We start from the raw sequence: 72,089 nt of genomic DNA on the forward strand, positions 1-72,089 counted from the left end.
AAAGGGAGGGAAATTACATTAAGTTCCTCCTAATTTATATCCAGTATCCAGGCATGTAGCCTTGAAGGCCAGGAAACTAATGGAAGGAGCACCAGACCAAATTAATTTATTTATCATTTTTATTTATAATCCTGTAAACTGGTTCATGGGAGGTTTAGCAAAACCAGTGGGAAGTCTGTAAACTGGTCCTTTTTTTTGTAAACAAATTGTAATTGAACATATCAAGTAAAACAATAAACCCTGAATATTTAGAACATTTAAAACATGGAAATATTTTTTTAAAAAGGGAGGGAAATTACATTACGTTCCTCCTAATTTATATCTAGTATCCAGGCATGTAGCCTTGAAGGCCAGGAAACTAATGGAAGGAGCACCAGACCAAATTAATTTATTAGTTTGCATTAAAAAACAACCAACAAGTTTCAGAGGTCAGAGAATCTCCCCCCTTCATTAAGGTTATAACTAAACACAATATAATGTAAATGTAAATGCAAATGATAAAATCATGAGTCTATCAATCATAGAACATCATGGTTAACATAGATGCACATATGTGTATATATACGTGCATTCAAAAATACACACATATACACATACATTTAGATATGCATAAAAATAAAGATACCGAAATATCAGATAGTAAGTGATAAAGTGAATTAAGTTCATGTTTGGAATTAATATTATCACATGCTACATGGTTATTAGATAGTGTTATACCATTGTACATTAAACATGAGAAAAAATGTAATATTAGATGAAATTTGTCATTAATGCACAGATGTATAAACAATAAGACAGGTTAAAAGAACTTTTAAAAATAATTCATAAATGGTACAATAAAACCCTAATTTAACAACCAACAATGACAATGTTACACTTAAAAAATAATAAATATATATATTTCTCTTGTCTGCTTTTCTCTTGTCCTAATGTTGAACAAACCAGTTCTCCAAAATGTACATCTGTAGGAAACGGGGCCACATACTAGTATTTGGCTCTGGGAGTTCAAATCCACTTTGTAAAGGGCCCCTTTCCAGTTTAGGCGTGAGTACCATTTACAGTAAGACCCTGCTTAATGAAGGATAATAGGCTTTCTGATTTCCACCAGCTGTCATAAAGTGAGCAAATTAGTATGAAACTGTAAAGTGGAGATCTAGCTTATATTTCGTTGTAGGGAACCTATGGGTTTATGAGATCCAAAACCTGATAATTAAGTAATATCATTCCTTATTAGCTTCTACCCTTTTATGAAAATATTGTATTTTCTAACTAGGAAATCATCACATTACAAGCAGCTTCTTCAAAAAAGAGTTTGACAGACAAGAGTAGGAAAACCTTACCCAAGTATATTGCAAACCTACTTTTGCAAACAATTTTATGGATGACGTTTGGTCCCAGGGCAAAAAAGATCATTTGCATTTATAAACTAGAAACTCAATATTCTAGGATTTCATACCATCCAAAACCAGGCTCTTCAGACTAATTATAGAAGGCACATTATTTGGATGACAGCATCAGCACAAAACACTGCATATCACTGCTAATGTGCAGGCCAAGTATGAGATGTGGAAAAAAGAATAACACACCTAAAATGATTATTAGAGCTAATGTGTTAAGTATGAATACACAGTAAGGGGCTCCTGATCTTGATGTTTATACACAAGGGGAAGAAAAATGATTGTCCACATCAACCAAAAAGATAGTAGTTCTTTTCTGGAACAAACTTGTAGCATTACCCCCTTAGAGATTGCTGATGAATTTGGGTCCCTCTATAGTCCTGCATAGCCAGTCATTCAGCATTTTCAAAACAAATGTTATTCCAGAAACAGAAACCAATCCTTGAGTGTTGGTTTTGTTATTTTCTTGAGGGGAATAGAACTCGGATAGGGTAAGGGGGGTATAGGATGTCCAAGGGAACCGATATCTGAGGACAACTACCTGAACTATTCACAAGCTTCTTTTCTCTGACACAGTCTCTGTTAGTGTGCTAGCCAGCAGCTCCTAGTTGTACCAACCCAGACCCTAGATAAACTCCTCTTCACCCAGCAATCTGCAGACTTTCTTCCTGAACAGGGGATCTGGGTCCTGTTCCTTTAAATGAAGAACAGTTACTAGCAGAGGGCTGATCTGGTTTCCAACCAGAGTGCTTCTTCCCCAATCTGCCTAGGGGGTGCAGGTCTACTCACTCAGATGCTCTCCAGTACCACTTCTGGGATGACTGCTGCTACCATACCTATGAACTGGGCTGCTCCTTCCCTGCCATACAGGTGGTACTTGCTCAGGGGGCCAGTGAGTCCTGCGTTTTCCTCCTTTCCAGCTCCAGGTTCGCAGGCAGGCCCCATCCCACTAGGCCTCCTAGCAGCTTTCCACCTCTAGCCTCACATCTTCCTGCTCCACGATCCTCTCACCCCATCACACTCCTGCTACTGAGCAGGCTCCAACACTTTTAAGGGAGTCCCAGCCCCTTGCCAAGCTTTCTGTTGGGGATTGGCTGAGGTACCTCAAGAGTGCAGCTGGTCACTCCTCAGATCTACCCACTGCCTCCAAGGTCCTCCTCTGAAAACCTCAGAGAAGGGAAAAATTTCAGAGGAGCTGGCCTGCAGAGTCTCTCCGTTTTGACCAGAATTTGACCCCTCTCGCTATCTCACTTGAGCTGTTAACCAGTTTCTGACTAACAAATAGGATCTAGCTTCCCCTAGCTAAACTAGGAGGGTACTACAAAGTAAATAACTAACATAAACATTTATTTGGAAGTTATGGACTGGCTTCCTCTTAATGTCTTTTTTTCTATAGAAGAAGTAATTAATTATTCATTATAAAGCCAAGGATCCTTTTTATATTTACATAAACTTTTACTATCATCCAAAATATATTTTAGGATAAATTTAGAGGTTTATTTGTATATGCTCCTGTTGTGTTTTTGATTACTTGATAATTATCTTTTTTCTTAGTAATACATTTAAAACATGATGAACTTTTTATTGAAAAAGTTACTTTTTTTCTGACTCATTTTGGCAGTGCAGGTGTTACAGTTTCTCTAATGCTTGGATTGTTTGACATTAATATGACAGGTCAATAACATGATGGGGTGCATGCAATAAAATTACAGCAAGCTTTACAAAACAATTCTCACTGTCATTATTAACACTTCAAACTAATGTTATCACTGGTGATATTACTTAATGAGTATCAAACAATGTGTTTTGTTTGCTGTCAATTTAGGCTGCATGAAAAGACATGTATTTTGTTAAATTACCAGATAAACCAGCCTTTCTCAACCAGAATTCTGTGGAACCTTTGGGATCCTCCAGAGGTTTCAAGGGGTTCCTTAAACAATGAGCAATTTCATATAAGTTACTACCGACACCAATGACATTTTCAGCAATTTGTAATGGGGACATTGCCCCTTAGCCATTAATGTAAGGTATATTTTCACCCCCTTATTATCAATGTAAGGGATTATTCTCCACTGACCACTAATCCAACAGATGCGTTACTCAACGCTAAAGTAAATGGGCACCTTTTCACTAATAATTAATTTAAGGGAGCACTTATCCACTACCCACCAATGTAGGGGGACACTTTTCAACTCACTATCAATGTGAGAAAGAACTACAAATTTCATAACCTGTGTTTCATTCCTGGTTGCAATTTAATTGCTAAATTTAATTGCTATAACTGCAAATAGCTTTGTTGTATAAAGCAGCAATGGATGTCAAATATGCTACAACAGCCACATTATTATTCTTTTACTTATTCTTATATTTACAACTTAATATTCACACTATTGTCCTGTGAACTGTAGCTATAACAATTATAGATAATGCGCAATATAGATAATCACTATGTGAAAAAAACCCTTTCTTTTCAGAATATGTGCAAAATCCTTCCAGTATTTGCAGCGATCAATCCCACACTCTTCTCCCTGGGGTTACTGAAAGCTTTTTTCCCATATTCTGAAGAGAAAGTTTTTTCTCATAGTGATTATTTATGTTGAACAAACTCTGAACACTAGTGATTTTTATTGTTCTTTGGACTTTGAGATATATATCTTGCACACAGTATATGTAGTCATATGTTTTTTTGGTGGTATGTTTATTTGTACCTTTGCAGATTGACAACACATCTGGTGTTTATGCGTTTTATATTTTTATATAAAATAATATCTGGTGTTTTATATTTTTTTGCTACATGTGTGCATATCAGTGTAAATGCATATTATGTTTTTTTTATGTTATTTGTATTATCTTGCTTCATATAGATTAGCACATTGTATGTATTTATTCAGTTACGTATTATTTTAGAGTGAGGGGAGTGCTGCACTAGTACATATTTATTAATTTGTGAACAATTTAGAGTGGGCTGGCTCCTAACTACTACATTATTTTACATTATATGAGCTGTAGCACAGGAACATTTCAACTTACTATTACTAGAAGTAATGTTGTCTGGTTTAGCAAATCTGTAAGTGCTAGTGAGGGTGGGGTATACAGGGATTCTTGTGATAATTGGCCAGAGTACTGCTTCATTTCTGAGTAATGGATGGTGATAATGTGCCCACAAACCAGCCTCCCTTTAATCCTCAGTATCCTGGTCCATGGCATGGCATAATATTAAAGTTAGTAGAGTCTAGCACTGTGTTAGGTGTTGATAAATGCAGAAAGGTTATAGTTTTAGTGATACCTTTTTTTGGCTAACTTAGGATTTTAAAGATTTTTAAAGCTTTTGGAACCTTCCTTATGTCCCTCCTCAGGCATTATGTTGGTCCCAAAACTTTGCATAGTTAACTTAATTTAAACCGGGGGTCAGCAATCAATCGCGCTCTACCTGTCAACTGTGGGCAGGTGACAGGTAGACCGGGAACAGATCCCACCCCCTTTCCTCCAGCCTCATCTGCTGCTGATATTCTCAGTGCACAGTGGAGAGCAGAAGACAGCACAGCTCAGGACAGAGGGTGAGAGGGAGAGCTGGCCAAATGAACTTTTCATGTTTACCTGCAGGTGATTGGTTGCTAGGTCCGACCTAGCAACCAATCACCTGTGGGTTAATATGAAAAGTTGATTTGGCCAGCTCCTCCTCCTGCCCTCCGTCCTGAGCTGTGCTGTCTTCTGCTCTCCACTGTGCACTGAGAATGTCAGCAGCAGAGGAGGAGGCTGGGGGAAAGGGGGGCAAAGGACATTTCTGGGGGGGAAAAGCGGGCCAGAGGTCACTTCTATGGGAGAAAGAGGGGGCAAAGGACGCTACTGGGGCAAGGGGAGATGATGTGCAGAGGGCACTGCCATGGGCAGGGCCACCATCATAGCAGTGTCCTCTACCGCCCTTCATATCACCGTCCCCCCACAGTAGTGTCTTCTTCCCTCCCTTTCCCCCATAACAGTAAGCTCTGCCCCCCCCCACCCCCTTTCCTCCCATGGACAGGTATTTTAAAAATCTGAACTCCTAGCAAGTGGCTGGGGATTGTGATTTTTCTGCCGCCCCCTACCCTGGTGCCCTAAGGCAGCTGTCTAAGCAGCTTTATGCTGGTGCCCAGCATAAGGCTGCTTAGGCAACTACCTTAGGGCACCAGGGTAGCTGGGGGCAGAAAAATCACAATCCCCAGCCACTTGCTGGGAGTTTAGATTTTCAAATACCTGCCTTCCAACGATCCCCTTTATTGTCTTCCTGGAGCAGCTGAAAGGTGGCATCTCCTCCTCACCCTCCCACCAGAATACAGCTGCTGCAGGAAGAAATTCCAGGGGATTGGTTCTAGTAAACACCTCCCCCGCTGCCCCTCCTGTCCTTGTTCCTCATTTTTTCTGCTGCCTGGACCTTCCCCCAAGGGCTCCTAAAAAAATTGTGAAAAATATTTAAAAAAAAATGTAAAAATAAAAACTACTGACACCATCCACTGCCCTAATGACACCAACATCTGCCCTACTGACACTGTCCACTTCTCTACTGACACCATCCACTGCTCTACTGACTTGCAACAACCTCTGACCTACTGACACCGTCCATTGCCCTATTGACTGATACTGCCCATTTTTAAGGTAGGCTAAGTTTATATTTTTACAGTGACCTTTGTTTTATTATATTGTCTTGCATTTTCCTTGCTATTTAGTTAGGCCTTGCTGGTTATTTATTTAATTATTTATTTATTTATTTTTAATGGCGCAGCACCCTGGTGATCTTTGATCTCTTTCATGTTGTTCAGGTAGATCTCCACCTCTCAAAGGTTGCCTACCCCTGATTTAAACAAAAGTTATAAAAAAAGTTATAACCTAAACTACAGACTTTCTGCATATTATTAAAATTAAATTCTAAAAAGGTATAGTTTGTGTAGAAAATTAACAAACATATTTTTTGTTTATCATTAAGAACCTTTAGGATCCTCCTCAGTTTTCCAGTTTCTCCTTACCTCATGTTGTAAAAGTCTAATCTTTGCAGAGATCAATAGATAAAAAGTTGAAATTAACAAGGAAAAGTCATTATGTCAGAGCAGTGACTAATTCCCTTGCTTTACCTCCATCTCTCTTTCTATGGCTGTTAATGAAGTTTTAATCAGAGATGGCATGTCTAAAAGGAGACTACTGCTGTGTGCTCTCTCTGTAGAAAATGCATTTGTGAACTGGGAATCTTGCCTTGTATTAAATATTTCTTTACAAAGCAATATTAATGGCATTTTGTGGGATTGCTAACTTGATTATTCAAGCAAATCCTTAACACAAAAGTGTAATCTGTAATTTAAGATTAAAAGCCATTTAATGGAAAACTTGAATGATTTTGTGTAAATGCTATTTTCATTTTTAATGCATGAGCTATTTTTATATGAAATATTTATATGGCAAAATTATCTAAACGTTTTTTAGTAATGACCATAATAGACATAGGGGTTGATTTACTAAAACTGGAGAGTGCAAAATCTGATGCAGTTGTGCATGGTAGCCAATCAGCTTTTGCTTTGACAAAAAAACCTGGAAGCTGATTTTGCACTCTCCAGGCTTAGTAAATCAACCCCATAATTACATAGTTGGTAAGGTTTATTAACCATTTGCCGCCCGCCCTATGGCTGAATGTCATCAGCGTTCCGGGTGGATGCCATATGGCGTCCTCCCGCACATGCGCACTTTTTGCGCTTGCAGAGCCGCGCAGCGGCGCGATCTGTCACCGGCCATGTACCTCGGACATGGCCGATGACAGATCTGAGTATCGGCCCCGTTGCCGGTACCATGTGACCTGCTGTGACCAATCACAGCAGGTCACATGACAGTTGTATACAATGGATGGCTTCATTCATGCCATCCATTGTATACTAGTGTCTAGCTGTGAATGGTCACAGCTAATCACATGCACATGTCATGTGATTAGCTGTGGCCAAATCACAGCTAAGCACAAAAAAAAAAAAACCCTGAATGAATCGATGTTATTCAGGTAAATGCGTGCTTATAGCAAAGTAATTCTTTGCTATAAGCAAATTATGTAAAAAAAAAAAAAAAATACTGATCACTTCCCCAAAGTAGTACAATGTTACCTTCTCTCCTCCCTCTATCTCCGTCCTTCTCTCTCTCCCACCATCTCCCTCCTTCTTCATTCCCCCCCCTTCTCTCCCCCTCTGTATGCTTCCTTCTTCTCTCCCTCCTCCATTTCCCACCTTCTATCCCCCTCCATTTCCCCCCTTCTTCTCTCCCCCCTCCATCTCCTTCTTCTCTCCCTCCTTCATTTCCCCCCTTCTTCTCTCCCCTCTCCATCTCCTTCCTTCTTCTTCCCTCCCTCCCTCCTTTTTTCCCCAACTTCCTCCTGCTTCTTTCCTCTCTCCATCTCCGTCCTTCTTCTCTCCCCCCTCCATGTCCCTCCTTCTCTCCCCCCTCCATCTCCCTCCTTCTTCTCTTCCCCCTCTCCCTCCTTCTCTTCCCCCTCCATCTCTCTCCTTCTCTCCCCACTCCATCTCTCTCCTTCTCTACCCCTTCATCTCCTTCCTTCTCTTCCCCCTTCATATCCTCCTTCTCTCCCTCCTCTATATCCCTCCTTCTCTCCCTCCTCTATCTCCCTTCTTCTCTCCCCCTTCCATCTCCCTCCTTCTTCTCTCCCCCTCTTCATCTCCCTCCTTCTCTCCCCCTCCATTTCCCTCCCTCCTCCATTTCCCCGCTTCTTCTCTCCCCCCTCCATTTCCCTCCTTCTCTCCCCCTCCATCTACTTCCTTCTTCTCCCCCCCCTCCTTCTTTCCTCAACTCCCTCCTTCTTCTTTCCTCCCTCCATCTTCGTCCTTCTTCTCTCCCCCCACCATCTCCCGCCTTCTTCTCTCCCCCCTCCATCTCCCTCCTTCTTCTCTACCCCCTCCATGCCCCTCCTCCATCTTCCTCCTTCTTTCCCCCTCCATCTCCCACCTTCTTCTCTCCCCCTAAATTCAGATCACTCTTCAGAGAGAATGTGGCTGGTAGTGAGGAGGCGATACAGCATCTCCTCACTGCCAGCCAAATTCTCTCTAAAGAGTGATCTGAATTCAGATCACTTTTCAGAGACCAAAGTTCATGTGAACAAGTCCCTAAGTGGATGCTGGGGCAGGGCAGGAAGGCTGGCAGTGAGGAGATGCTGTATCGCCTCCTCACTACCTGCTTTAACCCCTAGAACCCCACACTAGTGCACTGCCACCATGTTCATTGCATGTTCATTATACAGAAGTTGATTGATACATCAGCTTCTGTGCAACCAGCCTTCTCATACATGGATTAGAATTCAACCAGTCCCCAGTGACTCCCCACTGAAGCAAAGAAATTTTGATCAATATATGGCCGTCAAAGAAAAAATTATCCTTTTGTGTGCATTAAACATATGAAATGGAAACATTTAATTAAAAAATGTTCCTTTGTCCTGAGGTTTTTGTCTTTGAGACTGTCAGTTGTGGCACAGTATTTAGTGGGTAAGAGTACTGTTATATAGGTAGTCATTGTATACAGCCAGTCAGATTACTTGTTATGAGTATTGTTAATATTGTCAAAGTTTACATATTGTTTATACAGTTTAGAGGCTAAGTTTGCCTTTAAAAAAAATATATGTCCTGCGCAATGCTGACCCCTGTACACTGCCATACTGACCCCTGTATACTCCCTTTCTGACTAACCATCCCTTGCCCTGCTGACCCCCTGTACACTGGCCTACAAACTGCTGAACCCTGCAAAACATTACCATACTGACCCCTGTCCTCCGCTCTGCTCACTGCCCGTCCTCTGCTCTGCTGACCCCCTGTACACTTGCCTACAAACTGCTGACACCTGCAATACACTACCATACTGACCCTTGTCCTCCAATTTGCTGACTGACTGTCCTCTGCCCTGCTGACCCCCTGTACACTGCCCTACAACTGTTGATCTCTGCCCTTTGCTCTGATAATTCCTGTCCTCTGCCCTGCTGACCCTTAGTACACTCTGCTACTGATTCCTGTTTTTGCATGCTGCCCTGCTGCCCTCCTATCCTCTGCCCCCCAGACATATTTTACTGCACCCTCATATAAGACCAGCTAGATCCGGCCCTGGATCCCTTTCCATCCTAGATTCTCCCAGAGGTTCTCACCCTAGTGAGTAACTTGCATTCATATTTTTGACCACCAAATGCACTACTTTACATTTTTAATATTACACCTCATTTGTCATGTAGTTCCTCACTCCCTTTTTTTATCAAGGTCTACATGTAAAGGTGATATATCCTGTTGTGAAATTATCACCTTGCTTAGCTTTGTAAGCAAACACTGAGATTTATATTATACTAGTTATACCAACCTATATATTATTTATGAGCAAATTAAACAGAATTGGTCCCAGGACTAATCCTTGGGGTAACCTACTTACAATTCCAGACCATTCGGAAGAAACGTTATTTATCACTACCTTCTGGACATGTTCCTGCAACCAGTTTTTTATTTGGGTAAATACACTTTCTTCAATACCACTATGTCGATAGCCCTTCTTTAATCCAGATTACAGCTTCCTTCCTCATAGAAGGTTAACAGGTTGGTCTGGCAAGAAACATCTTTCATAATCCATTAATTCCTAATTTTCATGATTTCATAAATCCATGCTGGTTACCACTATTGATATTGTTCTTTATCAGCAAATTGTTGGATATGGTCCCTTATCATCCCCTCCAATAGTTTACATTCTGTTGATGTTAGGCTAACTGGTCTGTAGGTATATATTTCAGCTAATTTTTTGAATATTGGTACTATGTTAGCTTCTTGCCAAGCAGCTGGTACCATTCCCTAAAGATTAGGAATAACAATCTCTCTATAACATGGCTAAGTTCTTTGAAGACTCTCAGGTGAAGTCATATGTTCCTGGTGATTTTTTGAACACTAGATTTTCTTAGCCACAAGGGTACATTCCATGTTATGCTACTAACCACGTTCTTGTTTATTATACCCCTCCTTCTTCTTTGTAAAGAGTGAGGAGACTAAAGTATTCAATACAATTGTCCACTTCCTCTCACTTGTAACTAACTTCCCCCGATTATCTTAAAAAAAAAAAAATGTTTTGGGATTTTTTTTTGTCTCCTCCACTATGTGTCATTTGCGGTCTATTTTATCTACGTTTATTGCTCTCTTACATTTCCTACTGCACTCTTTGTTGTATTGGAATGCAGGGGTGACTGCTGAGCCTTATATTTTTAAAGGACAGTTTTTTTAGCCACCTGAGTTTAACTTTAGTTCTTTTATATTTGTTGCCCATTGGAATGCACTGGCTAATGCCATTATTATTATGTTTCTAAAGCAGTCCCATTTTCCTCAGTGTTCTTTGTTTTTAGTCTTTGATCCAATTTAATTTCTTGCAGTATGGAGCGCAGGTTAGTAAAGTTAGCTCTTTTGTGTTCTTGTACAACCCCTGTGTCTCTTTTTTCTATGATTTACATTAAACAATATTATTTTGTGATCACTATTTTCTAAGTTATCCCTTACTTCTACCAATAGAGCTTTCTTTTGGTGGTATTTTATCACCTCTGCAGTTTTGACTTTTTGTGCTATAAACAAAAAAGGCCAAAAATTGTGAAAAAAAACCAATATTTTTCACTTTTGGTTATAAAAAATATCCAATGAACTCAAAGTTAGTCATAAATTTAGGAAAAATGTATTTTCCTATATGTCTTTGGTAAAAAAAAATCCCAATACATATATATTAATTGGTTTGTGTGAAACTATGGTATATATATTGGAATTTCCACAGCTTTTACTATGGCTGTCTATCACATTTCTTGAGGTGCTAAAATGCTAGGGCAGTGCAAACCCCCCCGCCCCCCAAGTGACCCCTTTTTGGAAAGTAGACACCCAAAAGATTTTGCAGAGAGGCATGTTGAGTCCATGGAATATTTTATTTGTTACTGTGTTATTGTGTTATTGTGTTACTACAGCCAGGGTGTCGTACTTGTACGTCGCTTTGCCTGTAGCTGCCACCCGTCTGCAGTACATTGCGGGTCGGAAGTGGTTAAGAAATTACAAGCCTTAGATGACTGAGCAGTTCCAGCTGCCCAGTTAATATCTGGATAAATGAAGTTGCCAATGATAACAACATTGCCCTGCCTCACCACCATTTTTAATTCTGAGAGAAGGTTAGTCTCACCTTCATCCTTCAGGTTAGGGGCCCTGTAGCCTATACTCACTATTCATTTTTCTTCCTTTTGAAGCACCAGACACTTAGCAATGTCATCCCTTGTATTTATTAGCAAATTATTCTTGAATACAAAGTCTGATTGAGTCTAAATGGAGAACATAGATCTCCCAGGATCATAATAAAATCTAAAACTTGTATGGATATATGAACTACACAAGTGCTGTTTTCTGTAGCAGGCTGGGCTGACAGAGCGCAGAAGAGGAGAAAGTAGGGCCAAGCTTGTCATATGATCAGGCAGAAGACAGCAAGAAAAATGTAAACAAAAAAATAAATGCAAAGGAGTGAAGGGAAAGTATATTTGGTCTTTCATTTTAACAATTTCATGCTTAAGCAATAAAGTTATGTTTTATAGTGAGAGAGGGCTAAACCATTTCTAAACCCAAAAAACATAAATTTGATGTGCTCAGGTGCTTGGCTAATTATTGAGAATGAGATGAACACTGGCTGCAACTGCTCTCTGTAGCTGCTGCCCTGCAGTGCTGAACTGGTTAACAGCTGTATCAGTGAGAGAAGGGAGCTGATGACCAGGAAGAATTTAATAGATTAAGTCAGAAAGCACTGCACTGTGGGAACTGTAGTCCAGAGGAGAGAGATTCTACTGTAATCAAGAGCTTTGAACAGCATTTCCCAGAAAGAGATTGCCAAGAGGAGAAATAGCTGCATTTTCTCAGGATGTACAGAACACAGGTTCCTCTTGCTATGAGAGAGACCAGAGAGAACACATCACTGTCCAATGTGCACCATTGCTGCTGCATATTGGTAGCCTGAGCAGGAACAGGAGTGTTAAGTTTGGGGGTGCCATCAGCCAGAAAAAACTAGGTGCAGAGCAGAGAGTGAACTAATTGCTGTGTGGAACCAGATGGACAACTGCAATATGTCTAAGGCTGGTGAGCTGCTGCTGTGGAGATTTACTATCTGCTGCTAGAGAGACTGACTGTGGTCAATATATGGATGATGACTAATAATTATTACTGTAATAATCAAGCCAACCACATTTTCCCATCGCAACCTGATTCTCCAGAGAGATATTTATTGGATTCCAGAACAGATGACAAAATCCAGCAGAGTATATGTAAATGTTACAATAGTCAGAAGTCCTCAGAGTCCCATTCAAAATATTTAGTCCCTTTCTATCATGGCAAGCATAGAAGCATTTCTCTCATCCAGCATATACAGTATATCCAATCTATATTATGCACCTAGGATGTTTCCATGCATGCATTAATGTGTATTATAATCTAGACCTGTGCTTTCATAATGATGTTGTGTCAGCAATCATAAATGACTGGTTGGTTAAACACTTTTGATCTTAATATGAGAAGACCCTACTTGCCTTTTACTGAAAACAACAATTAAGGCTAACTACGGTGTTAACAACCCTCGTTACCCAGGATAGTAAACAATTTAACATTTGACCAATTAACATTTTTCTCATTACAGTTACACACCATTTGCCTTTTCAGTAGAACTAGCATAGGAACACCCTGCTAACTCTCTCAGTCTTGATAACTGGATTTGTCACTTGTCACTGGCCTATACATGCACATTAAAGAATATATATATATATATATCAGTACTGTCTCTTGTCACTGGCCTATACATGCACATTAAAGAATATATATATATATATATATATATATATATATATATATCAGTACTGTCTCCAGGTACATCAACTGGTACCTCTTTGCAGGTGAGAGAAAGAATCTCTGCTTTTGCCGCGTCCATATCAGGCCCTTCCCTATGAGGTCTAGCGGGTGGGGCAGTATCCACACTATTTGCTAACCTAATTTACTAACCTTTGCTCAGTCACACCTTAAACTGCACTAGCAGATGTATCCATCACTGCAACAGGCAGAGAGACCTCTGATATCTCTAACAGTTCTCCTGAGTGCCTTCCATCCAAACCAGTGACTGGAAGCACCCCCATAAGGAGCTGTGAGAGCACTTTCCACACAAGAAATAAGCATTGTATCAACCATTTCCACTCTTGATCAATGTTACCCAGCACAGCCTGTACTACCTGGCTTGACTTATTGGTACCCTGCAGTACCACCTTGTTCGACGGAGACACCCAAGTGTACAGCAAATGCTTTTTTACCAACTCTAGCAGGTCTATTAAAGTTTCTGTCATCTCTATACATATCATGTCTAAATGTGCAACCTCTTTATGGACATTTCCCTTGTCAGAGATGTGGAAGGGCTCATCCACTGCAGCTTGAGAGGTTGAGACATTTGAAGAGACCTCCACCTTGCTGGAGGTACTCACCATCACAGCCTGATGCTCTACCAGAGCACTGTCAGATGCATGTCTCCTACTCATTCCCTCTAACTCAACAATGAGCTTCTGAAAGTCAACATTAGTTGTCTGGTCACCTTGACCCTTGACATATTCAGCTGTTGGGCTGTGGACAACACATACTGTATATCCTTATCCAGTCATTCTGTTTGAAGGAGAACAATCTTAGCTGTGGCCACTGGGCCCTCAACCACCGGCCGCTCTGGCACAGCAGTTGTGTCCACACCCTTGTTGCATGCTATAGCCTTGCCTAGTGTGGCTATAAATTGTTTGGCCCAACTGTACCAATCCATTATGCTTCCACTATTGGTGCTCCGCAGTAACGCATTACCTGCTCTAGGAGGCATTTGGGACTCTGCAGCACAAACAGTACCTTTGTCAGTGATGATGATGCATCATCAATCAAGATAGGCTGCAATACACCATGTTGACCCATTTCCTCTGGTGGTGCTACCAACACTCTCAGCGTTGTACTCTCAGCTTGGGCCAGCTGAATTAACCCCTTACCAACCGGGTACACATACGGTAAATGGACTGCTCCCACACATTCTTACTGAATGATGCAGACTCCCTCTGTTTCACCAGAGCAGTATCAGTGCTATCCTGGACAATTTCTGGCTCCAACACATGGAGACCCCTGGAGACATGGACTGTGGCTCTGCCTCTGGTTGCTTAGGGAGATATCTCCCCTTCATCATTGTAATGAACATATCACCAACATAATCACATATTTCAACATCATCATCATTAGACAGATCTTGTGGGCGTTCTCTGCCTTTTACACATCAGTTGGGCAGCTCCATAGCTGACCTTGGAAACCTTCCTCTCCATCACTGCAGGCTCCTGTGAGGTTTCCCTGAGCAACTCTGCAGCACCTGTTACTGTCACTAGGGAACATGGCACACAGACTGCATTGGTCACCCCTAGTAAATCTCTCTCAGCATTCTGCTGAATTACCTTAGGTGTATACAGAGTCCATATGTCCTTTTCAGTTCTTGACCTTGCTTCAGGCTAGGTTTTAATCTGTGTCTCCCCGCTGTTCTAGGTAACACACTGCATCAAGTCCCTTTTCACATGTAGTGTGGATTTCCCCGCTGAACATACTGCCACTTCATTGGGCCAGTCCCATAAATTGCACCAGCCTTACTGGATCCTGCAGAAGGTGTTAAAGATGTCACTTGAGTGTGCTGTCTGTTACCTGTGGCACAGGCTGATTCCCCCTTGCAGTCACGGGGCATCACTACAGCCCTTCTTGACACCCTGACACCTTCTGCAAGAAAAATGGTCTCCCAGTTTCTAGGGCTTACTGAAGCTCTGAACTCCTTACAAACATGCTTGCTTTTTTCCACTACCATGGGATACTGCTCTGTCATGTGCTTTTTGCTGGCTACTCCGGATTGCTTGATCCCTCTCTCTGGGATGCCACTGGTCACATTCTTTGGCAGGTAAGCTCCAGGCTTCGGGGGCGTGTCCAAGATGGCGACTGGAGTGGCCACAGCTCCGGCGCCTCAACAGCAAATCCGTTGCCATCCGGGCAGCGGGTAATTAGTGGTCTCCGGAGGTCTCCCCGACCCTGCTCGCACCTGAAGGAGGAGAGCTGTGCTACTTTGGCCTCTTTCCGAGGCGGCTGCAGTTCCCGGCCTGGCGGGGCCTGCCACGGCCTACTGCAATACAATCTGCTGCCATCCGGGCAGCGGTGAGCCCTTGGCAGGCATCAGAGGCCTCTACAACCCTGTCCACACCTGGAGGAGGGAATTGGAGTGGGCCTGTCTCCCATCTGGTGAGGCCTACTGCGGCCTACCGCGACAAAGCCTGGCCCGGATCTGGAGGTCATCCATCCCCTCGTGAGTACAGTCAGTGTGGGAGAGGGTGGCCAACACCCATCAGGTAACCTGCGGGTGCTCTGGTGTCGATGGCTGGTGTCTGTGGCCTCAGAGGCCTGTTACATTGCCAGTGCGCTTGAATACATACAAAAGTGTAACAAAAAATGTCACAAAACAATAAAAAACAATATTTTAAATCAAAATGAAATCCAGCAAAAAAAGAAAAAGTCCAAAAGTTCAAATAATCAATGATGTCCAAAATAATTAATCACCAAGTAAATCCACCACCAAAAATGGTTAAGTAAAACTCACCAGAGTAATATGCTGATTGTTGAAAAAAAACAGCATATAGCACTTGTTACTCTGGGAGCAATGATTAATATGGTGACAACAACACTGAAGAAATGAGGAATGAACTCCAACAGATGATGTTCTGCAAAGCTGAAAATCCACTCCAAAGGTGATTTAGTATCCAAACTGAGAGATGATCAGACCGTCACTTGAAAGAAAAAAGTGAACAATCATGGTGCAGTATGTTTTAAAAAACATCAAACTTTAATGAAGAAATGCACTTACAAGCAAGGTGTCCAGACTGACACCAGTATAGACAGCGTGTGTAATGAATACAAGCGACTCAGACCCAGCTAAACATGCACATACAACGTGCAAGCAGACCAGGAGCGTGCTGAACGTCACATCCAAAGGCACCGCCCAACACACACACATGTGGATACAGTTGTGTTCAAAATAATAGCAGTGTGTTGAAAAAAGTGAATAAAGCTCAAAATCCTTCTAATAGCTTTTATTTCCATACACACAAATGCATTGGGAACACTACACATTCTAATCCAAATCAAAACATGAAGAAAAATATATCAAATTTGTGTTGGTCCCCTAAAAAAATTAAAGAAAAGTGAATATTAGACTGTTAAAAAAATTAGCAGTGTTTGTATTCTTCTTTACAAACTTAAACATTCACTATATAAACTGAAAAATGTTTGAAGATTTTGCTTTCCTTTGAATCACTTAATGAATATTTAGTTGTATAAGCACTGTTTCTGAGAACTGCTGTACATCTGTGTTGCATGGAGTCAACCAACTTCTGGCACCTGTGAACAGGTATTCCAGCCCAGGATGATTAGACTACATTCCACAGTTCTTCTCTATTTCTTGGTTTTGCCTCAGAAACTGTATTTTTGATGTCACCCCACAAGTTTTCTATTGGATTAAGATCCAGGGATTGGGCTGGCCATTCCATAACATCAATCTTGTTGGTCTGGAACCAAGGTGTTGCACGTTTACTGGTGTGTTTGGGGTCGTTGTCTTGTTGGAACACCCATTTCAACGGCATTTCCTCTTTAGCAGAAGGCAGCATGACCTCTTCAAGTATTCTGATGTATTCAAACTGATCCATGATCCCTGGTATGCGATAAATAGGCCCAACACCGTAATATGAGAAACATCCCCATATCATGATGCTTGCACCACCATGCTTCACTGTCTTCACAGTGTACTGTGGCTCGAATTCAGTGTTTGGGGGTCGTCTGACAAACTGTCTCCGGCCACTAGACCCAAAAAGAACAATCTTACGCAAAATGTTGCGCTATTTCTCTTTAGCCCAGTCAATGTGCTCTTTGACAAATTGTAACCTCTTCAGCACATGTCTTTTTTTCAACAGTGGGACTTTGCGGGGGCTTCTTGCAGATAGCTTGGCTACACATAGGCGTCTTCTAATTGTAACAGTACTCACAGGTAACTTTAGACCTTCTTTGATCTTCCTGGAGCTGATTGTTGGCTGAGTCCTTGCCATTTTGGCTATTCTTCTATCCATTCGAATGGTATTTTTTGCTTTCTTCCACGTCTTTCAGGTTTTGGTTGCCATTTTAAAGCATTTGCGATCATTTTAGCTGAGCAGCCTATCATTTTCTGCACTTCTTTATATGTTTTCCCCTCTCCAATCAACTTTTTAATCAAGGTACGCTGCTCTTCTGAACAATGTCTGGAATAACCCATTTTCCTCAGAATTTCAGAGAGAAATGCAATGTAACCAGCATGTACAACATTTGCTGCCTTCCTTCCTTAAATAAGGGCAATAATTGCCACCTGTTTTTCAAAGAATGAATGACCTCACTAATACAACTCCACACTGCTATTATTTTGAACATGCCCCTTTCAATTAATGATTCAATTACACAGAATCAGCAGCATGCATGTCATGACTGTTGGGTCTGTTGGATTTCTATTACTCTACTACACCTGCTAGTAAATTATTTGCCATGTAGAAATATAATTTCTACCAAAAACATTGATTGATCAGGTTAGTGATGTCTGACTGCTATTATTTTGAACACAACTGTATATACAGTATATTCAAAGTAAGTCCCCCTCATTCCCTCTTACCCCAAGTCACGGCCGGACGTGCATGCCTCGGTTAGCTAGTCGCTGTGGGCGTGTGCATGTGGGTTGGATCCGTGACATACTTTAATGCTGATTGATGTGATTTTTTGTTTGCCATGGTAATCCAGTGTATCTCACATAATGTCCAAGGTTTCCACTCACCAAACAAGCGTAAAACTGCCTTCCTTCAGTATAAACGCCTAGGGGCAAAAATTATTTTACTACAGGAAACTCATTTTGCAGCCGCTAAACACCTGACATACTTTCATAGATCCTACAAACAGGGGTTCTACACCTTACGCTTCATTAAAAGTAGAGGCGTGGCTATTTTTTTCACAACTCATTTCCCTTCGATATTCAACATGTTTATCGCAACCCAGAGATCAGATTCATCATTATTAAAGGCACCCTCTCGGGTCGTGAACTCACGGTCGCTAATGTCTATGCATCATACTCGGCACAAGCATTTTTTTTCTCCCACTTTTTCAAAATTCTTGATGGGTTTCTATCCCCTCATTCATTGGTGAGAGGTAATTTTAATTTGGTAGCTAATCCCCTTTTAGACCGAATTTCATCCTCGCCATCCTCCCAAACCTTCCCAAAATCCCTTACCAAAATATTAGATATACTCCAACCGGTAGACTCCTGGAGGGCACATAATGTTGGAGCCAGAGATTATTCATTTTACTCCCACCCACATGACTCTTATGCTAGACTAGATTATATATATTTCTCCCCTATTCTACTAGCTAACTCTAGGAAAGCCCCTGGCCGGATCATAATATTATTGCGCTATCTATAACTTTTATAGGTTTAGCACCTAATCCTTACTCCTGGCGATGTAACGACTCTATGTTTACAGATACTAACTCTCGCCAAGAAATAGTTACCTCCATTCAAGAATACTTTCAGTCAAACACAACTCCCGATATCTCTCCGGCCAGTTTGTGGGTAGCTCATAAGGTGGTTCTGCAAGGCAGCCTCATCTCCATGGGTTCTTCTAGAAATAGAGAGTGGTGGAAACAAATTTTTACTTAACTTACCTAAGAACTGGAAGCACATTATAGAGCCCATGTTGGCAACCCATCCCTCCTTAATAAAACAATGTTATCACAAAAACGCCTAGAACTGAATACTTTACTTTCCCAGAAAATTGAAAAAGCTCTACATTTGGACATTTCTGGTTACCCATTATTGGTTTCACATTTCAAAATATGTATGTATGCTGATGATGTTATGCTTTTCCTTACTAAGCCATTAGTATCATTGCCTAATTTATGCACAGTGTTGAATGACTTTGCATCAGTATCAGGTCTTACTGTAAATTTCATTAAATCAGTAGTTATGCCTATCAATGTTCCTGATTCCCTGAGTGCATCTCTCCGCAATTCTTTTCCATTTCGTTGGGCCACAGATTGGATTTCATACCTCGGTATTAACCTTACTTCCAGATACTCAAAATTATTTGATGCTAATTACCCACCATGTGTGTCATGCCTCTCTACTCTGTTGAATATCTGGAATGGATACCCTATCTCATTCTTGGGCAGAGTCACGGTAGTTAAAATCAATGTCTTGCCTAAATTACTTTATCTATTTAGGGCACTCCCAATCCCTGTCTCGAAAACGTTCCTAGATCGCTTTCAACGGATGATTAACAATTTTATTTGGTGTAAAAAATGTCCTAGTTTTACTTCATCGATCCTATACCGGTCACAACGGGCGGGAGGTCTCGGTCTCCCCAATTTCTGGCTTTACTACCTGTCAGCCTGTTTCACGCAATTATCACAATGGGCGACTATTAATTCCCAGATCCCGTGGATCAGATTTGAATCTCAGTTTATACGTCCATTCTATTTACCAGGCATACCGTGGTCTAAAATTCTCACATGCTCATTGTGGGTCCATAATTCTATTGTGGCTTAATCATTGATGCTTTGGTCTCGCTATAGACTTAGATTAAATCTGGTCTCCTCTGTTTCTCCAGGTTCATAATTTTTTGGTGACCCAAATTTTATTACGGCTTTTTCATCCCCACAGGCATTCCGTTGGTGGTACGATAGAGCCTTTATTAGGTTATCGGACTTTCAAAGAGGAAGCTCTTATATCAATTTTGAGATGATACGCATACTTTTTGATATCCCGCTTCATGAATATCATCATTATCGACAGATCAGACATTTTTTTAGTTCACATTTTGGTCTTATACCTTCATCTCCGATTTTTTTTTTAATGTATTAGCCGTGATTCTCCTAGGGGTAGGGGTCTTATTTCAGATTTGTATCGCTAATTTTTGGTTAGTTCTTTTCCCACATCCCCTCTTTATAGACAAAAATGGGAAACTGATAGTGGTATCACCTTTTTGGATGAGGATTGGGATTCCATGGTGGAAAACATACGTAAGAGCTCCAGATCCCTTTCTGTCCGTGAGACAGCCCTTAAGGTATTAACCATATGGTATTATACCCCATCCAGACTACATGTCATGTATCCAGACACATCTCACCTATGTTTTCGGGGCTGCAGCCTTGCCGGTACTCTGGTGCATACATTTTGGGCCTATCCGGGCCTCTCTTTGGTGTGGCGTAGGATCTCGGAGGTAGCCTCTGCGTTGGCGAGTGTTCCGGTGCATCTGACTATGCTATGCAGTCCTGCCTATTGGGAGCCCATATCTTGGGAGTTCAGACTGAGGTTATGAGGCTAATCCACACCATTTGTATATTCACCCTATGGGCTATTGCCCTACACTGGAAATCTCTCACAGTACCATTGGCCTCTGTTCTGCATAGGGTTGATGCTGTGATGCTCATGGAAAGAATTCATTACACTTTATTGGACAAGATGCACTTATTCGATAGAAAATGGAAAATTTGGAGAACTCATAGACATTTACTACATGATTAAGGAACACCCATGTTTGGATTGATTGAGTTACTCTGTTGGTAGCTGTATAATTCTGCCTACCTTTCTATTTATATTGCTCATGTACTTAAATTCTTTTCTCTCTTTCTCTCTTCTCTTTTCTTCTTTACTCTACATGATTGTACTTTCTGAAATGTACATATCAATTGTGCCTTGTTTCGGTTTTACATACAGTTTGAAGCTGTAATGTCACCTTACAGTCTATTTCTTGAAAAATAAAATTGTTTGTAAACAAAGCTCCAGGATTCATCAACCTCCCATTCAGCTTTATACTCTGCAGACCTTCTTGTGATAAAGGGCACTGGGCAACCACATGTCCCCCTTCACTACAACAGCTTGGGTTCAGGTTGTCAGGGACACTGTCCTTCACTACCCCTGGGAAGATCAGTTTGGACCAGTCCACAGTTTCTGGCTTGGCTGGAGCATGTGGTGTATAACCCTCTCCTTATAGTAGCCTTTCCCTTGCTTCAGCAACGATTGTATCCTTTTTCTGCTATGACCGCCCCATCCTTGCAGTCTCACACACACAGCGGCTTGCTACATAGCAGAATTTTTTTTTTACTCTATTTTCGCTGGTACACCACCTGCACGCAATGCTTATTGCCTGGCTGCATTTCTATAGACAAACAATTCCTGCCGTTCAAACTCACTGTGGAGCAAGAACCGCCTTCTGCCCTCATCCGACAACTACTTATGACATGGGGGATGTTTAGCTCAGTGGCAGATACGATTTCAAGTGAGTTCACGCCAGTCAGGAATATATTTCAGGTCTTGGTAGCCCGCCTTTATTAAAAACGAAAGCAAAAACAGCAGTCCAACATAAGTTTTCCCACACAGGGGTTCTTCTCCAATAAGATATACACAATCCAATTGAAATTGCTAGCTCACCTGGCTATGCTTCAGTAGCACTGCTGCTATAGATACTGGTCCTTCCAACCAACAGCTCTTCCAGGCACACAGCTTAGAGCTTCTAGGACACACGCAGCTCTCTGGCCTAGTCCTCAGGCCATTAACTGTCTCTTGCAGACAGTCATACTTTGGCTGCCACATGCAGACACTCTGACTCCTGTAGAAGTCCTTCTTTCTCTCTTGGGTGGAGCACTTAGGTATTCCTAAACCTCCATTATAAGGGCTGTGTGCACCTGGGTACACACCCTGCTATTCCTGCACAAAACCCGGACACTTGGTTGGAGATTCTGTCCCGCCCAAGGCACTATGGGATCTCCACACTATGGAGCAACACCCAGGACTACCACAACCTGGAGAAAGCTGCAAAAGCAGTATTCTCCATTCAAAACATATGCTCCTTAGGGCTGCACTCAGCAAAAGTGCAAACCCCATATTCTTTTGCTGACCAATTTCACTGTGACAGAGTCTCATCCTGTCACACTACCTACTTTATGCTTATTTATGCTCATAACATCATTTACTCTAATCTGTACTAAAACCTTGAGTTCCTTTACCAATAAATGGTCTTGCATCTATTTCCTAATACTAATTTACAGCCAAGTTAAAGATATCCCTACTGGTGTTTTTATAAGTGCCTCCATTGACTTTCAGTCATCTACATGTGTCAGAGGAATAAGGTTGATCTTCGGAGTCATGGCGCAGAACAGAGGACCCAAATTACCAAGTGGCTTTGAGGGCAGTGCTACATTAATATATTGCAGCTCACTAGTTCTTAGATGAGTTAACTACAATATTTATTTTCTTAGGCTTTTCCCCTTTATTTTCACCTGGTAATCCTGCAGATATAACTTTTCAGTGTGAAAAAATTATTTTGTTAGTGTTTACCTGTCTGTAAATGTAACTAGCAACTAAAAGTACCATGCTTAATTGATAATACAACACATTATCCATTAATAAAACTTGTCAATAAACAAATTATTGTCAAACATGATTTGCAAATAATTTATAATAAATATAAATTATAAATATGAATATACAGAAAATTTAAAATACTATAAGGATTATTATACATTATAAATATAGATAATTATAAATAAGTAAATATAAATTTAAAATACATAAATTAACAAACATACCTTTACATGATTATAATTATGGGTGGGGGAAGAGAGAGAAAGAAATGCTGATTTTTCTATAAAGAGGACAAGCTTTCGGGGTATGTCCCCTTCTTCAAGGTCCAGGCAGTACTACTACAAAGTTTTAGCAGAATGTTAGGAGAGATGTTGAAAGGGGGAGGAAAAAAAAAACCCCAGAAAGAAACACACACAAACAGATGTACACTGCAATGGTTAAAAGACTAGGATTAGACTAGAGATAAGACACAGCAAAAGCAAAGACTGGGGGGGGGACAACACTCACAGAGGGGATCATAAAACTGTTGGATAATGAGTGAGGAATCCCATGTCCAAATTAAGGCCGTTATCTCGTGTCAAATAGAGTTATCATTCTTAGTTCAAAAGTTTTCCTTTCCTGAACAGATTTGAAATTTCCTTTAAGAACTAAAATTTTGAGGTCTTCCATAGTGTGGTCAGGTTGTGCGAAATGGTGTCCCACAGGTGTGCAAAAGTCATCTTCTTTATGTTCCTTGATGGTATGTCTGTGCAAATTCATCCTTGTTTTCAACTTCTGTCCTGTTTCGCCAACATAAGATCCTTTGCTGCATTTTCTGCACTGGATAAGGTACACAACATTACTGGAGGTGCAACTATATGATCCGGAGATATTGAAGATCCCTTTTGAGTGTCTGACACTTTTTGATGGATTGATTTGGTTGCACAGTTTGCAGCGTTTTTTCTTGCATGGTTTGCTTCCATTATTTGTGACATCTTGATCAGAAGGAAGTTTCCTACTGATTATTTTATTTCTGAGGTTGGGGGGTTGTCTGAAAGACAGTATACTTTTGGCAAAACAGGACAGAAGTTGCAAACAAGGATGAATTTGCACAGACATACCATCACCTAACAGTGCCATATATTGGTGCCATGTATCAGTGCTGCCTTTCAGTGCCCATTAGTGATGCCTGTCAATGCCCATCAGTGCCACCTACCAGTGCCTTCTCATCAGTGTCCATCAGTGCCACCTATCAGTGTCCATCAGTGCAGTCTATCAGTGCCCATCACTGCAGCCTCATTAGCGCACATCAGTGAAGGAGAAAAATCACTTATTTACAAAATTTTATAACAAAAACTAAGAAAAAACTTTTTTTTCCTAAATTTTCAGTGGTTTTTGGTTTAAGAAAAAATAAAAAACCCTGAGATGATGAAATACCACCAAAAGAAAGATCTATCTGTCACAAATAATTATAAAAATTTCATATGGGTACAGTGTTGCATGACCGCGCAATTGTCATTCAAAGTGCGACAGCGCTGAAAGCTGGAAATTGGCCTGGGCAGGAAGGGGGTATAAGTGCCCTGTAGGCTAGTGGTTAAAGGAAATTTCAAATCTATTCAGGAAAGGAAAACTTTTGAACTAAGAATGATAATTCTATTTGACACAAGAGATCAGGCCTTAATTTGGACATGGAATTCCTCACTCATTATCCAACAGTTTTATGACCCCTCTGTGAGTGTTGTTCCCCCCCCCCCCCTTCAGTCTTTGCTTTTGCTGTGTCTTATCCTAGTCTTTTAACCATTTCTGTGTACATCTGTTTGTGTGTGTTTCTGTTTTTTTTTTCCTCCCCCATTCAACATCTCGCCTAACATTCTGCTAAAACTTTGTAGTAGTACTGCCTGGACCTTGAAGAAGGGGACATACCCCAAAAGCTTGTCCTCAAAATTGTATGTTAGTGCAAATAAAAAAAGTATCAGTGCTCAATTGTTTCTGTCGCAAGTGCACTAATACGGCTACAATCACCTCTATAAAGAGAAAATACATCTAAATAGAATTGGAAAAGAAAGACAAAAGTGGATATTAGAAAAAATGCCCAGAGTCCTAAGAGAAAATTTCTGTTTACACTGCCTATAATCATTTCAATATCCACCAAGCCAGGAGAATACTCACCTACATGGTTGGTAATGATTTCTCCTTTGAAAGGAATTATACAAGCCTATAGTGCTATTAATCCAAGCACTTTTTTCCTAGCATCACATTTATGCTTGTCCTAGGCTAATAATTATGTTAACTCCGACAGCTCTGTGGGGCAAAGTGTCATCTGCAGAAATCTTCTTGCAGGCATTTTGCACCACATGGAGACAAGGTTTGACTGAGCATAACAATAATAAATTAAATCCACTTTGAATGCTCTGTTAAGAATGCCCAGAGAAACAAACCGATGATGAGGTTACTAGTAAAACTTTTCTGGTTTCAAAGTAAAGTTTTTAAATTGAGTTGAATTTTGTATATATTTTATTAATAAAATTGAATATAGCAGTCTTTTGTTAAAATAAAATTTTGTATATTGAAAATAATTAAACATAGGTTTCCTTATTTTACTACTGTTAACAAAACTGGATCTAAGAACTTTTGGTATTGCAGGACTGTGTGCATTTTAAGGAATGAGCTATGAAAATGAAATTACCTTAAATGGTAAGTATACTTTCCCACACTGACCCTAATTAACCCTTCCTTCAAGCTGCAAAGCTAATGAGTTCTCTGGGCTGCAGCCCACTGCAATGGATTATGTCTTGCCAGCCTGGATATTCTTCTTTTCAGCACCTGAGCACTTCCTCCTCATAGACTTCTATGGGATCTTCTCCTAACTTTCTTCTCCCTAATGGGGAGATAATGTGCAGGTAGTGACTGCCAGAAGAAGATACAAGCCTGTAGGACTTGTAGTGGGCCAAGAGAACACTGTAAGAATGCAGCTGAGGTGGAAGAAGAGTTAGGCAAGGGTATGTATACTTTGAAAATATAACTAACATTTTTAAAGAAAATGTAAAGTTACTAACTACAGGAAATTAACGTTTTAACTATTTACAATGCATCATCTAAACTGTGGTCTTGCAGGGTCATGCTGACCCACCTTAGAACTGCAACTACAAGCTCATACATGTTCTCTATGCTGTACTTTATGCCTCTAGTTACTATCAAACTCTTTCCCTGTCTACTGCAAGAGTTAGATAGTTGCTATGGGAATACAATTTCCCCTCCATTCCTGTTCTGGTGGATACTAATTTTTTTTTTTTTAAATTCATTCTTTTTTCACTCCGTGTGATGACCAGTACAATTAGCTAGAGTAAATCTCCCTAACAGGGACACAAACAGCTATAAAAACTGAAAAATGTTTGTAATCTTTTACCATTCTATTCAAATCTAAAAAAAAGTTGCATTCTGTAATGAACCACCTGGCTGGACCTCTAGCAACCCACAGGATAGGATTCCCCAGAGCACGGAGTCTAAGTCCCAGTCTGCTTGTTCACCAGGGCCCCTGATGGTGGGGATGGACTTGGAGCAGCCCGAGACCAGGTCGCGGCCCCTGAGTACACCCACCTGTGGTAGAGGGGTCCGCCAGAGGTATCTGCAAGATGAGAGCCTGATGTGAAGAGGCGGATGGGCCCAAGCAGGACGGATGGATGAGCAGAAGCGTGGTCAGACAGGCCGAGTCGGTAACCGTGGGAGCAGCGAGGTACAAGGCAGCGGGCAGAGAATAGTCGGGTCACACGCCCGGTCAATAACAGAAGATCAGATCCAACGGGGGGCATCCAAGAAAGAGGTCAGGCAAGCCAGGGGTCAAAGCAGGAGAAATCAGCACAGTCAGGGACAATCCGGGTCAGCAACGATCAAATAGCAAGGAGTACAGGAGCAGGAACACAGGATAGACCAAACGGCAATCAGTGTCAGTGCAGGGCGGATTTAAATACCGCGCCCTGCGCTGTCATTGGTGCCAGGTGCGCACCCGCGGCCCCAAGTGCGCATGCACAAGTTCCGTCTCCACCGCGGCCGGCCAGGACTTAGTGCCCGCACACCAGCGCGAGCCGGTACACTGCGCCTGCGCCGAGCCACAAGCCGCGGCGGCCCCTGACACATTCCTTCCCACCAGCAGCACTACACCCTCATATCTGACACATGAAGCAAGGGAAATATAGCTTCTGTTGGTTTGTGAGGTAGAACTTACTATTGTTCCTACTTAGCTACTATTTGCTAAGGAACACGAGTGACCATGGATCATGAGGAATCCAAAAATAGTATTTCTTAACTGAAAGGTATGCTTTTGAAAATGTCACAGTAGTTTTATGTAATGTATTCAAATCCAATATGTACTTTCTTTAGCTTGGATATAATATGGATGGGCAGAAATCAACAGATAAGTATTTGATATAGACTGCATCTTACTTTTATCAGTACAATGAGAGAAAATAGGCAGCCAAGAAATTTTCAAACCTGTCAAAAATGTTTTTCCCCTGTGGGACACCCAAGGTTATCAGCTGCAGCTAAAGGAGCCCAGTGGAGAGCCTACATATTGTCTGAACTTGTCAAAATCAAAGCAATCAGACAACCAGGGTCTAAGGTCTAGGAACACCTTCAGTTAGCTGTAGTCTTTTTTTTTTAGAACAGTTAGGATTTTTTGGATAGCATTTGTAAAGACAAAACTTTACAGACAGTCTTTAGGATACATATACTTACACTATCTATTAATAAGTAACATTTTAAGAATCTTCTTCTCATTTTCTAGAAAAATACTTAACTTGAAAATACTAAATACTTACCTCATTGGTTTAATAGACGCTTGGAATCCATTATTAATTGTAAGTTTGCTGTAAGATAAACATATACCCATAATTAATCTGGAACTACAGTTGTGTATTTAGTATGCAAATGGTTATGTCCTTCTAGGTTGCAAAACTGTCACAGATTGGAGGAGGGATCCTGTTCCTGAAAATGTGCCAGCACAACAGCCAACAAATAAAAAAAGAGAATAACCCCCCAGTCACACCGATCCGACTTTGAAATTGTGTGACTTCCAATGAAGTTGCACAATTTCAAAGTCGGATGTCGTTCCAACTTGAGGTGTGACTTGCAAGACATCTGCCTAAATGTCTATGCAAGTCACACCTGAAGTAGTGCATGCACTACTTTAGAGATCGGTGTGGCTCTGACCAAGTCGGAATTGCACCGATATGACCGCTTTAATTGCAGACAATAGGATGCGATTTGCCATGTGATTTGAAAGTTGCATGGCATGGCAAATCACATGGTAAGTTGCACCCAGTGTGACCAGTTGTAAAACAATTTTTGATGCTGTTACATACACAGACTGCAACCATGAGTACAATCATCAGGCTAGGCACATATTTCTTCACCTCTCCCTCCCTCTTCACCCCTCCCCAACACAGAGTAGTCATTAGACCCATACTCCTGTTGTTAAAAAGGTCAGCTTTGTTCTCCAGCAGTTAAAGCAAAAGTGAAGTACAAAACCAATTAGGAAGTTTGAATAACATTTCTTAATAAAACTAAACATTTAATACATTTTTAAATATATAAAATATGTAGTAGTTCCTAATGCACCCAACTCCATGTATAAACACTGCAGCTGTGCTTCAAGACCTGAAATAAAGATCTGTATTAATCACACAGTAAGAGTTCATTTTTATCATAAACGTCAATAACTTTTTTCTTCAACATAAGAAATAATTACAACAGCACAAAGTTAATGTAAAAATAATAGATCTGTTGCACCTACCCCAGGAAGATTATTGGGTCCAGGAGGTGTGAAGATTTCTACAATCATATTGTGCTTATACTGCTTTTCAACAGGGCACCTTGTTTATTTTTTAGGTATGGTGTTAATGAACTTGGCATGGCACCTACAGCTTGACTGACAGTATGTAATCAAACTGTAAGAAAGACCGGGTTGATATGAGGGTACAGGAACCTGTGCATGAGCATTAAGAAGTATCCCCTCTTCACATAGAGCTGTGGTTGGGAGTTTGTCTCATTGTATGGGCACATGCATTTGCTTGCACCAGCTTGTTCACATCCAGTTCTGGTGCCAAGTGGGCTGTTTATGGCTCAGTCTCTCCTAACCTCCTTGCTAAGTGGTTATCATCTGTTACTCTATAACATAACCTACTGTATATTCCCTCTGGATAACTGATACTGGCTTGGCTCCCATTCTCAGCCTGCATCTCTAGATTGTCTTTCTTCCTCTGATCTGATTCCTGCTGTTAACCCTGGCCTCACTTCTGAACCTTGCACCTGTCTGACAGATTAACACTCTGCTTGCCTGCCAGTTACTCACCCTCACTTTTATTTGACTTTCCTTGTCTCTACTGAATTTATTGCTGTTTGTCTATCTGGTTCTAATCCTCCCAATTCTGCATCTTATGATGCCACCTGAGGTGTTTGTACCACCTGGTGACCCCAGTTGCTTATGTTTCTTCATGTAATGCTGTCCTGCCCCAAGGATAAACACTGAAACTCCAGTACTCATGCTCCTTTGTTGCCATTATTCAAACCTTTTGCTTCTGATAATGTACATGATAGTACCACTCAGCTATACCAGAGTTTGACAAGGGAGCATCATTGCTAGGCACTGATTGCTAGCAAATCTCTACCCTGACTCAAGCCCTTCAAAGAACTACAGGAGGGTTACCTCCAGCTGTTTCTTTCACCAGCCTCACTAGCTGCTGGACCTGTGATTCTCCCTGCTACATCTGCTACATCCACTAACGCTGCTCACCCTGTAACAACCTTGGTTGTTCCACCTCCAGAGCCAAGATTTCCAACAGCTGAACTGTTTTCTGACAATAATACAAAATTCTGAGCTTTTAAGAATGCCGTTCTTAAAAGCCATTGTACTGTATACTTCAGTCTTGGACCTTCTCTCTAAAGCCACCAAAGTGGGGTTTGTTGTCTCTCCTCTTAAAAATGAATCCTAATCATGGACCTACTGTCTCTTGGAGCAAATACACCCAGTGTAATCATTTTGTGAGACTTTAGCCAAGATATATGATGATCCCCATAGTTCTGTAACAGCAGATATTATGTGAAAAATTCTTTAACAAATCTGGAGTTTGCCGTGATACCGAGTAGAATGACCCAGCCCTTTGGTCTCAGTTTTGCCTCAGTAAAAGATGAACTCACTGATGTGGGGCTCCAGGGAGATTAAATGAGCTTATTCACTGTCAGGGATCAGTGGTTCTGCCGAGATGTGCCGGGCAGCGCATGCACAGAACACCGATGCACCCTAGCCAGTGAGCAGCGAGACCTGGGCGATCGCGACGGCCGCGCATGCGCACTCGTGATCGCAGACACGAGCCTGGCACCAATGACAGCGCAGGGCGGGCTATTTAAACAGGAGAGGAGGTATGTCAAATTGCCGTTTGGTCTCATCTGCTCTGTTCCTGATATCTGATCCTGTGAATCTCCTGTTGCCCACCTCTGCATTGTTCCTGACCCTGCTGACCGTCTCCTGTTTAACCCCTGGATTGCCTGACCATCTTTCTGCCTGATCCTCTGTACCGCGCTGCCCGTAAGTTACTGAACCTGGCTTGTGACCCTGACTATTCTCTGCCTGCTCCTCCGGTACCTCGCTGCCCGCACGTTGCTGACCTGGCCTGCCTGACTACGCCTTACGCCACCCAGACGATCCATCCATCCTGCACAGATCTGTCCCTGTTACCAGGTCTGCCAGCCTCTTCACGTCAGTTTCCATTACCCGCACATCTCTGGCGGCGCTCTCTACCATTGCCGTACTCAGGGGTCGCGACCTGGTCTCAGTCTGCTCCAAGTTCATCCCCACCATCAGGGGCCCTGGTGAATAAGCAGATTGAGACCCCGTGCCCTGAGGAATCCCATGCTGTGGGCTGCTAGAGACGCCGCCAGGCGGTATTTAACATTCACCTTGCTATCCATATTGACTACCTGAATGAAGAGCAGAAAGAGGCAACACCCAGCAACCCATGTGAATTTTCCTCAAAGTTCAGCCTACTTGTTTAATATCTCCGACCAGCATGCCAATGACAGAAGCCAGCTGTAGATCTCATGTTTTCTTCTGCCCTCCTCACTTAATGGAAAAACAACTTCATTGTAGACATTTGTTTATACTGTGGTGATGCTAGACATTTTCTCAGTTCCGATCTTTATATTTATTGTATTCTTGCTGTTCACCCAAGGTTATTATTGTCTGCATACAGCTGCAAAGAAGAATTTTCATAATGTTAGCCATTGTTTACGCCGAAGTCTTTAGCTGCTTTGATGATACCATGTTTTCCAAATTAAACAATCTCTTTGTGAAAAACAAGAAACAAAGTTTAGCAATTCACCTTGTCACTGGTTCTGGTATCAGTTCTGGCTCTGTCTTGTATGAGACCTTAAGTGATTCTACTTCAAAGAAAAGTCTCTTCCTTAATAAAGTGCTCCATGGTTGCAAACAATAAAGTATCTTCATGCTCAGAAAACAGTGATCGGATATTGATCTGGTCAGTTAAGTAGCAGAGGGGGTTGTTAATCAGTTTCAACTGCTTTGGTGTTAATGAAATTAATAGCAGGTGCACTAGATGGGCAACAATGAGATGACCCCCAAAAAGGAATAATTTCACAGGTGGAGGCCACTGACATTTTTTCCCTACTCATCTTTTCTGACTGTTTTTCACTAGTTTTGCATTTGGCTAGGGTCAGTGTCACTACTGGTAGCATGAGGTGATACCTGGACCCTACAGAGGTTGTACAGGCAGTCCAACTCCTTCAGGATGGCACACCAATACATGTTATTGCCAGACGGTTTATTGTTTCTCCCAGCACAGTCTCAATAGCATGGAGGTGATTCCAGGAGACAATTACTCTAGGAGATCTGGATAGGGCCATAGAAGGTCCTTAACCCATCAGAAGGACTGGTATCTGCTCCTCTGTGCAAGGAGGAACAAGATGAGCACTGCCAGAGACCTACAAAATGACCTCCAACAGGCCACTGGTGTAAATATCTCTGACCAAACAATCAGAAACAGACTTCATGAGAGTGGCCTGAGGACCCGATGTCCTCTAGTGAGCCCTGTGCTCACTGCCCAGTACCATAAAGCTCTATTGGCATTTGCCATTGAACACCAGAATTGGCAGGTCCACCACTGGTGCCCTGTGCTTTTCACAGATGACATAAGGTTCACCCTGAGCACATGTGACAGATGTGAGAGAGTCTGAAGAAGCTGTGGAGAATGTTATGCTGACTGTAACATTGTTCAGCATGACTGTTTTGGTGGTGGGTCAGTGATGGTCTGGGGAGCCATATCCATGGAGGGATGCACAGACCTCTACAGGCTAGACAATGGCACCCTGACTGCCATTAGATATCAGGATGAAATTCTTGGACCCATTGCCAGACCCTACGCTGGTGCAGTGGGTCCTCCTGGTGCACAACAATGCCCGGCTTCATGTGGCGAGAGTATGCAGGCAGTTCCTGGAGGATGATAGAATTAATATCACTGAATGGCCCCTGCGCTTGCCTGACCTAAATCCAATAGAATACCTCTGGGATATCATGTTTTGGTCCATCCGACACCACCAGGTTGCACCTCAGACTGTCCAGGAGCTCAGTGATGCTCTGGTCCAGATCTGGAAGGAAATACCCCAGGACACCATCCTCTGTCTCATTAGGAGCATGTCCTCATGTTGTCAGGCATGCATACAAGCTCATGGGGGCCATACAAACAAACTGAGTACCATTTTGAGTTGCTGTCATGAAATGCCAGCAAAATGGACTAGCCTGCTGTATAATTTTTTTCACTTTAACTTCAGTCCTCTGTAGGTTGATCATTTTCATTACCATCAATCGATGGGACTTCCTAATACATTACTCAGTCCATATCAGTATAGATATCCAGCATGATATTTTTCGCCATTGATATTTGATGTGTTTTCAAAGTGTTCCTTTAATTTTTTTGAGCAATGTATTTGATATTTCATTAAAGGTATGATTTTAGCTGCACTTTCTGTCTCCACCTGTTTCATGGTTCCTGGTTCCTGTTCCATGGTATCAAGTAGATAATAAACTGAAATGACCTTGCACCCCTTCCTTTAGTGGGGACAGCATCAGCACTGTTCAGACTGTCCAGTAATGTCTTGCCTCTGGTATATGCTGTTGAGGATGTATGAAGATAATGTCATATGGAATGTAAGAAAGGCCCAGTTAATTCATGGGCACAGTTAATTCGTGGGCACATATGCTTAAAAATTCAAAACTCAAGTGGTATAGGAGATGCCACACCCTATTATTAATTATAATCACTAAATACTTAAGCACTTGGACTTTTAATGAACCACATATCAAACAATGACAACCACACATCAACATACATAATTTTTAATGAATGTGTTGGAGCCCTCTATCAAGGTGGAGATTTCAATGAGCTACAACAAAATGGTGCCTGTTTCTTTCATTGGTCCTCTAGTGCCTTTTTATTATTGAGTACCAGGCTATTTAAGGAGGCTCAGTATGGATGTTGGGGTGTCCTCTGAAGACGTGCGTTTGCACGAAACACCTTGTGGTGGAGCTCAGTGCTGACATCATGCCAACACCTACATTCTTGGAGCTGGAAGCCATCTCTGTTTGTGCACTATGCTAGATGTTATGATGATCATGTTTGTCAGCATTTGGATGAAGTTTATTACTATTTTATGTGAAGATTGTATCTTTTAAATAAATTGCTACACTATATTTGGTCCCCTGTGTGTGACCCCATGCAGTGAGCACTTTTCTCCCAGACAGCCCAGACAGACAAAGTAAAGCTTTTGACTATCTCCAGTTGGGAAAAGTGGTACTACCGGATATTCCCATTGTGATGATGGAGTTGGATGACTGTGTGTGAAGGCCTTTACTGATTCAAAACATGTTGCTCTTTTCCTTTGGCAGCTTAGGAGGCAGAGAGTGCATTTTAATTCGTTGCTCACAAGTGATGGAAAGGCTTCCTAATATATGGCAGAAGCAGGTGGCAGACTGAGCATTCGGGCACTTGGGCACTGCCCGAGGGCCCAAGATTAGTAGGGGGCCCCATGAGATGCCCCTGGTACCTTTCATTGGCTTTTTCATAGGCTTTTTTTGGTGTGGACGAGGACACGGGGGCCCATTAATCCCCTATTGCCCGGGGGGCCCCATGAGTTGTCAGTCCGCCCCTGGGCAGAAGACACTACTTTTATGGTGAAAACCTCAGCACAATTGGACTCTTTATTTAAGTGCACTTTATTTCCACTTATACACCTTTGGTTTATTTTTGAAATTATGATAATATTGATAATTGTAATTAATATTGATTTAGCACACAGCTTTAAATTCTGTAACTTGTTTGGACGAGCTCCACTATCTATTTTGTGACATTTTAGGGTATTGTATACTTACTTACTGCAGGCTGCCTGCTTTTGTTTTCTGTAGTGCTGGCCTTTTTCTTTATTTTGATTATTATACAGTGAGGAACAGAAGTATTTGAACACCCTGAGATTTTGCAAGTTCTCCCACTTAGAAATCATGGAGGGGTCTGAAATTCACATTGTAGGTGCATTCCCACTCTGAGAGACAGAATTAAAAAAAAAGTCATGAAATCACTTTGTATGATTTTTAAAGAATTTATTTGTCTTGCACTGCTGAACATAAGTATTTGAACACCTGAGAAAATCAGTGTTAATATTTGGTACACAAGCCTTTGTTTGCAATTACAGAGGTTAAACGTTTCCTGTAGTTCTTGACCAGGTTTGCACACACTGCAACACGGATATTGGCCCACTCCTCCACACAGATCTCCTCTAGATCTGTCAGGTTACGGGGCTGTCGCTGAGCAACACGGAGTTTCAGCTCCCTCTAAAGATGTTCTATTGGATTTAGGTCTGGAGACTGGCTAGGCCACTCCAGAACCTTGATATGCTTCTTACGGAGCCACTCCTTGGTTATCTTGGCTGTGTGCTTCGGGTCGTTGTCATGTTGGAAGACCCAGCCACGACCCATCTTCAATGCTCTGACTGAGGGAAGGAGGTTGTTGCTCAAAATCTCATAATAAATGGCCCCATTCATCCTCTCCTTAATACTGTGCAGTCGTCCTGTCCCCTTCGCAGAAAAGCACCCCCAAAGCATGGTGTTACCACCCCCATGCTTCATAGTAGGGATGGTGTTCTTGGGATGAAACTCATCCTTCTTTTTCCTCCAAACATGACGAGTGACGTTTAGACCAAAAAGTTCTACTTTGGTCTCATCTGACCACATGACTTTCTCCCATGCCTCCTCTGGATCATCCAGATGGTCACTGGCAAACTTCAGACGGCCTGGACATGTGATGACTTGAGCAGGGGAACCTTCCGTGCAATGCATGATTTGAAACCATGACGGCGTAGTGTTCTACCGACAGTGACCTTTGAAACTGTTGTCCCAGCTCTCTTTATGTCATTGACCAGCTCCTCCCTTGTAGTTCTGGGCTGATTCCACACCTTTATTATCATCAGTGATACCCCACGAGGTGAGATCTTGCATGGAGCCCCAGTCTGAGGGAGACTGACAGTCGTCTTTAGCCTTTTCCATTTTCTAACAATTGCTCCAACAGTTGATCTATTTTCACCAAGCTGCTTGGCAATTGCCCCATAGCCCTTTCCAGCCTTGTGGAGGTCCACAATTTTGTCTCTGGTGTCATTTGGCAGCTCTTTGGTCTTGCCCATGGTAGTAGTTGGCGTCTGACTGACTGTGGGGTGGACAGGTGTCTTTAAAGAGCTCAGACAGGTGCTACTAAGTTAGATTAATGAGTGGAGTAGAGGTGGACTTTTTAAAGGCACAGTAACAGGTCTTTGAGAGCCAGAATTCCTGCTGTTGCTTAGGTGTTCAAATACTTATGTTCAGCAGTGCAGTTGGCCCAGTCTGTCCTAGTATGCTCCAGAGGTCTTGCTTTGGGGTTGGCACATGGTTCCGGGGGTGTCTCTCCCCCTTTGGAGGGTCTTGGGCTCATGGTTATGCTTGGATAACTACATGCATTTTGGGTGATAAAATGTGAAGTGGTAAAGAAGAAAAAAATGTGATGTGATGACTGACAACTCATGGGGCCCCCGGGCAATAGGGGATCATGGGGCCCCTGTGTCCTTGCCCAAACTAAAAAAAGCCTATGAAAAAGGTACCAGGGGCATCTCATGGGGCCCCCTACTGACCCCGGGCCCTCGGGCAGTGCCCGAGTTTCCAAATGGTCAGTCCGCCCCTGGTGATGACTATTGTATAAATTTACTGTTTGTTGTTTCATACATTGAAATATAGATTCTGATATGTACTGCTCCTGATGAAGTGGCTTGGATCATAAAACGTGTAGAACTCATCAGTGACCCTCTTCTCCTTACTGTTTGCATAGAATTCATTTGTTTATAGCTCTGTACAGGGGCGGACTGACAACTCATGGGGCCCCTGTGTCCTTGCCCAAACTCAAAAAAGCCTATGAAAAAGGTACCAGGGGTATCTCATGGGGCCCCCTACTTACCCCGGGCCCTCGGGCACTGCCCGAGTTTCCAAATGGTCAGTCCGCCCCTGGCTCTGTACACAGTCTATTTTTGGACAGAGCAGATGGTTATCTTGACGTACAATTGTAATAGGCTTGTAAAGTACTGGATATTTGTCTTGAGTACACCTATATCATTGTGTGAGAATCTTTTGCCCTCCTTTTTTAATATGTTTTATGTATAATTTTCTTTATATTGTGTAAAAATAAAATTATGCATGCTGATATGCGGCTGTCCAAGGGCTTAAGAATTGTATGATTGTAAACTGCACATGCTTAGCTACAGTATTAGTTTTCCCTCGGTTCTCACCTCTGCATATAGGATGGCACACTTGCTTTTGTGCATGCCTGGCATCCATGTGTACATCCAGTACTGGTACCAAATGGGCTTTTTAAGGCTCTGTCTTTCCTAGCCTCCTTGCAGAGTGGTTGTCAGATGTTATCTGTCTTGACCTGAGCTTTATGCTCTGTGGATAAGTATTACTGGCTTGGCATCCATTTTTAACTCACCATTATGGATTGTCCTTATGCCACTGCCATGATTCCCTCTGCTCATACAGGACTGACCTCTGGACCTTGCTTCTGCCTACCATATTTGTACGTCACTGCCTACCAGTTACTGACCCCCAGCTTTCATCTGACTTTGCTTCTGCCTACTGACCTGTCTTTTGTTTGTCTGTCCAATTCTGACCTTGGCCTCCCTTTATTCTACATGTTGCTGCCTTCTGTGGAATCAGCTCCACCTGGTGATATCACTTGCCTGTACTTCTCCATGTATCAGTGTCCTGCCATGAGAATGGACAGTGCAGCTTCATCACATATGCTCCTAAGTCAGACTTGTATCACCTGTTACCACTCACCTTGGACAGAAATACAAGGGAGGTTACCCTCACTTCTTCAGCCTTTGATCAGATATGTGGCATATATGTGTTTACCTTTTTAGATACTTTTTAATGGTTGCAGATGCCTAATAAAATTCTGAATAAATTAGGTTTAGTTTATTTACTTTTATACTTATTATTTAGATTTATATTGAAATAAATCATTCATATCAAAAGCTTCACTTTTTTGTGTGATATATATCTCCTGTCTTGTAACGGTGTAGATGGTATCTTTGTATCCACGCAAATGTAAACATTTATGTTCAATGTCCTAAGCTTAAAACATTTTAAAAGTAATCAAATATCTCCTTTCTTTAGCAGAGATCAGTATCATCATTTTCACTATATTTATTAAATTGTATTAATAAACCCTCAATTCAAAAATGGGCATTTCTTTGCTTTAACATAATTAAGCATCATGAAGTGGAACACTACATTATTGTGTCACTTTATAGTGTTTTATAAACATGCAGGTTCACACATCTGAGACAGTAGTCATGAATACAGTTGCCATTTACACTGCAGAATTATGTAAGATAATTTATATATGGTTTATTCTTTTTAAAATGGGGCATTTTAGGTAGGGTACTTATAAAAAAATAAATGTAGTCAAAAATAGATATTGGACTTTAAAAATCTGCAGCTCATATGAAATGATATTTAGATTATGTTTATACAGTGGAAGAACCTCACAAGACTTTGCAGTTATTGTAAAATCTTATTGTTTTGCTATAGAAATATTGTAAAGGCTGCACATAAGCTAGAAAACACCCAGCAGGGTTGTGCAAAGTTGGGAGAGCTGCCAACATTGTGAAATACAGTTTTTTTTTACCTGACTTTTAGACACATATACATACACCCCTATCTTGTATATACTATATGTACTATACTTACTATATACAATATATACTTTTTACTATATTTTGATTATCATAGCAGAGCAATACAAAGCAGTGTGCTTCCACAGTAAAACACAGCACACAGTAAAACACACACCGCACACAGTTAACCCTTTGATCGACCCAGATGTTAACCCCTTCCTGCCCAGTGTCAGTAGTACAGTGTCAGTGCTTTGCACTAGCACTGATCACTGTATTGGTGTCACTAATGATGTCAGTTACAGTTAGTCACCCCCCCCCCAGTGTCAGAATGTCCACCTCAGTCCTGCAGTCCCGCTATAAGTTGCTGATTACCACCATTATTAATATAACGAAAACAAAAATTCCAGTATACATACCGCCTTTTGTAGACGCTATAACTTTCATGTAAACCAATTAATTTACACATATTGGGATTTTTTTTAGCAAAGGCATGTAGCAGAATACATTTTGACCTAAATTGAAAACATTTATTTTTTTTTAAATTGGATATGTTTTATAATAAAAAGTCCAAATTTTTATTTTTTTTCAAAATCATTGGTCATTTTATAGCACAAACAATAAAAAACACAGAGGCGAATAAATACCACCAAAAGAAAGCTCCATTTGTGGGAAAAAAGAACATAAATTTAATTTGGGTGCAGTGTTGCATGACAGCGTACTTGTCAGTTAAAATAACGCAGCTCCGTATCACAAAAAATGGCCTGATCTGGAAGGGGGGGGGGTAAATCCTCTAGAGGCCAAGTGGTTAATTAGTCAATAAAATAACACAGTTTAATGCTGAATGACTTTGTACACGAAGTCCATATCAGAAAACAAACAAAATATCTGCTTGTCAGAATCATTAGCTATACTTAAGGCAGTTCCTGGCTAATGTTTGTACCTCTTTAGTGTTCTTTCAGCAATCCGTTTTTTCACCCAGCAACATGCTCTTACAGCAGAGACAGAGTGAGAAAGAAAGCCCTGAGGCTGCATTCATGCTTGAGCAATTTGTAGCTGAAGCTCGAAAGCTCAAAGGTCCAAAAACGCTCAAACTTTAAAAATCAATTGTTCTCTATAGTGCCTGTTCACATCTGTTCTCTCGAACAGGCACCAGGAAGATCAATTACTTCTTTAAGTTTGAGTGTTTTTGGAGCTTTGAACTTCAAGCTACAAATCGCTCAAGTGTGAATGCCGCCTATGCATCAGTTAGCTCACCCAAAAAAGGCATGTGGACAGTTTATATTATGACTCCAGGTCCCAGACCAGAGCTTGTTTACTCTATAATAAACAAAAAGAAATTTACTAAAACTGGAGCACTCAGAATCTGGTGCAGCTGTGCATGGTAGCCAATCAGCTTCTAACTTCAGCTTTTAAAATAAAACGTAGACGTTGATTGGTTTCTATGCAGAGCTGAACCAGATTCTGCACATTCCAGTTTTAGTAAATCTCCCCCAAAATGTGGGTGAGAAACCTAGTTGTCACATATAAACCTTCCATAATCCTGCCAGCCAGTGTATAACAAAATGTATTAGGAATCATTCATAAAATCATACTGCAACAACTGTGTTTTTTATTTAATTTCATTGACTCAATCATAATCACAGAAAGTTTGAGCTGAAATTAAATGTCAAGCAGAAAATGCCTCTTCATCTTATAAACTAGGGAATAAAAGCTTGGCTAAAATTAAATATAACAAAAGAGAATGTGCATGAAGAGGTAAAATTATGGAAAAGCCCTAAAAACATACTTTCTTGAGTTATTTGTACTTTACTTATCAGATATTATTTAATTCTTGGTAGAATACAGAAAACATTGCTGGTTAATGAAGGAAAACCATTTTGTCCGTGTTCTGGAAGCATTTTTTTATGTGCTGTTAATCAAAACAATTCAACTTGATTTCACATTTTTCTGTGTGTTTTTTAATAATATATCGTATAGTATGTCCTACACAGATTCAATTAAATTAGATGCTGATTCCATGGAAGGGCACATTAAACTCTACAGAATGTCAAACAGGCCATTAAAGTAAACCTATCACAAACCAAAACCATTTTTACTATGTGATCACAACTGCATTATCTGAAGTTATTATCGAGTTCAACTGAATGCTATTTTTGGATTCTATTTGGAGTTTTTCCATAAAGAGTCCTTTTTGACAACATCCAGCATTTAACTTAAGATGGGAGGGGTTAAATTTCCACTTACTTCCTCTCAAAACAGGAAGTGAGAACTCTCTCTAAACTTACAGTATAATATAGTGATCTATCTATCTATCTATCTATCTATCTATCTATCTATCTATCTATCTATCTATCTACACCATGTATGTGTGTATGTATGTATGTATGTGTGTGTGTATATATATATATATATATATATATATATATATTTATATAAATTAAATAAATTGATTAAGCTTTGCCTTGATCTCCCTCACCTGACAAACCTTCTTGTTGGTCAGTGAAACCAACTATGAGAATAAATGATGGATTGGAATGCTTGGGAGATAAGGAGGTGTATAAAGCTCAACCATCACAGGAAAACAGAAAACAAAAGATTTGCATACAAAATGTGTGGGTCCTTTTAAAAGACCCCCTCATGTCTTTATTAGGGTGTGTATGTTGTGTATTCTGTATTAGTCCCATGTAGGATAAGAGACAATGGGTTGATTTGAGATTCCCTGCACTAAATTTCACATTGCATATTTTTCAAAAGCTATTATTGTACTTGTTAATAGAATGTATTCAGTATATCAAAATTATTTCCTTTGGAGTGAATGAATTATTTAACCAATTGGATCATTGAAACTGGAACATAGGAATCATCACATGTTCCAATTACTACAATGATTCTGTGTTAGCCACTGTGTTTTTTTTTGTTTTTTTTAATCAACTTCAGTATTGGGGTTAATTTGGTAAGTGGTCCAATGGTCCGGCTTTACTAGATCACTGGAAGGTAGAAGCAAATTAGCTACCATGACAGCAGGAAAGGTCTCATGCCCGATAGAACTAAACTGTTACTTTGGTAGGTGGCCCTACTTTTTTGGATCTTCTTTTAGTGGCATGTTCACACCAGAATGCAATGAAAAATGCACAGATAAAGTCATCATGTTCACGTGCATTTGCATGCATTGTTCAGTGTGTTGCATTGGTTTTTTACATGTGTTGCGGTGTGTTTTTTCCTCATTTTCATTTAGTTAAAAGGGATCAGCAGCTTTTTTAATGAACTTCGCTCATATGTGTTTCGTTTAAACACATTTGTGTGCATTGTGTCGTGAAAAAATGCAGCCTACTCTACTTTTTTCAAATGCATGCAATTGCAACACATGGTGTGAACTACGCTCATTGAGACATTCATTTTTATTGCATTGCATTTGAAATGCTTTTCTGAATGCCTGGAGTTTGCATGTTCTCCCTGTGCCTGTGTGGGTTTCCTCCGGGTACTCCGGTTTTTTCCCATACTCCAAAAAAATACTAGTAGGTTAATTGGCTCCTGTCTAAATTGGCCCTAGAATATGTATGAATGTAAGTTAGGGACCCTAGATTGTAAGCTCCTTGATGGCAGGGACTGATGTAAATGTACAATATACTGTATATGTCATATTTATATGGTAAATATGTGCAATGCACATTCTAATTCTACGAAGAACAGCTAGTTATTCATTGCAACTTTCCTTCACAGCTAAATAGACATTTTATCAATGTACTATATGCTCCAAACAAGAAGAACAGGTTTTGTATGTGTTCTGTCTCTCCAATCTAAGCATTGATAGTGTGATCTCTGTAACTTACAGTTGTGATGAGATAGCGATAACTTCAACCTCAGTTGGATACCACAGTCAGTGACTCAATCGATAAGACATCTTGTAGATCTTGTGAAGTTTATTCCATAAACTGAGAGAATCTTACAACAATGAACATTCGATAGGTCAAAAGATTATAATGTTTCTTGCTCCATGACATGAGGCTAGAGCTGCAATGCATTACTGGGAAAGGGGAGGACTATCTATACAGCATTAACTAAACCAAAGGAAAGGGAGGAGCAGAAACAAAATATAGAAACACTTAAAGGCATATGACAGTCAATATGACAGTCATGTGAAACATGACAGTATGCAAAGACTAAGGTAGATATCAGATAGGTGATCCTGTTGCTGGTGGCAACTTGTCAGCTTATTTCACATAGGTGATTCTGCAATTAAGACTACATAACCTGTGGTATAATTGTCTGAAAACAGCCGAAATATGGCTGCCCCAACAATACACCTATTTAAAACTATAAATCAAACAAGGTTTTCAAATCATACAGTGCTGTCAACATATGTAGCTAAAAAAAGATGGATTAATTTTAAAATAACAGAATTTTAATAATGGGACATCAAGAATAATATGTAATAATTAGAACATATTTATTTTCTTGTCTACATGGATATTTAACAGTCCAAGCCTCAAGGCAAAGTGAACTGCCAAACTTCTGTAAACATATTTTATTTGCTTCTCATTCTGTTTACCAATGCCAGCAGCAGATTCTGAATCAGATACGGTTGTAAAGTGATTCATTTTTATGTTGACAACTCAGGAGGATGCTATTTCTGGATTCTGTTTGGAGTGCTTCCATAATGAGTCCTATTGGACAAGTTGTACAGTCTTACTGACAATTAATCTGTCAGGCAAGGGAGTTGGTATAGCAACCTTAATTAATACGCCTCAAAACAGGAAACTAAACTGAAATATAGAATAACAAAAAAACAATGTTAAGCTTTAATTAATTATTTTTGTTTTACACAGACTTTGACATTCAATAAACATTACTGGTGTAGAAGTTGAACTTTGCAATTACAGAATAAAATTTCAGTTTATAGTAATTGCAAGAATCAACATTGGCAGCAATACTGTCAGTGGAAATATTAGGGTATGTTTACATAATGTATTTGGCTGATGCCTTTTTCAAGAACCTGGTGTGTATTTACATATGTAAATAATGCTGATTCCTCCAGATTAAGGATGAGGTTCAGGTTCACCGCTACCATGGGTTTATGGCAAATCCTGCATGTTCATGATTCATGGGCCTGGCAAAATAATGTTGAAATTTCCCACTGTAACCATAATTCACTGCCTAGTCTTTGCACTTAGGTGAGGTCACAGAAGACATATTGATAATGCACTTTAGTTGTGATAGGGAAAGCATGGGAAGTGCTGCTAAGAAAGTAGGATGTATAGAGACTTCCAAGTCTATTGAAATGAATGCAAACCTTTACTGAATGTCAAATAGGTAGAAAAATGCTGTGTTCCTTGGAGAATTTGGGGGTGATGGGATATTTTTTTTTCTACATGTTTTCATTCTTTGTTACATCTCAATGCTGCTGTTGTCCTGTAACCTTTTTGCAGCCTGTCCCTGTCCACATGCAGTACAGTGGCAACAGGCTGAATGTGTTTTTCACAGGGCATATTGCTTAATTGTTGCAGGCTGCAGTAGATTTTTTTCAATTTTTTTATTTTTAGCAGGTCACCAGGTCATTAGGGTGACCACCTAATCCCTTTAAAACTGAACACATAATAATTACACAGGTTCTTTGGCTGATTAAGGTGTTAATTAAACTCACTTACTGCCTTATCTGCATTAAAATTTCCACACAACCTGTGTAATTAATTTGTGTTCAGTTTTAAAGGGATGAGGTGGCAACCCTATCACCAGCCGGCGTAGAAGAGGGTGAAGTGTCAATCTGGTTTACATGGTAAGATTTTACTTAGGACCAAGGGGTGGGTGTTGGTGAGTGCTGGTTTGAGTTGCAAGCTTTTACTGTAGGGAAGTGTGGGAAGTCCAAGTCCACAGATTATATGCTTAATATTTGCTGCCTGCCTAACTCTCTTTATTCTAGACAAACACTCACATGTAAAGGCTAATTAATGATCAAGGGGAAATTCCCCTTCCTAGCTGTCATTATTTTTGCCCAGTTTACATTTTTGCCTCTGCCTGTGTTTGCCTGAGGATGGCAATAACAACCTTACACGAAAAAATAAATAATAACAATAAAAAAGAAAATAAAAAAAAAATATATATATATATATTTTTTTTTTACAAAAATGTGATTGCATGCAACAATTGTGATGTGTCAGAGGACCAATATTCGCACCAATAATGCTAATGATACACCTAATGTGCATTCTTGAGCAGCTAATGCTCTTTTTTTGTGCAGCTAATGCCCATGCACATGTACCAGCACACACAGACAAACTTGGGCTAATGTCCAGCCTGCCCTGACATGTAGGCACATGCGTGCATTCTTGCACATGTTCACACACACCGGCACCAAGCTGCCTAGTTAAAGGAAAGCCTGGCGTATGCTAATCGATGGTTCTTCGGCTTCCCCCTGACCTGTGTTCCTACTTACGCTGACTGACCTTGCTCTGTGGATTGTGGATACCAACCTCCGTTTGCCTCTGACTACTTTCTGCCTGTTTCCCTGGTGCTGCCCTCAGCCTGTTACTGGACCTTGCGGTGCTTACTTTGCTAGTACTAATCTCATCCTCCTACCTGACCAAGCTCCAGCCTCACTGTGTATGACCCTGGCTCAACCTGATGAAGTCTTTGTCAGTCACCTGCTACCAAGCTGCCGACACCTATACTTCTTTGAAACTTGTACTTCTGTCACCACCTTCAGGGGTGCTTAGACTAGAGCCACAAGGGAAGCCCTCTCATCAGCTCAGCCTCCAAATAAGATGTGACAGATGGCCATGTCCTGGAAGAATAGCAATATTTTCAACAGTTTTTTATCATGTGTTATTCAGTAAGGCAATATCCTCTACAAAAAACTCTGGCTTTACAGAGGGAAGAGGAGGTCAAGTACTGGAGGAAGGGGGCTGTTTTTAACAATTCTTTATTAAACATTATTGAGTAGGGCATTATTTACCAGATATAGCCACAGATCTCTAGAGCCCCATCCTGTAGAAGAGGTGGAGACCATTAGAAAGAGGTGGGGAAGGATATGGGCCAGAGTATGTCTTTGAAGGGAAAGTGTCCTGAGTTTCCTTCTTCTCTGGAAACAAGCAGTATGAACTCCAGAAGTGCCGAGCTGGCTGAGGAGTCAGACTCTTCCCTTAGGTAATTTGCCAGCTCCAGTCAGGTAAAAAACTTCCAGGAAGTGAGGAAATTCTGCAAGCCAATAAAAGGGAAGCAGCAAAAGACCAAAAGTACAATGACAGGCATAAGAGTGAATGAGCTCCCAGGGGTAAAGACATGGCTGCCTTGGATAATCTGCTTTCCTAATCTGTCAAATTAAATTCTAATAGTGTGGCTGAGGGTTTTATCACTTAATGGAATGGATCTCCTCTCTGTATATAGGAGGGGCTGCAGTGTTGAAGTTCTTGGCCACATCTCAGAATGACAGATCCCCAGAGCAAGCCAAACACATGCCTTATTTGGATTAAATTTATAAAGAAAGATTATTTGCTTGAAAATTTTTATAACAGAACTGAAGAAAAATGCTGTTTTTTTTTAATAGATTTAGTTTATTAGTGGTGCCCTCTGTTCACTGTCCTGTTTGTATGTGTAATTGAATCATTACTGCAAAGGATACCTTTGTGAGACAGTGAAAGTGCCTTGGAGTGGTGGGATAAATTTAAGTGTGGTTGTTTATATGGATGATGGTGATATGTAAAAGTAAGGCTGGTTTGAGAAGAGTGAAGTAGTTGATTGATATTTTTTGTTCTGTGAGTGGGTTTGGAATATGGTAAAGAGTGAATGTGAGTTTTTGGGTGAATGGAGAGATATAGAAGAGTGAGGATGGAACTAGTTGTGTATTTAGGGTTTTTGCTGCCCTAGGCAACACAAAATTCAGATGCCCTTACACTGACCAACACCAAACCCCCCAGAGAGAGCCTGCTAGTGACAAACAACACCCCTGCCCCCCCCAACCGAGAGAGCCTTCCACTAACACCCCCCCGGGAACAGAGAGAAAGGCACTCACCTTCACAGCTCCGGACATCCCTGGGAATGAGAGTGTGGCTCTGCATACACCATCAAGCAGCCTGCAGCCTCTTTCAGATCCCACTTCATCCCCGTGCAACATATGTCCCTTCTTCCTGGGAGGGGTGTGCACTGCCCCCCTGAAAAATTCCGCCCTAGGCAAATGCCTTGTTTGCCTTGTGGTAAATACACCCCTGGATGGAACATGTGTAAAGGAAGTATAAAAATATTGAGTGTAAGATTTAATAATGATTTGTATGGGAGAGAAATACTGGGAAGAGGTATATGAAAAGGTAAAGAAAAAACTAACTTCTGATTATCAGAGACCTTAACATTGTCTGTAAATGCCAATTGTATTATATTTTTTTCATATCTCCATGCAGCTCTGTATGTTTTGTTTTGTTTCAGATGCATTCGTTTGTCAAACAATTTTGTTTTGTCGTATTCTTTGTGTTGACCAAATACATTTTCGGAATTTGTTCTGTATTTTCAGCATTAGTTTTGTATATTCTTTGGTCTGGGCGGATTCAACAAATTTTACAATTTTTTCAGAAGATTGCTATACATTTCGGATGGATTTGATATTCAATTATCAAAACTATTCAGAAGGATTCAATGTTTCCAGAAACAATGGAATAAATCATGCAAAATTCGGTGGCCTCAAATTTAAAAAAAAATAGGAATTGCAATAGACTGTGGAACTGAACCGACTGATTGGGACAATTATACATTCAATTTAAAACACAAATTTACTTGAATCTGAAATAATAATTTGAAACACATTTGAAAATTGAATTAACTTCCTCATGGACCTACTCGTGGATCCTGTGATGTTATCCAAATTAAACAAATGTATTTGTTAATTTCATTATAACTTTATTTCAGATTCATTGACAATCATTATTATGTCCATTTGGAGATTCATATACATCCAGATCTAAAGTCTAAATTTTGTTATGGAAAAGAAACACACATGTCTACAGCTCTGAAAGATAGACTGGAGGAAGTCTGTGGGCTGTAGAATTAATTCTTTTGAATTGCGGTGCTGGGAAAAAACTGCTGAGAATTCCCTGGACTTCAAGAAGATCAAACCTGTCAATAATACACAAAATAAAAAAAGACTGTTTGGTAGAAGGTTTGGTAGTTAAGATTAAACTCAAGTATTCAAATACTTAGGATTTATTAAGCAAGACGCTGATGCTGGAAATTTAGTACAAGTCAGTGGCAGAGGCTAATATTGATATAAATAGATAATGTTTCTGAATAAATGAGCATGAATTTGTAGGAACTGAGAAGAAGATGATGACAGACAAATATGGCAAGTATGGCATTTACGGGGAGTGTGTAAATGATGAGACTGAACAACTATACACAATGCTTACTAGGTACAAAACAAAATTTAGATTAGTAATTCATCTCTCAAACTTTTCCTTTAACATGGGATGACACTATTTTGTGTTTCAAATGTAAACAAAAGAGAAGTAATAGAAGCAGCAAACAATATATTAGGCATAAAAGTGATAAAATATCAAAAATAAAACTGTAGATACTGTAGACATGTAACACTGAAAAATATAACTGCTTCAAATAGTGTCAAGAATGAATATGTATGCATAAATTCCCAAATGTTATTATGCATAATAATAGCATGATTTTGCACTTGACAAAACTGCAAAACACTAGTACTTTAGGTTATTAAAAAAAGGAAAGACACTGGTTAGTTGGGACTGTGTGGAATAACTGTATCTGTAAGGATACTATATACAGCCTCTGTATAGTTTATTTTATTTATAAGCAACAGGTTCTCCCCTCTCTCTCATCTATATTCACATTTTCATTGTTTCTCTGTGTCCATGTTTATCCATAGAGCAAAATTACATATCTGGGGGAATATGCAACGTTAACCCAGTAGTAATGGCCTCCTTATGAGATACCGGCCATTGACGGGTGACCAGCCCTATAGCTGCACCCAGACACACACTCACACACTGGTCCATCAATGGCAACAGATATCAGATTATTTCATCCTTTTCTTGCAATTTATTGACACAATTGTCTTAGGGAGAGAAGATTAGGGGTACAAGATACCCCTAAATAACAGCAAAGAACTTCTCAATGATCTTTTTAGTCCCAGATGGGCTAATATCTTTCAATATTTATGACCTCTTCCCTAGGTCAGCTGTAGAATTCTTTATGTATCTGCCACAGTCTAGAGCAGATTCTGTAAGCCCTGATGGCTGGTACCTTTCAGTTTCTTTGGCCTCTGTCACACGCTAGGACTGTTTAAGCAACAAGCCAGTTTAGTACACTCTAGGCCCAAATGGGCAGCTAGGAGAACAGACATCCTTCTTTGCCCTTTAGACTGGGGACACTCCTGCTTAAGGTGGGGTCCTTACATACCCTTTTATCTCAAAAGGACTTCATCCTCAAGAGCTAAACCAAAGAAAATACTGTCATTTCTGAGACTTGGGTATTCAGTTCAACAAAAGGATATAGAAAGGGTAACTGATGGAAAGGCCAAGCAGAGAGCTACGAACTATATGTGAAACTTCATGTAAAATCCAAAGAGATACAAAGAATTAGGTCATTAATCATAAAGAACAAAGGATAAACATTACCACAAATAGCCAAGCAGTAGCAGGTTCATTTTGATGCTTAAGAACAGTATAACCATACAAGTTACATTGAGAAGGGATTAAATCAGTCAAAAAGTCCTCACTCTTAACAATGTATTAGCATAGTAAAGCTTTCTTTAAATACAAGGTGTCATGTGAATACCTTCTGCTTTAAGAAAAACTTACTGTGTTAATACTTAAAGTGGTCATCAAGGCAGGATGTTTTTTACTTTAATGCATTTTTTACATTGAGGTAAAAATACCTTTCATGTTCATCCCCCCCCCCCCCAGCCCCCCACAAATGCTTACCTGTGCCCATCTCTATCCAGCGCTGTACCCGAGAACAGCAGTGCTGCTCTCTCCCTCTTCACAGGCTCAGAGGTAGCAGCAGGAGGTATTTTCTCCTGGTGATGTCATTGTAATCCTGTGAAGAGGAGGAGGCAGGGCACACAGTAAGAGGAAGAGCTGAGAGCACCAGCAGGGGACTGTAGAAGAGAAGGTTTTGGGCTGATCTGTGCAAAACCATTGCATAGAGCAGTAAGTACATACTTAGATAGTTAGTAAGGTTGAATAAAGACAACAGTCCACCAAGTTAAACCTGTGTGAGTGTGTGTTCATGTCAAAAATTCTATCCCATATTCCTGTATGTTGTGATTGGTATGATTCCCATTTAAGAGGTTTTTTTAACTGTCAATACTGACTGTGGAAGTGAGTTCCACATCCTTACTGGATAGTAAAATAACCCCTATGCAGTTTAAGGTTAAACCACTTCTCCTCCAATTTCATTGAGTGGACCTATGTCTTCCTATACTCCCTGAGATTGAAGTTTATTCCTTATACAGTATATGTTAGAATCAGCATTGAGGTATTTGTATATGGCTATCATATATCAAACACATCCATCCTGAGGACTGGTGACCAGAAATGGATAGCATACTCCAGATGTGGCCAAACCAGAGTTTTATAAAGGGGCAGGATTATAGTTTTATCTTTTAAGCAAATACTCTTTTTTATGCATGTTAGTTTTTCTTGCTGCAGAATTTCTGAGTCTGTCATCTACTAGGACCCCCAGATCCTTTTCCATCCTGGATTCCCCCAGATGTTCTCCCCCTAGTAAGTAATTTGCATTCATATTTTTAGCCCCCAAATACATTACTTTACATTTTTCAACATTAAACCCCATTTGCCATTTAGTTGCCCACCCCTTTACTTTATTAAGGTCTTCTTGTAAAGTTTCTATATTGTGCTGTGAAGTTATTGCTATGCTTAGTTTTGTATCATCAGCAAACACTGAGACTGAGCTATTTATACCAACCTCTTCATCACTTATGAATAAATTAAACAGAATTGGTCCCAGGACAGAGCCCAGGGGTACCTCACTTACCACTCCATACCAATCTGAGTACACGTTATTTATCACCACCCTCTGGATGCGCCCCTGTAACCTGTTTTCTATCTATGAAAAAACCCTGTGGTCTAAGTCTACAGACCTCAGTTTGTAAATTAGGTGTTTATGAGGACTGTATTGAATGCTTTTGCAAAATGCAGATACACCACATTCACCGCTCTTCCTTTATCCAGATGGCAGCTCGCTTCCTCATAGAATGTTAACAGGTTGCTTTGGCAAGAACAACCTTTCATAAAGCTATGCTGATTACTACTAATGATACTATATTCATCAGCAAAATATTGGATATAATAACTTATCATCCCCTCCAATCATTTGCATATTATTGATGTTAGACTGACTGGCCTGTAGTTTCCAGGCATATATCTCTGCTCGCTTTTAAACATTGGCCCTTCACAATCTGTTGGTACCATTCCTGTCAGTATACTGTCCACAAAAATTAGGAGTAATGGTCTGACTGTGACCTGACTGAGTTCTCTGAAAACTCTCAGGTGTAAGCCATCTAGTCCTGGTGATTTATATGCGTCAAGCTTCTCAAGTCTTTTTTTGGATATTGGCTTCTGTAAGCGACAAGGGTACATTCTGTGATATGTTACTAATAATACAGTCTTGATTACGATACCCCTCCTTTTCCTTCGTAAAAACTGACGAGAAGAATGCATTTAGTACAATTGCCTATTCCTTATCATTTATAACCAACTTCCCTTTGTCATTCTAAATGGGGCCAATATGTTCTGTCCTTGCTTTTTTACTATTAATATATTTAAAAAATTGGGGGGGAGGGGGGATTTTTTTTTTACTCTCCTCCACTATGCATCTATCTTATCCACCCTGACTGCGTTCGTACATTTCTTATTGCATTTCTTGTAGTTTTGAAATGGCCCTTCTGCCTTATATTTTTAAAGGCCTTTCTTTTTCTCGTTAATATGTTTTTTCACATTAAAGTTTAGCCAGCCAGGTTTAATCGTAACTCTTTTATATTTGTTGCCTATTGGAATGCACTGGTTATTAGTACTCCCATTTTTCCTCAGTGCTCAATGTTTCTAGGATTTGGTCCCATTCAATATCTTGTAGTATTGTGTGTAGCTTAGAAAAGTTGACTCTCTTGAAATGTAGTGTTCTTGCACTACACATGTACCTCCTTTTCCTATGATTTATGATGAATGTAATGATCACTGGATCCCAAGTTGTCCTTTATTTCCATATCCATGACCAGATCTCTATCATTTGTAACTAATAGGTCTAGCATTATTTCTAGTTGGAGCATCCACCAACTGGCACAAGAAGCTGTCCTGTAAGACATTTAAGAAATGACGAGCCTTAAAGGAGTGAGCTGTTTCTTCTGGCCAGTTAATACCTTGATAGTTGAAGTCTCCCATTATGAAGACATTGCCCTGCCTTGCCGCCATTTCCTGTACAGGAAACAGAGAAACTGGCAGCCAGAAACAAGAGGCTAGCAATTTGCAGTAGCAGTAAATCACAAAAGAATTCTTCTTCCAGCAGAAATACTACCAGTATAGTACTGTGAACCTGGCATCTTGACAGGCTTTCCCATCTTGTCTAATGTGTTGATGCAATATTCAGAGCCATTCTCACTCTTAGCTGGTATGCAGGTGGTTACTGTCAATAAGGATGAAAATGTGCCCATTATAGCCCCAGGTGGGCAAGCAACTGTAAAATATAATTCCAAAAGCAGAGAAAAGTCTACTTAGGTACTCCCCAGTAGGGCTTAGACATTCCCAAATAGTCACAAATTAAATCCTCACACAATTTGTCTCTCTGTAGCTCTATTTCATTCATGAAAACCTCTGTTACTTATGGGTATTGCAGTCCATACTCTTAAACAACGCTTTTATTTTAAATTATCTACAAATGTGCCAGATTTAATAAAGTCTATGTTTATTTAAAAAAAAAAAACAATCAGCAGAAGGGACATTACTTCAGTGTGATGTGTCCCTTATGTTGCTGTCTCCTGGTTTAGATGAAATCTTCCTTCAGTCCTCCCTACCTTACTCTTTCACTGAAGCAGGGTTAATAAAGCTGAAGGAGCTGTAACAGGAACTCACAAAAAGTGCCAACTATGCTTTCTTTTTCTATCCACCTCTTCCATTCATAGAAGCTGTACTATTTCTACTATGAATGAAAAATGGTATATTAAGAGGTGGATGATTAAAAAGGTCTGCCTCCTCCATTCAGAGATATTTTTTTTTCTTTACTCTGTACGGTTCCCTTACACAGGTAACATATATAAATCAAATGACTGTATAACAATGGTCTCCACATCCTGCTTTTAGACTTTAGCAAAAGCAGCCACAATAAAACTCTCACTCTTTAGCCTGTGCTAATGGGCCAGTGACTGCCAGAATCAAAGACAATGTCAATGACAATGTCCATGTGGGTTCTGTTGATCTTCATCTATCTCCACCTCCATATCTCTTTCCCAATTTGTTATAAAAATTAATTTTGTGTCTGTGTCTAATTCTGTGAGAATTTTATACATTTTTGTGACACTGTGTTTCCCATCTCGACGTGTTTCTAATAGCCTTTCAAACATATTCCACTCCTTTTTTAATCTCAAGGGTTTTGGGAGAGTTCCAATAAAACATTTTAATTGATGATATTTCCACTCATCTATTTTAGTAAACATATCTCCTCCCCTCTCTTTTAAGTCTTTAAATGTTCTCAATTCCCCCTCTACCAATACGTCTCTCAATTGGATATCTTCCTTTTTAAACCATCTCCCTGATATCTCATCTTTTCCTGAAGGGAAGAACTCCGTGTTTGCAAGAGGCATTAATATAGAGTTGAATTCCCATTTCATGTGTTTATGTAAATTATCCCATATCCTTAAAACATTTAAAGTATAAGTACTTGTGCTTTCTTTAATTCTTCTATAATGTGCTGGAACCCATATCATCTTACTCAAATTAATTCCACTCAGTTCATTTTCTATTTTTACCCAACTTTTCCCCTTATAGTTAAAAGTCCAATCATAAATTCTTGCTAAAATTACAGCTTTGTAATATCTCTTGACATCAGGTAGTCCCATCCCCCCTTTCTCTTTAGTCCTACTTAGTGTTTCATATGATATTCTTGGTTTTTTATTCTTCCATATATATCTTGTTAACATTCTTCTCATTATCTTAAAAAACGCCTCTGGGAGTTTGATTGGGATCATTTGAAATCTATAGAGCATTTTAGGTATAATTACCATTTTAATTAGGTTTATACGTCCTAACCATGATGGGTTTCCTCTTTCTAATCTTTTTAGTTCGTCCATAGTCTCATTTATCAGAGAAATATAGTTTAGTCTATACAGTTGTTTATATGAGGTAGCAAGTTTTATTCCTAGGTATTTTATATCTTTTTCTCTCCACATAAAGGGGAATTCTTTTTGTAGCTTTTCTTTTTCACTCTTTGATATATTAATGTTCAGGATCTCTGTTTTTGTTGGATTAATTTTTAGATTTGATAGTTCACCATATTCCTTCAGGATCTTCATTATACTTGGTAGTGTTATTCGGGGATTGCCTACATAAAACAATAAGTCGTCCGCAAAGGCCGCTACTTTATGTTCTATATTTTCTATCTGTATTCCCTTTATCGCTCCACTATTCCTTATTATTGATAGCAGGGGTTCCAATGTCAAAACATACAGCAAGGGGGACAGTGGACATCCCTGTCTTGTTCCAATGGACATCCCAATGGATTCCGACCTCTCCCCATTTACCGTGATGATTGCGGTGGGCTCCCTATATAATTTACCTATCCACTCACGCATTCTCTCTCCAATCCCCAACACCTCCAAGTTGTCCATCATAAAGCCCCAGTCCACTCTATCAAACGCCTTTTCGGCATCAATTGACAAGAGCACCACCGGGGCTTTCCCTTTTCTACTTTTCTGGATAAGCATCAAAGTTCTCAACCCATTGTCTCTACCCTCTCTCCCCGGGACAAAGCCCACCTGGTCTCCATGGATCCATTCGGGCATTAGATCTTTCAGCCTGTTTGCTAGGACCTTTGCGTACAACTTGGTAGCGGTGTTTAATAATGAAATTGGTCTGTAGCTAGAGCACTGAGAAGGATCTTTTCCCTCCTCGTGAATGAGAACGACATGGGCCTGAAGGGATTCCCTCCTCCCCTCCATCCCACCTCCCAGGTCATTCATATATTTCCTCAACTTTGGTAACAATACTTCACCAACTTTTTTATAGTACTTAACTGTATAACCATCCGGGCCTGGGCTTTTCCCTCCCCCTGTACTTCTTAATGCTGCTTCTATTTCTTCCTGGGAAATTTCCGCATCCAAGGAGTTCAATTGTGTTTCACTGAGCTTTGGCAATCCCGCATTTTTTAAATATATCTTCCTTTTTTCGTTAATACCTTCTCTAATTTCTTTTGGTGACCCTTGGTGACTGATGTTATACAACTTTCTATAATACTCCGTAAATACTTTAATGATTTCTTTAGTTGAGTGAACCAACTCACCCTTGGGGCTTTTTATCTTTTCTATATAATTCCTGTTTTTCTTTTTATTCAGAGCTCTCATTAAGTATTTTCCTGGTCTATCTCCCCATCTATATCTTTCACTTAATACTTTATTATATACTCTTCTCCTCTCCTCTTCCATCAATCTCTCTAATTCGTCTTTTTTATCCATTAACTTCTGTCTTGTTTTTATTGTTATTTTCTTCTTATATATCTGCTCCAAATCCAGGATTTCCTTTAAGAGTCCACTAACCCTCTCTCTTCTTTCTTTTTTCTTCCTTGCTCCCATCGCAATCAAGATTCCTCTTATATATACCTTATGACTTTCCCATACTGTAGCTGTCGATACTTCCTCTGTCTCATTCTCCTTGAAATATACCTTGATCTCTTCCCTGATCTTCTGCACGATTTCCTCATCCAAGAGAAGAGCCTCATTTAACCTCCATCCTAAACCTCCCGTCCACCTTTTTCCCCATCCTATTTTCATTATGACAGGGGCATGATCCGAGAAAGTTCTTGTCTCTATTTCTATTTTAACCAGCATTTCAATGAGTTGGTGATCTATTAGAATGTAATCCAGTCTCGAGTATATCTCATGTGCATTAGAGAAGAAGGTATAGTCTCTGTCTTTCATATGCATCATTCTCCAAGTATCCACCAGTTGGTACTCGTGGATCGCCTTCTTCAAGGCTCTCAGAGACCTACCCCCCTCTCTCTGCACAAGGGAGGTTGCATCCTTTTTTGGGTCCATACAAAGGTTTAAATCTCCTGCTATTATCAAACGCCCTTTTTTAAACTCTATCAATTTTTTCAGCAAACCCTTCAAAAAGATCTCCGGCTTCTTGTTGGGGCAATATATATTGGCTAGTGTACACTCAATTCCCTGTAATTTACCCTTCAAGAACAGGAATCTCCCCTCCGGGTCAGTCCTTCTATCTTCCAACTCAAATCTCATATTCCTTGCCAATCCTATTGCCACCCCCTTTGCTCTTTTAATTGGAGAGTCAGCGTAATACCATGTTGGATAATATTTGGATTTTAGTTTCACATTTGATTCTATCTCAAAATGTGTCTCCTGTAAAAATACTACTGATGTAGCCCTGTGATGTAACTCTTTAAACAACTTAAATCTTTTCCCAGGACAGTTCAACCCATTCACATTATATGTTATAAACTGTATTTCTTCCATCCTTCTTGATTCTGTCTATCTCTCTTCTGATTCGTCTCCTCCTATTAGGCCCCCCTACTATCTTGCAGCATATCAACCCAACCTCCCCTCCCTCTGGTCCCTCCCGCCCACCCCCCATCTCCCACTTCCACTCCCCTCCTTCTCTTCTTTTTCCCCTACCCATTTTTAGGCTTATAGACTGCCTACAAATCATTTGTGGATCTGTTTCCACCTTTTGATTTAAAATTTAGGGCGTAAGCTCCGCCCATGTACGGCTCCCCTCTCCTCCGACCCCCCCAGATCCCCTCTCTCTACCAGCTAGACTCAGAAAGAATCTTTACTTCTCTCCCTTAACCGAAGCTTCCTGGAGAACCTCAACTTCCGGGGGGGAGAGACCAGGGGCGAGAGAGAGAGAAAAAAAAATAAAAAATTATCTTCTACTTAATTCTCCCTCCCTTCCCTCCCCAACCCCGAAGCCTCCCTCCCCCTACCCCTGACCCGCTGCCAGTCCTCTTTTCTTGTATTCTCTGTATCTCCTTTATCTTCTTCTTCCCACCCAGCTATCTCCATTCTTTGCAAGTCCAGTCTATCACAAAAGTCCCTTAGTTCCTCCGGGAATCTCAAATAAGCTGTGACCCCGTTTTTCCAGCCAATTAGAGATGCTGAGGTACCCCATCTATACTGCACATTCTGTTTTCTCATTTGCTCCAGCAGGGGTCTCAGGGATCTCCTTCTCCATAGGGTCTCTGCTGTTAAGTCTGCATAAATTTGGATAGTCCAATCTCCATACTTAATTAATGATCTTCCCTTAGTTTTCTTCCAAATCTCATCTTTGACCCCATATTTTTGGAACTGGACAATTATGTCTCTCGGTCTTTCCTTCTCTGTAGCCTGTTTGAACTTTCCTATTCTGAACACTCCGTCCAACTCGATCACATCTGTATCAGGTCTGTCTCTTATGGAGTTCAGAATTCTTTTAACTAGTTCATATAGCGTTTCCCCTTTTGCAGTCTCTGGGATTCCTCGTACTCTAAGATTACACCTTCTTTCTTTATTTTCTTGAGCTTCCATCCTATAGATCAATTTTTTCTGGGAGTTTTCCAATTGGTTTATTTTTTTCTATGTTTTGGGCCTGGATTTTAACTTTCTCCTCTGATTCTTCCATTCTTGTTAGCAGGTGTCCCAAATCATTTCGGATAGCTGTCATTTCATATTTTATCGCTTTTTCCAAATTTTGAAACATTTCTATCATCTCCTTCTTATTTGGTACTTGTAGTTCACCATCAGATTCTTTTTTTCCCGAGCCATCCACTATTTGTTGGCTACAACTGCTATTCATGCCCAATGATAATCTAGGACTGTTTCCTAAGCTAGTGTCCATTTCCCCTTTTGCGCTTGCGACTTGGGCCCTTTCTGGCGTAATATTTCCATATGATGTAAATTTCTTTATTGTTCCTGTTTGGGACCCTTTGAACCCTGCTCCCTTGGAACCTTTATTCTTCATATTCTCAAGATGGGATTTTACCGCTTCTTTATGTTTTATGGACCAGACAGGCTTGCTGTTTTTCCTATGTGTTTTTACTCTCCTGGGACCCCTAGGCCTCCTCTCTTCTTCTCTTCCAACCCCTGGGAATCCTCCCCTCCCCTCTTTCACCCCTTGGACTCCTGTGTCACTCAAGGATCCACAACACAGTAAGCCCCCAGCAGCACTCACTCACCCTTCCCTTCTCAGGAGGTGGCTCCAGGCTCGTGGCTCCAGGCTTATGTGGAGGGCCTTCCCTGCTGCTCAGTCCTGGGGGGGGGATTCCTCTGGGTTTCCGATGCTGTTTTTCTTTTGGATTCGTCCCAAGGAAGCAGGATGAGTCTCTTTGCGTTCATGGGTCTCCCTGACCCAGGATCGGACAGCCAGCCAGGGGGAGCTTGCAGCAATAGACCTGCGGCTCCCTGTCACATCAGGAAGCCGGCCGATTTCCTCGTTCCCCCAGTAATGCTCTGCGGCAGGTCACGTGATCCCGCAGCGTCTCCTCTCCTCTCAACCGCACGGATCTCCCACTCATACCTCGCCGGGGGATCCGGCTTGACACTGCAGCCTCAGACCAGCTCCCATCTCCGGCTCTCCGGGTTCACCTTCCACCTCGTCCAGACTCCGGTGAGTCAGCACCTAATGAGGGTCACTGGGTGGGTTGGGAAGTGGGACCCAGCAAGGAGCTAGAGCCGCTCGCTCCCCACAGCTGCCATGTTCAGGCTCCTCCCCCTCCGACCCTTAGCTCTCCCTCCATGTGGGTTCTGGAGCAGTTGTCAGGGCAGCAGTGGTTTCAGGCTCCTCATCCCTCCAACTTCTCCTCTTCTTCCTCCTTCTCTGTCCACATTCTCTCGAGGAACATGACACAAATATTGTCCTTCTCTGACTCAGTAGGTGAATAAAACTCCCCCTGAAGTCTCCAACACAAGTTGGGAAGGGCCTAAGGCACTAGGGACACTAAAGATCCCAGGTTTATCACTATTCTCTATGGCAAAAGGCCTCTCATGTGTAGGTCTGATGCCAGCAGTTGTAGCTGTAGGGCTCGATTCATACTCCAATTGATGCCCAGTAGTCACAGGCCAGCTACTCTGTGACAATAGTAGTAGTCACAGGACCCTCAGTGGTTAATCTGGTCTCCCAGTCTACTCTCAATACACTCATTGGCAAATTAGTCTGTAGTACTAATAGAAGAAAGTCCTTGCAGTGGTTGAACCAGCCTGAGGGTCTGATAGCATCAAACATCATACAGATTCTGCAATGCTCATAATTTATATATTATTATTATACAGGATTTATATAGCGCCAACAGTTTGCTCAGCGCTTTACAATATAAGTGGAGACAATACAGCAACAATACAGTTCAATACAAGAGGGATAGGAGGGCCCTGCTCCTTGTAGCTTACAATATAGCAGGGAGGGGTTAGTGGTACAAAAGGTAGTAACTGTGGGGGATGGACTGGTAGGAAGAGTAGAAGATTCCATTATTAGCTGAGGGCAGGATAGGCTTCCCTGAAGAGATAGGTTTTCAGAGATTGCCTAAAAGTGAGCAGAGCAGGCGATAGTCTGATAAATTAGGGCAGAGAGTTCCATAGGATGGGGGAAGCTCTAGGGAAGTCCTGGAGACGAGCATGGGAGGAGGAGACAAGGGAGCTAGAGAGCAGGAGGTCTTGTGAGGAGCGGAGAGTACGGTTTGGGTGATATTTGGAGACAAGATTGCTGATGTAATTTGGGGCAGAGTTATAAATGGCTTTATATGTTATTGTTAATGTTATGAATTTTATCCTTGGGCAATGGGAAGCCAGTGGAGGGATTCGCAGAGAGGGGTGACTGATACAGAATGGTTAGTAAGGTGGATGAGTCTGGCAGCAGTATTCATGATAGACTGAAGAGGGGATAGCCTGCGATGAGGTAGGCCAATGAGGAGGGAGTTACAATAGTCAAGGCGAGAGATAACAAGGGAGTGAATAAGTTGCTTAGCTGTTTCCGAGGTTAAAAACGGACGAATCTTGGAGATGTTGCGGAGGTGAAGTCTACAAGATGTGGACAGCGATTGGATTTGGGGCTGAAAGGACAGATGGGAGTCTAGGGTTACACCTAGTACCCTGGCATATGGGGAGGGACTGATGATTGCGTTATTGATCTTGATGGAGAAGTCAGGGGAGGGGGCAGGGGCTGGAGGGAATACTAAGAGCTCAGTTTTGGAAAGACTGAGTTTGAGGAAGTAGAGTGACATCCATGCCGATATGTCGCTTAGTAGGTTAGTAATGCGAGAGGAGACTGAAGGGGTGAGGTGAGGGGTAGAAAGATAGATTTGTGAATCATCAGCATAGAGATGGTACTTAAAGCCATGGGAGTTTATCAAGTGACCAAGGGAGGAGGTGTAGCTGGAGAAGAGTAGGGGCGCAAGGACGGAACCTTGAGGGACCCCTACAGAAAGAGGGAGTGAAGAGGAGGAGCCAGAGTTATAAGTAACGCTGAAGAAGCGCTGCGATAGGTAGGAGGAGAACCAGGAGAGAGCAGAGTCTGTGGCCAAGAGAGTTGAGTTTTTTGAGGAGGATGGGATGGTCAACCATATCAAAACCCGCAGAGAGGTCGCGTAGTAAGAGTACGGAGTAGTGGCCATTGGTTTTAGCAGTTAGTAGATCATTAGTAAGTTTTAGTAGGGCAGTTTCAGTGGAGTGGAGTGAGCAAAAGCCAGACTATAAAGGGTCAAGAAGGTTGTTGTCAGTGAGGTAGGAGCTCAGGCGATTGTAGACTAGGCGTTCTAAGAGTTTAGAGGTAAACAGGAGCAGGGAGATGGGTCTTAAGTTTTTCAGGTTGGTGGGGTCCAGGAAGGGCTTTTTAAGTATGGGAGTGATGTGTGCATGCTTTAGAGGGGAGGGGAAGGCACCAGTAGAGAGGGAAAGATTGCAGATGTGAGTGAGGGAGAATAGGATGGAAGAAGAGGGTGACCGTAGTAGTTGTGAGGAGACAGGATCCAGGGGGCAGGTAGTGAGACGGGCTTCTGAGAAAACCTTAGTGACCTCTTCGGTAGTAGCAAGGTCAAAAGAGGAAAGTGTTGAGGGAGGTTTAGTATAAGGTATGCTAAGTGGGATGGATGTTTGTGCAGTGGCGATGCCCCTACGAATTGTGTCAGTCTTGTTTTTGAAATGATTTGCAATCTCGTGAGCAGTGAGTGAGGAGAGACGACGAGGACTGGATGATAAGCTATTGATGAGAGTGACAAAGTAGGCTTGTTTGGCAGCATGGAGGGAGGAATTGTATGTTAAGAAAGCAAATTTATATAGGGTGAATGCTTGGTGAGATTTGGTTTTACGCCACAATTGCTCCAGCGCACGACTATGTTGTTTAAGATTTCTGGTGTCGTCAGTCTGCCAAGGTTGTAATGGTCGGGGCCTGATGATTCGTGTTGTTAGAGGAGCAAGTGAGTCTAGTGTGGATGAAATCAAACTGTTGTAGATAGTAGTGGCCAGGTGAGGGCAGGACAGCGGAGAGATTCTGTCATAGAGTTGGTCAGTTGCAGAGTGGAAAGGAGCAGGGTTCAAGTTATGAAGGTTTCTGCAGGTAATTGTTTGCTGCTTGGAGGGATAAGTGTTTGAAGATGAGGACACTGTGAAGGTGATGAGATTGTGATCAGAGAGAGGAAAGGGGGTGTTTGTGAGGTTGTAGGGAGTGCAAAGATGGGAGAAAACAAGGTCTAATGTATTCCCATCAGAGTGAGTGGAGGACTGTATACATTGTGCTTGTCAGGAATGGACTTGCCAGAAATGGTGGGACTCACCTGCCTTGTGGGCTGCAGTACCAGGGCTGGCCAGCGGGTGCTCTCAGCAATCAGAGACTCAACCCTGCAGCCAGCCAAACACCTGAAGCTGATTATGCAGGTGTATTTAAGGGATGGATATCAAAGGTGGGTAAGTGAGCGTAAACAGATCAGGTAAGCAGCTAACATACAGGGTAATCCTCAATACCTTGGAACATAAACTATGAATGGGGTATGTAGCGCTAGAGAACAGATAATAAACACGGGACTGTTTATGATATGAAGTACCAATACAGCAGTTCATGTAATAGTTCATATATTCCAGCCTGAAAAAATGGAAATGATCCAATGATGTTCCAGATCACAAACGATGAAATAAGAGAAATTAGTGAGGTTGTGCGCTTACCACAAATACACACAATATGAGCATTGTATGTAATTAACATGCGACCGTGGCATTTTTAAATCGGCGTCTAGGGGCAGGATTCACCCCTTTGAAAACGAGCTTTAGCTCGAAACATGTTAGGGGATCCACCCTATTGACGCCTTTGCTACTAGGGATCCACTAGCCACCAGGGAACTACCTCACCTGACCTGGATGAGTATATTTCTAATAATACTCACTATACTCTATGGCTTTGTATTTGTGATACCACTGGCCACCAGGGTCCTATCGATTGGACTTTGATCTGTATGTGTTGCATGTTGAGTGAACCACTGACCATCAGGGAGCTGATTTATGTGGGCCTGGATTTATATTATATCAATGTGAGTCCTGGTTGCTTGGTTTTTGTCTTGTGTTCTTAAATAAACGTACTTTACTATTAGCGCTTTCTTGCCTCCCGGCTCGTTTGTAATGAGCTTATGCAAGGTGGCGTTTTGGATTTGAAAGCCAGAAGGGGCCTGGATAGCGTTGTACCTGTGACCCGGATGTCCATATATGAACAGATGGTGCCCAGGCTGTTGACCAGATCATGATGCCCGGTTGCTGTTAATTACATACAATGCTCATATTGTGTGTATTTGTGGTAAGCGCACAACCTCACTAATTTCTCTTATTTCATCGTTTGTGATCTGGAACATCATTGGATCATTTCCATTTTTTCAGGCTGGAATATATGAACTATTATATGAACTGCTGTATTGGTACTTCATATCATAAACAGTCCCGTGTTTATTATCTGTTCTCTAGCGCTACATACCCCATTCAGAGTATTTAAGGGATGGCCAGATCTGCAGTCTGGGCCTTGGTGTGTGCTTTTCTATGGGCCCCTGTTTCTTGTTACCTGCATTCCTGTTCCTGTCTGACTGATTTGTTGCTGACCCTGCCTGATCCGGACCTCTGCTGACTTCTCCTGTTTGATCCCCGGCTTGTGACCCCGACCATTCTCTGCCTGACCCCCTGTACCTACCTGCCCGTTAGTTGCTGTACCTGGCTCGTGACCTGACTACTCTCTGCCTGCTCCTCCTGTTCCTACCTGCCCGATTGTTATTGACTCGGCCTGCCTGACGACGCTTGCATTGTATGTATTGTTATCTGTGGGTGGTTTGGTTAGGTTCGTTTGCACTGTGTTATGTTTTAGTATTGCACTGCGTTTATGTATTGTTAGTGTTAAAAAATTATATTGTTTATAACATATCTGAAGCCTGCGTTTCCCTGCGTCAGTTCACATACCTCTGGTCATACCCTGGAGCCCTGACAGTGCTAATGCAAAAGATGAGGTTAGGTTGAAGAGTTGGGATGTAGCCGGGTAGTTGACATTAACGGGGATGTTAAAATCTCCAAGAATGACAGTGGGTAGTTCAGAGAAGGGAAAGTAGGGTAGCCAGGTGGAGAAATGATTAAGAAAGCGCGACACCGGTCCAGGAGGCCGATAGATCCCTGCAATCCTCAGAGAAATGGGAGAAAACAGCCGGATGCAGTGAGTCTCGAAAGAAGAGAAGCATAGAGAGGGAGGGTTAGGATGGACTTGAAAAGTCCTCCGTGAGGATAGAAGCAAACCAACCCCACCTCCTTTCCGACCACTGGGTCTGGGTGAGTGGGTCCAGAGAAGGCCTCCATAGGTAAGTGCTATGGGAGAAGCAGAATCTGCTGCTTGAAGCCAGGTTTATGTAATTGCTAGTAGGTTAAGGGAGTGGGAGACAAAAAGGTCATGGACAGAGGTGCACTTCTTGTAGACAGAGTGGGCGTTCCAGAGTGCACATGAAAAAGGGAGGGTGGTTTTTGGGAGCATGGGGATTGATATTAAATTGAGGGGATTGCAACTATTCCTGGAGGAAGGAGGGTGGCTGGTGTGCGGGTGAGATACTGGAGGACCAGGGTTTAGGAGAAGAAGAAAGGTGATGAAAGTAACATGGGAGATGTACACGAGTGTAAATGCCTTCCAGTCCTGACGTTTGGGACAGCAGGTGAGTGAAGTATCAGCACGAGGTGATGAGATCAGTAGTAGGGAGATGGTAGCAGTGAAGGTGAGATGTGTAATCTTTGGGGTGGAGCAGAGGGGTAAGGAAAGGAGATTTTGGGAACGCAGGATAGTAATATGAAAAGGAGGAGTAGAGACGGCATATTTAACGGTAGGTGGAGTGGGAATCAGAGTTGTAGGAGATGTTTCCCAGGGTGTTTGCTTGCAGTCCATCCAGCATACAGTTGAGTTCTTTGCTGTATCTTCCTGCTGCTTGAGTTATCATTCTTTAGTTAAACTGCTGTGTTCAACTGCTGCTTCGCACTCATGCACAAACCGCACTCACACACAAAACTGCACTTCATCTGTGACTGTGCCCCCCTATCTGTGACCTCCCCCCATGAGCTGATCTAAATATATAGGGAGATGGTCAAATGAGTAACTCTTTTGTGCCCCAATTAAGAACTGATAAGGATCACATGAATGGGGGTATGTTTCTCAAACACAGACCAGAAACAGGCCAAAGTAATAAAAGAAGTGCAGCAAGAGGAGAGAATCTATCAACAAACAGACCAAAATATATACACTATTTGTTCAGAGATGGCAGAAGTCTATGCATTGTTGAAGTTACAGTTTAGAGTGGAGGTGAGAGCAGCAATTTACCCAGAGATAGCAGAAGTCTATGCTTTGTTGAAGATATATATATATATATATATATATATATATATATATATTCTTTAATTTAAAAAAAGAATTCAGTGTTTACAACTAGATAAATGTAAGATACTGTGTATGTTTGCATCATAAAGTGGAGAACATATTCAGTCAGTGCCTATAGAGGATTAAATGTACAGAAGGAAGAACAAGAACAGTAATACAAGTAGTTTATCACAAACTGTACAAAGAACATCCTATTCAGCAATACATTAGGAAAGAAAAAAAAAAGTGGTATGTGGTGGCAGGGTTCTCCAGATTGAGAGTAAGGGATGGTCAAAATGCATCTTTAATGGTTGTTAGTACTGGGTACATGACAGGCTGTGTGTGTGGCAGACATGTGTTGAACTATAGACATAGCTGTAATGACCTTCTCCCTCCCTCCTCTTTTTAGTTCATACAATCCACAACCTCTTATTCAGGCCATAGACGGGGAGAACACCGGCCAGTTTTTTTTAAAAAAACTAAAAATCGGTCGTTCAGTCGGCCGACGTTACCACCATTGGTAAAAAAAGTTGGCTGATTTTTGACCCGTCTACGGCCGGCAAATATAATAGCGGTGTCCCTGCAGAGAGCTCCACTATTATATTTGACAGAAGAAATAGAATATGAATAAGAAAAAGAAGAAATAGAATATGAATAATAAGAAGAAAAAGTTGCAACATTGTATCTATTTGTATCCATTTCGGATACAGATGTTTCTCAAATAGATACAATGTTGCTATACTTTTAAATGTCACTATAATATCGGACTGAAATTCTTTTTTTTTTCTTCTTCTTATTCATATTTGATTTCTTCTTTTTCCTCTTCTTATTCATATTCTATTTCTTCTTTTTCTTCTTCCTATTCATATTCTATTTCCTTTTTTCTTCTTTTCCTTCTTCTTTCCGGTCACTGCTCATGCGCATTTTTTAAAATCAGTAAAAAGATCGGCCGATTTGTCCATCATTGCCGCGAAAATCGGCTGAAGGACAAAATTGGCCGATTTTTTTCCCAACATGACCGATAAAAAAAAAGTGTCAAAATCATGAAAAACGGCCGACTGATTACCCCACTAATGATCCGAAAATCGTCCGATTTTTTTTTTCGCCCAAAAATTTGTCCGGTTTTCTCCCCGCCTATGGCCTGCATTAGTTGCATGCCAGAACCTTATTGTCAGATCAGAACAGATGCAGACCCTCTTGTGTCTATTAGTGAATCCACACTTCAGTCTGGAAACCATAATAAAAATGTCTGACTCTCCAGCTTGAGTGACTGGAGTTTTAACAGATACCTTATTATTATTATACAGTATTTATATAGCGCCAAAAAGTTTGCTCAGCGCTGTACATTATAGTGGGAGACAGTACATGAGACAATACACTAACAATACAATACACAAGGGGATCGAGGGCCCTGCTCCTTGGAGCTTACAATCTAGGAGGGAGGGGATAGTGGTACAGGAGGAAATGGCTGTGGGGGATGGAGTGGTAGGAGGAGTGGAGATCGGCTGTTAGGTGAGGGCGGGGTAGGGTTCCCTGAAGAGATGGGTATTCAGGGTGCGCCTAAAGGTAAGGAGGGTAGGTGACAGTCTGATGGATTGGGGTAGTGAGATGGGGGAAGACCTGGAGAAGTCCTGGAGTCGGGCATGAGAGGAGGAGACCAGGGAGCTAGAGAGTAGGAGGTCTTGTGAGGAGCGAAGAGTACGTGTTGGGTGGTATTTGGATATCAGGTCGGTGAGGTAGTTTGGGGCAGTATTATGAATAGCTTTGTACGTCAATGCCAGTGGAGGGAATGACAGAGGGGGGTGGCGGATATGGAGCGGTTGGTAAGATGGATGAGTCTGGCCGCTGAGTTCAGGATAGACTGAAGCGGGGATAGTCTGTGATGAGGTAAGCCGGTGAGGAGGGAGTTACAGTAGTCGAGTCGTGAGATAATAAGGGAGTGAATGAGTTGTTTAGTAGTGTCTGGGGTGAGTTTAGTTTGCATGTAAGATATTTGATCAGGACATTTATAATCCCAAATTATATTAGGACTGCTATTAGGTGTGATGTTAGATTGGAAGTAGAAGGTTAACGCCTTGGTTAAATCCTCCAGTACTAAAGGTTCCTGTAATAGGCTTTTCTTTAATTTCCAGTGCCTCCTCCAGTGCTGGAGGAGGAATAATTCTTTAGAGAAATTTGGAGAAAGACCGGGGCGTGATCCAACCATGTTAGATTAGCTATGTCCAATGTGAATAAGGACAGACGTCGGTGCAAAGCTAGAAATAGTTCAATGCGAGAATATACTTTGTGGGGGAGGAATAAAAGTAGTAATCTTGCTTGTCTGGGTGTTGTAAATGCCAGACATCAATGATCTGAGCTTTATGTACTGTATATAAGGACATATCCCACAAAGGTGTCTATTTTTGGATCGAAAGTGATATTAAAATCGCCTCCTAGAAGGAGTATGCTCTTCGAGAAGAGGGTCTGTTTTTCTAAGGTACATGTGTGGAAACAGTTTTGGTTGGTGTTATGGGCTTAAATTGCTGCTAGGGTAGGTTTAGTGTCATGACTTTGAGGAATTGAGTTTCTCCTGACTAGGAATCAAGTAAGATCCATGGGATTTGTTTAGAGATTAAAATAGAGACACCTTTGCATTTAGCAGTGGTATTTGTGGAGTGGTACATGAATTGCAAAGCTCTGTTCTTGAGAATTGAGATATTCCCTTCCCTGAAATAGGTCTCTTGTATTAGTGCAATATCTGCGTGAAGAGGTTTCAAGTTTAGAAGTATTCTTCTGTTTTTGAGCATAAAAAAGGTGCTTCACATTCCAGGAGACAATGTTGATTGAGTCCTTCTTGGGTGCTTAGAGGAAGAGGTGGAGGGAGAGAAAAAAAAAGGGGGGGGGGATGAAGGAGTGTGAGAGTCAGGCCCAGAATGGCCATAGGGCACACCGGGCATTTTACCAGTGTGCCAGGGCCACTGGGCTGAAGAAGAGCAGCCTGTTCATGACTGGGCCACACAGCAGAAGGTAAGCAGCGACTGTGGCCTGAACAGAGCTAACACAGACCGCCGCTCACATGTGCGGCTATGCCCAAAGCAGGACTGACAGGCGGAGTGGGAATGACAGATCAAGCAACAGGTAGGAAGCACCGCTGAGGGCCCTGACTGGCTGCTGCACACAGCCACACTGAAGGGACAATGGCGGCCTCTCTCCTTCACCCGCCGGCACACTGTTACAGCTCGGCGTTGGATTGGGCTGTCTCTTTGCTGAGTGAGTTGTCTCTTTGCTGGGTGAGCTTTCTCTTTGCTGGGTGAGCTGTCTCTTTGCTGGGTGGGCTTTCTCTTTGCTGGGTGAGCTGTCTCTTTGCTGGGTGAGCTGTCTCTTTGCTGAACGGGCTGTCTTTTTGTTGAACGGGCTGTCTTTTTGTTGAACGGGCTGTCTCTTTGCTGGATGGGGCTGTCTCTTTGCTGAACGGGCTGTCTATTTGCTGAACGGGCTTTCTCTTTGCTGGGTGAGCTGCCTCTTTGCTGAACGGGCTGTCTCTTTGTTGAACGGGCTGTCTCTTTGCTGGATGGGGCTGTCTCTTTGCTGAATGGGCTGTCTCTTTGCTGAATGGGCTGTCTCTTTGCTGAACGGGCTTTCTCTTTGCTGAATGGGCTGTCTCTTTGCTGGATAGGCTGTCTCTTTGCTGGATGAACTGTGTCTTTCCTGGGTGGGCTGTGTCTTTGCTGAATGGGCTGTCTCTTTGCTGAGCAGTCTGTCTCTTTGTTGGATGGACTGTCTCTTTACTGGTTGAGCTGTCTCTGCTGGATGGGCTGTCTCTTTGCTGGATGGGCTGTCTCTTTGCTGAATGGGCTGTCTCTTTGTTGAATGGGCTGTCTCTTTGCTGGACGGACTGTCTCTTTACTGGTTGAGCTGTCTCTGCTGGATGGGGCTGTCTCTTTGCTGGACGGGCTGTCTCTTTGCTGAACGGGCTGTCTCTTTGTTGAACGGGCTGTCTCTTTGCTGGATGGGGGTGTCTTTTTGCTGAACGGGCTGTCTCTTTGCTGAACAGGATTTCTCTTTGCTGAATGGGCTGTCTCTTTGCTGGATAGGCTGTCTCTTTGCTGGATGAGCTGTGTCTTTCCTGGGTGGGCTGTGTCTTTGCTGAACGGGCTGTCTCTTTGCTGAGCAGTCTGTCTCTTTGTTGGATGGACTGTCTCTTTACTGGTTGAGCTGTCTCTGTTGGATGGGCTGTCTCTTTGCTAGATGGGCTGTCTCTTTGCTGGACAGGCTGTCTCTTTGCTGGATGGGCTGTGTCTTTGCTGGGCAGGATATCTCTTTGCTGGACGTGCTGTCTCTTTGCTGGACGTGCTGTCTCTTTGCTGGACGAGATGTCTCTTTGCTGGTTGGGATGTCTCTTTGCTATATGGGATGTCTGTTTGCGGGATTTGGCTGTCTCTTTACTATATGGGGATGTCTGTTTGCTGGATTGGGCTGTCTCTTTGCTATATGTGGATGTCTCTTTGTTGGATTGGTATGTCTCTTTGCTGGATTGGGCCATCTCTTTGAATACTTAAGATGTACTGTGATTAGATCTCTAGGGGCACTGTAATGTAAAGGGCACTATGATATAAAGGGGACTGCACTGTAAACAATACAATGCCCCTTTACAGTGCAGTCCCCTTTATATCACAGTGCTCCTGTACAATACAGTGCGGAGGACCAACTCCATGAATATTCCCTCACCAACTGCCCCGCAAATGCCCTTGCAACCCCCCTCCCCCGGGAAAAATTGGCTGCTCAATGCCTATTTTTTGTCCCAGTCCGAGCCTGGTGAGGGTAAAGATAGTTTTGGGGAGAGGGAACAGAAGGGAGAGATTTGTGGGGGTAAGACGAGTAGAGTAACTCCAAATGCACATAGGCTATGTGGGTCATAGACCACTAGTGTAAGGGAATTCCCATGAGACGGCTGGCGAATAGACGCACGCGTGCGCACAGAAATGTGCAATTGCACACACGCATGCGCAGATGGACTATTTAAAAGGTGCCTCTGCCTGTGCTGAGTGCTGACTGGTCTTCAGCTGTTCCCCATTTCCTGCTCGCTCCTGTGTGATTCCCTTGTTGCTGACCAGGCTTGTTCCTGACCTGACTCTTGATTACTCTCCTGCTTGATACTTGTTCCTGACCTCGGCTTTGCTCCTGACTTTGGCTTGCTTATGATTTGGTACCTTGCTGTCTGCCTGTTGATGACCCCGGCTATTCCTATGACATTGCTCCTGTCTCCCATCCCAGCTTCCTGCCTTGCTCTGGTGCACGCCTGGAGATCTACCATACCAGCTCTGCATATCGCTACTGTTCCTGAATCGGTGGGCCATCAGTCTTTTAAAGACTTCAGCTGCAAATGCTGCAAACAACATCTGCTGGCACTCTTGTCCCTCTGGTCCCTAGACACCTTCTGTTCCACTTCCAGTGGGGTCAGGGCTAGTGACACAAGTGAGGGCGACCTCGTCATTTTAGTCTCCAATCAGGTATGTGACAACTAGGGTGCAGGCCTGTTGGGGAGGAGAGTTATACTAGGCTAGAGCATGACACTCCACTTTCAACTGTGGCCAGGTGAGGTATGATGGATCAGATGCAAAATCCCTAATCAGGGGCGAGATGCCCTCAATTTCATTCCTGCCTAGAACAGGGCCTGGCCTTCCTGCAGTTCTATGTAAAATCTGGTGTCTACAAAGGTTCTGTCACGAGGCACAACTTCTGCCAGGTGCATTTACCTTTATAACCATTGCTCTAGAAAACTGTAGGTGCACAGCAGAGGGTTGTTTCTCTGGCACTGCACAAGACATAGCTCCTTCCATTTCCTACTTCATCATGTAGTCTTCCCATTCACAGGCTTTCCCTCTTTAGGAGCTATTACATTTTAACAGAATCTCCTACCTCCCTGGTTTTAACAGGCTCTCCTACCTCCCTGCCCTAAAACTCACACTAACTAAACCACAGACGGAGACAGACATAAAAATTAAGATCCTTTAACCCTATTTGCTATGACCAGTATACTGCATATGGCGGAATAGAAACTCTTCCAGCTAGTAAGGTCAGTCTGCCTTACTTTGGCTGCATTCCCCCTTCTGCTATGAGCTCGTTATCGCTTTACTAAACTTATAACAGAATGGTCAGCCAGAAGCTACGGATTAAAATAATCACTGTGGTCAGGGTATTAAAAGTTCTTTTGTTTTCACTATCATGATTGATAAACATTTGTGCAACTATCTGAGAACACACAAATCAGTAGCATCATCTTGTTATTCTATAGGTCCTATGCGTTTAAAGAATGTATGGTTTATGGGGGTCTGGCCACTTAAGGTCTAAAGTGGAGCTTCGGGCCTTGCAGCAAAAGGGTAAATCCTTTGCTTGCAATTATTGTCTCTGATGTTCTAGAGCACAGGTGACAAACACAAGGCCCACGGGCTGAATCCGGCCCACCAGGGCTTATGGCCTATGAAAAAGCTGCCGGGCACCACCTCTCACCTGCTCTTCCCGCTGACACTTGTAAACATGGGAGCCTTCTTCTGTGTTTACAGAGTCAGCTATGCCCTCAATGGCTCCTGGATCCCTAAAAGCACGCACGGCTGAGCTCACAGTGGGGTGCGGAGTGGACAAATCTGAAGTCAGCAGAATCTGCAAGATGACAGATCTGCCTACACAGGTACTACAGCCAAATACACAGTGAGAGAGCCATTTAGTAGAGATGAAGCTTCTGGGGGGGAGGGGGATAGGGATGTGCAGGCAGGAAACTTTTTGGGGGCTTCTGGGGGGGGAGAATAGGGCTGTGCAGGCAGATTTGTGCAGAGTTGGGGGGATAAAAGGGAAGTGGTGAGTGCAAAGGTCAGAACCTAGGAGGAGGGTGTAACTGAGATATTGCACTCTGTACACAGAGCACATCCCTAAACCCTGCACTCTGTACGTAGTGCACCCCTAAACCCTGCTCTATGTACATAGCGCACCCCTAAACCCTGTACTTTGCATGTAGCGCACCCCTAAACCCTGCAGTCTGCATGTAGTGCACCCCTAAACCCTGCACTTTGTATGTAGCACACCCTTAAACCCTGCACTCTGTATGTAGCACACCCCTAAACCCTGCACTGTGCATGAAGCGCACCCCTAAACCCTGCACTCTGTATGTAATGCACCCCTAAACCCTACACTCTGTACGTAGCACACCCCTGAGTCCTGCACTCTAATAAAGAGTAGATACATAATCTTACAGATACAACCGGACCTTTGAGAGCAACCATACTGCTGATGCAGCCCTCATTGAATTTGAGTTTGACACTCTGTGCTAAGGAGAGATGGTTAGGGGTACAAGCTACCCCAAAATAGCAGTACACCTCAGAAGGGAGCCACAGAAGGCTGCAAAGACACAGGCACACGTCCAAAGGGAGAAGTATGAAGCTGTAGAGACACAAGGACAACCCAGATGGCATCAGACTGTAGAGACTACTACTGAGACATAGCAACACCAGAGAGGGTAGCAGTCATAAGTTGCAGAGGAGATCAGCAAGAGACTCCTGAGACACAGCCATAATTCAGAAGGGAATAGTGAGAGGCCTCTGATACACTGTGAGACTCCAAAAAGAAGTATTGACAAGTTACTGAAACAATTACACAGAGAGGAGTTGAGAAGGGAATAAGAGGTTAAGGATAAGAGACACCGGCACAAATTAGAGGAGAGCAGATTAGAGGCTGCAGACACTGGCAAACAAGAATGGCGAGGAGATGAGAGGCTGCAGAGACACAGGAACATAGGAGAGGGAAGGAGACATGAAGCTGCAGAAACACAGGGAAACAAACAAAATGAGGAGATAGGCGGCTGCAATAGCACAGGAACACAGGAGAGGGAATGAGATGAGAGGCTGCAGAAACACATGCAAAC

Source organism: Staurois parvus, unplaced genomic scaffold (assembly GCF_062004578.1).
Source record: "Staurois parvus isolate SC_StPar_1 unplaced genomic scaffold, SC_StPar_1.0 ptg000204l, whole genome shotgun sequence".
NCBI lineage: Eukaryota > Metazoa > Chordata > Amphibia > Anura > Ranidae > Staurois > Staurois parvus.